This window comes from Lolium rigidum, chromosome 3, assembly GCF_022539505.1.
Source record: "Lolium rigidum isolate FL_2022 chromosome 3, APGP_CSIRO_Lrig_0.1, whole genome shotgun sequence".
Taxonomy (NCBI): domain Eukaryota; kingdom Viridiplantae; phylum Streptophyta; class Magnoliopsida; order Poales; family Poaceae; genus Lolium; species Lolium rigidum.
In genome coordinates this window covers 290,717,818-290,789,906 of record NC_061510.1, presented here as the reverse complement: position 1 = coordinate 290,789,906, position 72,089 = coordinate 290,717,818, and the positions used below count along the sequence as shown (strand labels likewise).

At 44.2% G+C, this 72,089-nt stretch overlaps 2 protein-coding genes and 1 long non-coding RNA gene across 3 annotated transcripts; 1 reads left to right on the top strand and 2 right to left on the bottom strand.

Annotated features, from left to right (window-relative positions):
- Positions 1–49,710: 49,710 nt before the first annotated feature.
- Positions 49,711–51,675, bottom strand: LOC124699655. Its single transcript, XR_007001471.1, has 3 exons — positions 51,051–51,675; positions 50,550–50,597; positions 49,711–49,969 (listed from the first exon to the last, which is right to left on the bottom strand). It is a non-coding gene; the product is annotated as an uncharacterized LOC124699655 (long non-coding RNA).
- A 483-nt stretch (positions 51,676–52,158) lies between these two features.
- Positions 52,159–53,851, bottom strand: LOC124699654. Its single transcript, XM_047231922.1, has 3 exons — positions 53,816–53,851; positions 52,463–53,484; positions 52,159–52,368 (listed from the first exon to the last, which is right to left on the bottom strand). The coding sequence occupies exon 2, from the start codon at positions 53,475–53,477 to the stop codon at positions 52,503–52,505; it is 975 nt and encodes a 324-aa protein (XP_047087878.1). The 5' UTR covers positions 53,478–53,484; positions 53,816–53,851; the 3' UTR covers positions 52,159–52,368; positions 52,463–52,502.
- Positions 53,852–56,270: 2,419 nt separating this feature from the next.
- LOC124696661 lies at positions 56,271–61,812 on the top strand. Its single transcript, XM_047229358.1, has 6 exons — positions 56,271–56,442; positions 57,121–57,523; positions 57,660–57,836; positions 58,100–58,174; positions 61,300–61,469; positions 61,606–61,812. Exons 2-6 carry the CDS (start codon positions 57,121–57,123, stop codon positions 61,810–61,812), a joined length of 1,032 nt encoding a protein of 343 aa, XP_047085314.1. The 5' UTR covers positions 56,271–56,442.
- The last annotated feature ends 10,277 nt before the right edge of the window (positions 61,813–72,089 follow it).

Sequence of the window (72,089 nt, the reverse complement as noted above, 5' to 3'; positions counted from 1 at the left end):
TATATTTTTATTCGGCCACATCTTATGTGCTTTACTTGGAGCGTCTCGTGTGCTTTTGTTTTTGTTTGTGTTTGAATAAATTGGATTACATCATGCTTGTGTGGGAGAGAGACACGCTCCGCTGGTTCGTATGAACACATGTGTTCTTAGCTCATAATATTCATGGCGAAGTTTCCTCTTCGTTAAATTGTTATATGGTTGGAATTGGAAAATGATACATGTAGTAATTGCTATAATGTCTTGGGTAATGTGATACTTGGCAATTGTTGTGCTCATGTTTAAGCTCTTGCATCATATACTTTGCACCTATTAGTGAAGAATACATAGAGCATGCTAAAATTTGGTTTGCATAATTGGTCTCTCTAAAGTCTAGATAATTTCTAGTATTGAGTTTGAACAACAAGGAAGACGGCGTAGAGTCTTATAATGTTTTCAATATGTCTTTTATGTGAGTTTTGCTGTACCGTTCATCCTTGTGTTTGTTTCAAATAACCTTGCTAGCCTAAACCTTGTATCGAGAGGGAATACTTCTCATGCATCCAAAATACTTGAGCCAACCACTATGCCATTTGTGTCCACCATACCTACCTATACTACATGGTATTTTCCCGCCATTCCAAAGTAAATTGCTTGAGTGCTACCTTTAAAATTCCATCATTCACCTTTGCAATATATAGCTCATGGGACAAATAGCTTAAAAACTATTGTGGTATTGAATATGTAATTATGCACTTTATCTCTTATTAAGTTGCTTGTTGTGCGATAACCATGTTTGCTGGGGAACGCCATCAACTCATTGTTGAATTTCATGTGAGTTGCTATGCATGTTCGTCTTGTCCGAAGTAAGGGCGATCTACACTGAGTTGAATGGTTTGAGCATGCATATTGTGAGAGAAGAACATTGGGCCGCTAACTAAAGCCATGATTCATGGTGGAAGTTTCAGTTTTGGACAAATATCCTCAAATCTCTAATGAGAAAAGAATTAATTGTTGTCAAATGCTTAAAGCATTAAAAGAGGAGTCCATTATCACGTTGTCTATGTTGTCCCGGTATGGATGTCTAAGTTGAGAATAATCAAAAGCGAGAAATCCAAATGCGAGCTTTCTCCTTAGACCTTTGTACAGGCGGCATAGAGGTACCCCTTTGTGAAACTTGGTTAAAGCATATGTATTGCGGTAATAATCCAGGTAGTCCAAGCTAATTAGGACAAGGTGCGGGCACTATTAGTACACTATGCATGAGGCTTGCAACTTATAAGATATAATTTACATGATGCATATGCTTTATTACTACCGTTGACAAAATTGTTTCATGTTTTCAAAATCAAAGCTCTAGCACAAATATAGCAATCGATGCTTTTCCTCTATGAGGACCATTCTCTTTACTTTTATGTTGAGTCAGTTCACCTATCTCTCTCCACCTCAAGAAGCAAACACTTGTGTGAACCGTGCATTGATTCTTACATACTTGCATATTGTACTTGTTATATTACTCTATGTTGACAATTATCCATGAGATATACATGTTACAAGTTGAAAGCAACCGCTGAAACTTAATCTTCCTTTGTGTTGCTTCAATACCTTTACTTTGATTTATTGCTTTATGAGTTAACTCTTATGCAAGACTTATTAATACTTGTCTTGAAGTACTATTCATGAAAAGTCTTTGCTATATGATTCACCTGTTTACTCATGTCATCACCATTGTTTTGATCGCTGCAACCACTACATATGTTTACAAATAGTATGATCAAGGTTATGATGGCATGTCACTCCAGAAATTATCTTTGTTATCGTTTTACTCGCTCGGGACGAGCGAGAACTAAGCTTGGGGATGCTGATACGTCTCCGACGTATCGATAATTTCTTGTGTTCCATGCCACATTATTGATGTTATCTACATGTTTTATGCACACTTTATGTCATATTAGTGCATTTTCCGGAACTAACCTATTAACAAGATGCCGAAGTGCCGGTTCTCGTTTTACGCTGTTTTTGGTTTCAGAAATCCTAGTAACGAAATATTCTCGGAATCGGACGAAATCAACGCCAAAGATCTTAGAATCCCCGGAAGCATCCGAGCACACCGGAGAGGTCGAGAGGGGGCCACGGGGCCACCAAACCCTAGGCTGGCGCGGCCGAGAGGGGCCGCGCCGCCCTATGGTGTGGCCCCCCGTCGGCCCTCTGCGCCGCCTCTTCGCCTATATAAAGCCCCCGGATCGAAAACCCCGATACCGAGAGCCACGATACGGAAAACATTGCGAGACGCCGTCGCCGCCGATCCCATCTCGGGGGATCACGGAGATCGCCTCCGGCACCCTGCCGGAGAGGGGAATCATCTCCCGGAGGACTCTACACCGCCATGGTCGCCTCCGGAGTGATGAGTGAGTAGTCTACCCCTGGACTATGGGTCCATAGCAGTAGCTAGATGGTTGTCTTCTCCCCATTGTGCTATCATTGTCGGATCTTGTGAGCTGCCTATCATGATCAAGATCATCTATATGTAATTCTATATGTTGCATTTGTTGGGATCCGATGAATAGAGAATACTTGTTATGTTGATTATCAAAGTTATGCTTATGTGTTGTTTATGATCTTGCATGCTCTCCGTTACTAGTAGATGCTCTGGCCAAGTAGATGCTTTTAACTCCAAGAGGGAGTACTTATGCTCGATAGTGGGTTCATGCCTGCATTGACACCTGGGACGAGTGACGAAAGTTCTAAGGTTGTGTTGTCTTGTTGCCACTAGGGATAAAACATTGATGCTATGTCTAAGGATGTAGTTGTTGATTACATTACGCACCATACTTAATGCAATTGTCCGTTGCTTTGCAACTTAATACTCGGAGGGGGTTCGGATGATAACCTGAAGGTGGACTTTTTAGGCATAGATGCGGTTGGATGGCGGTCTATGTACTTTGTCGTAATGCCCAATTAAATCTCACTATACTCATCATGATATGTATGTGCATTGTCATGCTCTCTTTATTTGTCAATTGCCCAACTGTAATTTGTTCACCCAACATGCTGTTCGTCTTATGGGAGAGACACCTCTAGTGAGCTGTGGACCCCGGTCCAATTCTCTTTCTTGAAATACAATCTACTGCAATACTTGTTTTTACTGTTTTCTCTGCAAACAATCATCTTCCACACAATACGGTTAATCCTTTGTTACGAGCAAGCCGGTGAGATTGACAACCTCACTGTTTCGTTGGGGCAAAGTACTTTGGTTGTGTTGTGCAGGTTCCACGTTGGCGCCGGAATCTCTGGTGTTGCGCCGCACTACATCCCGCCGCCATCAACCTTCAACGTGCTTCTTGGCTCCTCCTGGTTCGATAAACCTTGGTTTCTTTCTGAGGGAAAACTTGCTGCTGTGCTCATCATACCTTCCTCTTGGGGTTGCCCAACGAACGTGTGAAATACACGCCATCACCGTCCCAATTCCACAGCGCATCAAATGGCGGAATCATCCAACGCCAACGCCATGGTCTCCGGTCTGAAGGTAATCCTTAACCGCCTCTTCGCCATTCAAATCGATGTTAGGATTAAACAGCAAACACCTGAATTAATGCGCTATTCCGTTATTAATTTTAGGTTTCAGACATCCTGCTGCCGCATCCTTCTCTCCCAAATTCTATGTGTCTTGGCCCCCGTTCTTCCGAGAGTCCCGCTCACTTAATCTCATGCGAGGCCAATAGAATCCCCTTCGTGAACTAGAATTTATATCTGACTTCCTGGCCTATGAACTCGCCAAAGGCACTCAACTTGGCCTTGGCAAACTGTTCCTTGGAGAGGTCTATCGATCTCTTCAACTGATGTCTGTCAAACTGTTCTCCCAAAAGACGGTAAAAACAGGAGGCCCCTGGTGGTTTATTCAGTTATGGGCTCAGCTGTACTTTCAGAACCAGATCCCAAACTTCCCACCTTTGGTCACCTGCACGTTCCCAGATGCTAATGGGAAGGAGATCTGATGCACTAGCTATGGCCAAGCTCTGTATAGCCTCCCAGGCAGCAGACTGATCCCTAAGGAAGCAGCAGAGTGGTTCAAGATTTTCTTCCAAGGCTTGGACAACCCCCTGTTCTTTCCTTATACTGAATCGGGGAACTTTGAGAATCCAGTCTCCTTCCGGTTAGACAGCTTTGCCGATGACGCTAGCACCCGGCACTTGTACTCTATCATGATCCGTCCTTGCTTTCTCCCAGTTGGCATGAGTACCTCAAACAGGATCATCAAGCCTGGTTATGAGTCTTACCAACCGGTGGTAGTAGCCCGGCAGCTTGGTCTCGGGCAAGTGCCCCCACACTTCTTCCTCCACCACCTGACAGCAAGCAGAGCTGAACTGCCTGACATCCTTACTGGCCAAAGGTGCTATACCTTCTTTGACGCTCTGGCCATCCCAATTCCTCACAACCTCTGTTTCACCATCACTACCGATGGTTTCGAGACTTGGTGGTCTATGTGGAAGACCCACGCCTTCAGAAGAGCTCTAGGACCGTTGCTGAAGCAACTTGATGCCGAATATGACGTTCCTGCACACCAGGTACCATTACATATAAATTTCTCGCAATGGCTTATGGTGATTGTCTGTAACCTGGCTCTATCTCTTTGGCAGCAACAAGATGGCGCAGAGCCCATGCAAGCCGATGGCTCCCCCTTCAAATTCCTTCCACCAGCCCCGGTGGTTCTCTTCTGTCGGAGCTCGCCACCCCTGAAGAAGGTCATAATGCAGAGCCAGCCGATTTCACCGAAATCGGCTCCCAAGAGTAAAGCATCCTCGGGGCCAGTTGCCCCCCGAGCCTCAATCCAGACGAGGAAGGCAGTGAGGAAAGTAGCTTCCAGAAAAACCCTGAAGCGCAAAGCTCCTGTCCAAGAAAGCTTGCATGTAAGCTGACTCGTGCCTTGACTAAATTTATCTGTCCTCCCAGCCTTTTGCAATATGCTTGTACTTCTTTACGAGACTTCCACCGAAGAGAACTCCGGCGGGAGGCACGGATCCAGCAAAAGGGATTCGCACCGGGCAACTCCGGAGATCCACCACACAGAGTCAGACGGACTCGCCAGCGTCGGCTTCTTGGAAAAGGTCGACTCCCGAGCCTGTTGCTCCTCAAGCTTCAATCAAAACAGGGTCACGTGTGAAGCGTCGATGCGTCAAAAGGGCTCGCAAAGACCCAGGGGTTTCCTCGCCAAGCCAGGAGGTTTCAAATGTAATTGCTTCACCAGTTCATGCCGTCCCATTGCTACTTGGATCGGCTCACCATTTCTTTTGCAGACCAATGAGACCTCTAGCGGGGACGTTGAAGAGGTACTGATGCCATCCGCCACGCTAGACCTAGCCACCTCGACGAGCGTGGCTGACCAAGTGGCTAGCCTAGCCAAGTCCACGGAAAAGCCGATTATCACAACATCGGCTGCTCCTCCTACTTTGGGAGAGGTACACTCCACTCCCTTGGCTCTACCCTTTTCTTTGTTGTATACTAATACTGCTCTTGTTCGTCTCGTCGGGGTTGTGATCTTTCAAGCTTGCGACGTTCGATCCTGAATCCATCGAACCAGCTACTTCCAAGGCAGGTGAAGAGCCAAGCCCTAGCACGGTCCATGGTCCACTCCGGCGTCTCAAGGCTTTGCTCTCCTCCTCAGTTGAGACCCTGGTTGAAAAACCCGAGGCAGTCAAGGGCATCCTCGAAGACATCCAACCCCATCTCCCGGTGACACTGCAGGTGAAGCTTTGGCCAGCTGTGACTCTGTCGGTCTTCAGGTCAAGGGTGCAGTCGGCTCGTCAAAGAATTATCCTTCATCGCGCCCAGCTTCCGTTGAGAGCCGATATTGCAGACAAGTGTCAACGGCTCAACGAGAAAAAGGCTGCTTTAGACGCCAAAACTGACACTTCTGCCAATAGTGCCGAACTCAAGACCCTGCGTAAGGAACTGGAGAACCTTGAAGAGAGGGTCAGGGTGACCAAGCAGCTTATCCAAGACAAGGAAACCCTCATTGCCCGCTCTCAAGAGGAAGCAAAGGGCCTCACAGCCCGATCCGAAGACCGATCCGGCTGAAATTCGTGCCACTGAGCGGTCAGGTGGTGACGGGCAAAGACGAGGACGACGAGGCTGAGATCGCCGAGGTGGATCGTATCCGTGCTGACGCCCTTCACGCCCTCAACGCGTTCCTTCGGTAGAGTCTCTCGTGTAAAGCCGATAAATGTCTTGCTGAACTTGTACCTCTAGAGTCGATGGCTGTGCATCGGCCTTTTACATTCTGAAGTCGATGTCTTTGCATCGGCTGTACTTGTATACTGTTGTCTTCGCATATTTTCTCAAGTCGATGTCTGTGCATCGTCTGTGATTTGCGTGTACATTTTTTTTTACTGGCCAATTTTTCTATCGGCCCCCAATATTTCACTGCCCACATATCGCACATGTTCATCTGGTTAGGTGCCCCCCGAGCCGAATCTGCCAGGTAACTGCAGATATCGGCTCTGTAGTTAGCCAAGGCACTGTACTTGAACATCGGCTCCGTCAGGACCAATGTTGACTTCTTCCAGCTCATCAGCCGACGTAAACCCGTATCCCAGCTTTCCGTCGCCCGTTAGATCGACGTTGAACACAGGCAGAACGTATGGTGAGGATAATTTTGGCCGATTGCTGGAATCAGCCTCCATGTTGATTGAATTGCTCAATGAAGGTTTACATCTTGGTCTTGCTGTACTATAACTACGTGACATGCTTGAGAAAAGATTATCCCTTTTTATTTTTTGGGGCCGATCACAGGGATCGGCCTTACCACGTACGTCCATAGATTTTGCTCTTGTTACACGGTCAGGCCGGTGGATAAGACCAGCCTCACCCCGCTTTTTGTCACGTCGATGCGCTCGCAGTCGTCCAAAGTAATGCCTGAGAGTGGCTTCTCAAAGATAACTGGCCGTGGGCCGCAGTCAAGTTGTGCCACGGGTGCTTCGTCTAATCCTGGAGCACTAAACTCCGCTGGAAGGATGAACACCATGTTTGTGCCAGCCGATGTCTCATCATCGGCTTTCCTTTGTTTGGGGCGCCACTCTTTCTTTTGTGGTCGACCTTCTTCGTCCAGAGTTCGCTGAATTTTCGCGGCCAGATCAGGCCGCGCCTTCCTTAACGTGTGCAGGTATAACCTTTCGGCTTCCTCCAAACCACGTAGTCGCCGAACCCTACGCTTTTGGGAACGGCTGAGTCCATCAGGGCACCACCTTGGCCGGTGGTACTTATCTTCTTCTTTTTCATCGTCGTCTTCTAACTCCTCGAGATCTTCCACCCGAGAGGACTCGGCTTGCTTGTTCCGAGATGGGAGAGGCCCTAGACATTTGAACAACGACACGTCTCCTGCACCCTTCTTCTTCGTCTACATTACGGGCAGTTGTCGATTGTAGGCAATCGGCTCATTCCTGAATCCCAGCGGTGTCGAGAGGGACGGTCCCGGTGCCTATCCACGTCGTCTTGCTCTCTTGACTGTTCCTTGGCATGGCGCTCATATCTCTCCTCGTCGCGATCATGCCGACGATATCTCCTGGCGTCCCTGCTAGCCAGACGATCTCTTTCGTCGTCGTCGTCGTATCGTCGGCGTTGGTCGTATTGACTCACGTATTTGTTGAGGAGGTGATCGGAGAGAGGTCGCTGATATCGCACGTTCTTCACTTCTCCCTCTGTGATGTAGCGCTTGCCATCGTGCCGGAGCCGATAGCGTGGAACGGCTTCCTCTTTGTCCTTGTTATGAGAGCAGATGCCCTCGTCTCTGTCCTTACCAGGGTGGTGCCCAGGTCCTACCATGTTGATGTTGAACGAGAAACCTGGCTGGCACCTCCCAGGGTAAGTGCACTCCACCATGTTAATGGCGGGGAAGGGGTGTGTGTCAACTTTCATGGCGTACTGGCTGAAAATTAGACGCCCTTGTTCTATCGCCATTTGGATCTGCTGACACCACACCCTGCAGTCGTTGGTGGTATGGGTGAACGTGTTATGCCACTTGCAGTATGGCTTTCCGTTCAGATCCTGCGCCTTGGGGATTTTGTGGCCTTCGGGTACCTTTAGCTGCTTCTCCTTAAGTAAGAGGTCGAAAATTTTCTCAGCTTTGGTCACGTCGAAGTCAAACCCTCTTGGAGGACCTTGTGGCTTAACCCATTTGCAGGACACGGGGCTTGCCCCCCGAGTCCATTCAGCCACTGCTACCTCTTGATCTCCCGCAGAGCCTTCATCTTCATCTGCCTCAACCAGGACTACCGCACGCTTGAATTTATCCTGGTACAACTCTGGGTGGCGCTGTTCATATGATGACAGCTTCTGAACCATATGCGCCAGTGAAGGGTAGTCTGCTTGGGAAGCCATATCCTTGATCGGCGATGCGAGACCCACCACCGCCAACTCGACTGCTTCTTTTTCAGTCACACGAGCCGAATAGCATCGGTTCCTAACGGTCTCGAAGCGCTGGATGTATTCGACACTCGTTTCTCCGCGCTTCGTCGTACTTGTGCTAGATCGGCAATGCCAGCCTCGGAAGCCTCGAGTGATACCGCATGTGGAGCTGTTCTTCCAACTGCTTCCAAGTCCGGATTAAGTCCGGTGGCAGCGATGTGTACCACCCGAAAGCCGATCCTGTGAGGGACTCGTGCGAAGAACCTCACACGTAGTTCATCCGATGCTGAGATCGTGCCCAGCCTGCGCCAAATATCGGCCCACATGCTCGATTGAGCTGGAGCCATCCGACCCACTAAACTTGGAGAATTCAGGGAGCCGATATTTGGGTGGTAGTGGGATCAAATCGTACTCGTTGGGGTACGGCTTGGAATAGCCGATTGCCCTCCTTTTCGGCACCATGCCGAACTGGTCTCTCAAGATTGTATTGATCTGATCCGCGGTGCTGGCTGCAGGAGTCGAACTCCGAAGATTCGCTGGAGTGGCATACTTAGCCAGCCACGCTTGCTTCTCAAGCTCTGAGCCAACTGCAGGAGTTGAGCTCTGGAGGTTCGTCGGAGTGGCATACTTAGCTAGCCACGTCTGCTTCTCAAGATCTGTTCCGGAAGTTCCTCCTGCTGTTCCAGAAGTCCCTGCTGTTGCAGTCTGGTTCGTGAGTGCCCGATTCGTTGCAGATGCGGCACGTATGTGCACGTGTACCCGTGAGGGATCTCCTTAGGCGCCTAATACAAGAACTGGTAATCACTAGGGTCACCACCGATCTTTTAGACGACGTATGCCGGTGAACTCGGCACTTCTGGTGCTGCCAACGCGAACGACAGCGGTGGTCGGGACTGGAGTGGTATCTCTCCTTGGTGAGTCCCTAGAGCAGGTCCTGACGGAGAGTACTGATGCCTCATGATTTCCTAGATCACCCGAAGGGAGACACGCTCCAAAGTGTTCACCAGGCTCTCAGAATGGCGGTGCAGCGAATGAGCTACCATGAAATTAATCTCCTGACGCAGAGACTCGGTGCGTTCCTCCGAAGGGGCGGACAGGTCCACTCCATCGAGCGCGCCTTCGGGTGAGAACCCTTTCCACCTAATGCCGTGTGAGCGGGTCCTCTGGAAAGAGCCGATGAGGTCGGCTTCGAGGATAGCTTTGACCTCGTCATACTTCTTCTTGAGCTCCTCAGTCAGATCTTCGTACGTGACTGGAGTACCTTCCGCCATCTCGGATGTAGATGGCGATGCAGTTGATGTCGAAGACAGTCCCACCGGGCGTGCCAGAATGTGTTGCGGTCAGAAACCCACCGGCGAGCAACGACGGGCAACACGATGAGAGCCGGAGGCTCCCGGAGCTGCGGCTGGCCCTGGTCCCTCGAGCGACGGCCCGCAAAGCCTCGGCACGCACGTCCGATGCCGGTGCAGGGCGTGCCACCTGACCTATACCCGGTCGGGAAGGTGATGGATTTGCTTCGCTTAGTTTCCTGCATGGCATACACGGAAACATTAAATACGAGCCTCGATCGGCTCTCAGGTTATCCTGTGAATCGGCTCAAGGAGCCGATCCACCCATGATTCGTATGAGGTCTACGATCACATGGTGGTCCTGCTTGATCAGAATAAAGCTAAAACGACCTACGACGATTTAGGGTTTTCACCACATAATCGGAACATCCTACGCGTGATTGAGCCTGGCAGCCACGCACGGTGATGATAAACCAACCCTAGACAAGGCCTAAAAACCAACATGAAGTTGATCCCCGGAACATCTTATCTAGGGCTAGCAAACTACACCCTACGTGCCCCTGGATCCTTCAACCCGTTTGCAAGGCCTAACTATGCAGATATTAAACTAATCCTTGAAGAACAAGGAGCAATCATAACGGATCGGATCTACTAAATAATGATCAAGCGAGGTGCCGCCCTTACACCTAAGATAGGTGTAAGGGCGGCTAGACGTCTAAGGGTTGCATGGACGAAAGCATGTGACACGATGAAACAATGCTAACCCTAACACATCTATGATAACTACGTTACTCGCCATCAACAAGGCTTCAGACACGAGCAACGCATGAACAACGAATAAACGTATACTTGCCTAGATCGCAAGATGCGATCTAGGCAGCATGATGCTTACCCGGAAGAAACCCTCGAAACAAGGGGTTGGCGATGCGCCTAGATTGGTTTGTGATGAACGTGATTGTTGTCTTTCTCAATAACCCTAGATACATATTTATAGTCCGTAGACTTTCTAACGTGGGAATAATCCCAACCGTGCACGAGCCAAATTCTATCTAACCGACACGTATCCTACTATATTTACAGATACACGGGCAAACTAGCCCAAACTTTGTATACAAGGCCGATTCATGTATATCTTCCGCGTATATTCTTCAAGCCCATCTTAATCGCGGCCCACCTCTGATCCGGTCAAATTCTGGTGATAACAGGCAGCTAGATATTGAGGGGCAGCGTAGCTAAACAAGTACATCGTAAAAGCATTGACGTCAACCCCAAAACACCTAAGATAAGGGTGTTGCTCGCCATCAAAAAGGCTTCAGCACGAGCAACACCAACAACGAATAAGTCGATATCGCCTAGATCGCAAGATGCGATCTAGGCAGCATGTTGCTTACCCGGGAGAAACCCTCGAAACAAGGGGTGGCGATGCGCCTAGATTGATTTGTTGTGAACGTGATCGTCCTCCTTTCTCAATAACCCTAGATACATATTTATAGTCCGTAGACTTTCTAACTTGGGAATAAACCCAACCGTGTACAAGCTAAACTCTATCTCTTAATTCTAACCGACACGTAACCTACTATAATTTACAGATACACGGGCAATCTTGCCCAAACTTCTTGTACAAGGCCGGTTCGGGAATATTTTCCATGCATATCCTCTAAGCCCATTTAATCACAGCCCATCTCCAGACTTGGTTAAATTCTGGTGGTAACACATTTTTAGCGAGAATAGTAATGGCTACATGAAATCGGTGATGTTTTATCATTATTTGCGTGAAAAGTACTCCTTCCGGTCTCTTTTAATTGACTCGGATTCAGTATAACTTTATACGAAATCCGAGTCAATTAAATATGACCGGAGGGATGGCTACAACAAATCGGTGATGGTTTATCATTTTTTTCGTGAAAATTAATGGCTACAACAAATCGGTGATGGTTTATCATTTTTTGCGTGAAAAGTAATGGCTACAATAAATCGGTGATTGTTTATCATTTTTTGTGTGAAAAGTAATGCCTAAAGAGTTTATAATTTTTAGCGCGTGAAAAATAATACAGAAAACCAAACTTTAGCATACTGGGTAACCGCCCTTTAGCATACTTAGAGGCTGGAAGCTAACCGCCAACAGAGAGAGAGGGTGGTAGCCTCGATCAGAGAGAGAGAGGGGTTATCATGCCCGTTAGATCATACGATCAACGGTCGTCGGGCACGATCCGCGTGACATGGGCTAGACCAATCAGGGCAATATTCGACGTCTGTGAGAATTTGTGAAGGGAGAGGGCAAAACTGAGTAGTATCAAGAAACCAAGGGCACCTAAGTAGTAAACAGACTAAGGGATTCAAATATGAGATTTAAAAAATGGAAAATGTGTGTTTTGTACAATGAAACCCATCTTGGCCTACCTCAAACTATTTGCAATACAAATATACATGAGTGTGAGAATTGTGGCCTCATTCAGACAAAGTATGTTTTGGGGAAAGCTGTTTTAGGAAGGGCTTATTTATGGAAAGCCATGCATCTTCATAGCTACTAGGTGATTTGAGAAATGGCAATTTGTGGTAAAACTTGATTTATCTATGATTGTTATGGTCCCAACGTGGCAGGTCGCGTAAGAAGACTCCATGAGTAAGTGCCACTCTTTTTTGGAATTTTTCGCACATTAAATGACTCATTTAACTAGTTAATCTCATTTGTTGACTCTCTGTTGATCAGCCACTTGAGGGTAAAACTGAGTATATTGCACTAGCCAGTATTAGCACTCAAGGGGAAAACTGAGCACACAAAAAATGCTAGTATAAGACTCGAGGGTATACCTGAGTATATCTAAATTTCCAGGGTTAGACTCGAGGACACGTGTTGCGGTGCAGAAGTGGAAGACGTGCAATTGTTGACGCGTAGACGCGGGTCGCGGTGCAGAAGTCGAAGACGTGCAATCGTGGACGCATGTCGCGTTGCAGAAGTCTAAGACGTGCAGACGTGCAATGGTGGACGCGTAGGACGCGGGTCACATTAATCACCACTCGCCTTTATAGACGCCTCCTCGCAATATCTCTGTCACTCTCACTCGCTCACGCAACGCCGCCTCTCACGTCCCATCATCTTCTCCAAACCAAAAAAAATCCTCTCCCTCTCCCTCTCCTCTGCCGGCGAGATGGACAAGGAGAATGCGAATCCCATCGTCTGCGACGCCGTCGGCTCCAAGCGCAACGCCTCCCTCTTCGACGCCGTCCTCTCAACGGCCGTCGCCGCCACCGCCGCCGGTGCATGGGAGGCTGCCGCCGGTGGCGGTCAGATCCCACCGGGATGGGACCCCTATGAGGAGGTGTCGTACATCTCGCCCTCGAATCCCTACGACACCTGCATGGACGACCTATGGAATAAGGTAACTACGGTTTGCTCCCTTTATTGTTCCCCATTCCTTTTTGAATCCTATTTTTGTTGGTTCCCTAGTAACTATTAGTGCCGATCTGTAGATGGATGAGTATTGGGTTAATATTTGCGCCGATTTTATTCCGTTTTGTTTTGATCCCTTCTTGATTTCGTTTAAGATTTGGCGTTCGGCCGTTCGGTTAATTTATGCAAGTAATAATGGGATCTCAATCAGTTAATTTATGCAAGTAATCATGGGATCTCAATCAGTTATTTTATGCACGAATCAAAATATATCAACCGTTTAATTTTGCAAATAATCTGGAATGTGTTCAAATTCAGATCTGGAATCTGTTTCTTTGCCTATGATGAATCGTTGGGCACAAATTTTTACAGGGAGGGTTCATCGAACCTTTGTTGTGTACAAATCTGGAGTGCATGAGCTTTGGTTCGCTAACACCATCCCTGTAGATATATAATCGTGTCCACTCTGACTGAGTCTGCCTCTGAGTTTCCTAACTTTGTTATCATGCACGTTAGTCATTGTTGCAACGCATTCACTCATAATTTCCGTTTGATATGGATCAAGTGTCTGGCAGCGACGTCGGTAGCGACGACGAGGACCAGCACACAAAGACTCGGCAGGTGCTGCGGAGGCTGCAGGTCGGCCAGTACATATCCTACTTCGCCAAGGGTGTCTACAGGTGCCCCTTCTGCACTAGCAGACTCGGCGGCACCGACTTCAACTGCCTCCTCACGCATGCCGAGGATATCGGAAAGACCTTCCCCAAGGTCGGCGCGACAGTGAACATCTACTCATCCGCGCCAAGCACAAGGTGCTCCTCCACAACTTTCAGCGGGTGGAGATCTCCGCCGGTCGCATGCCTCCGATCAAGCCCAAGGTGCCCAAGGGGAGCAACAAGTGGAGGCAGAGCCAGATGGGGTAGGCGGAGTCCTGAACGTGTGCTGCTGCTGCAAAGCAGCTTCTATTTTGTTGTTACCTAGGGATCTCTTGCTGTTATGTTGTTAGTATGATGGTGATGTGAAGAACATCGAACCTGTTACTATGTTGGCTGCTGTATGCAGCTTATTATCTAGGGAGGGATCCCTATTATCTATCCCTATTCTACTATATTTTGTTGGCCCTACTTTGTTTTCTCGATTTACTATGACTGTGTGAATTTATCGTACATTACCCTGGAGATTTGCTTCTAGATTTAACTACATACATATGGACCAGAGGGAGTACTAGATTTATTACCATATTGGGCAAACAACGAGGGCCAAAAGGCACAAATAATTGAAGAAAGACAGAAATGCAATTTGCTCTAGATTTGATACTAATTTGGTGAAAAAAGACAGAGAGAAAGAGAGGGAAAAGGTGCTCTTAAAAATGCCAATTTGGGCCGAGAGAGACAGAACTCAGCTCCTGCTCACGTACAACCAAACGCGGTCTCGTCCTATCCCACGCGGTCCCTTTATACCAGCCCCACGCGACATGGCCCCACACGACGCGACCCCACACGTCAGCACGGAACGGTCAACTAAACAGGAATCCTCCCGTCTGAGCTCCTTCTGCGGGTTTCAAACAAGGGCTTGGGAAAAACTGAGAAACAACTAAGGAGCTGGGGAAAACTGAGAACAACTAATGATCAGAGTGCACGAAAATAGAAAGCCCTATTTTGTATATAGTTGTTTAAAATTTAAAAATATTAACTTTAACTGAAATTTATACGCATCCTAATTTAGAAAAGAGGGAGTACATGTCAAAGGGCCCAATGATATACTAATTTCTAGCACCCTAATAAATGCATTTCATAGTTTGTAGTCTCTGCATCCCTCTATTCTCTCCCGACAATAAGGACATCTCCAACGAGGCGACCCAAATGGACGCGTTGGGCCGTCCGTTTTGGATCGTTTGGGTGGCCGCACGAACACGTTGACAGCGCCCCACGTCTGCGTGTCCGTTTGGGTCACACGCTGCTCCCAACATGGTGACCCATAAAGCCGCCACGTGGTTCGTCTTCCCTGGGCGGCGCTGCGCCATGGCAGGCCTCGACGGGACAGCAATGGCGGGCGGAGAACTGATGGTGCTCCGGTGATGGCGCAAGACAATCTTGTTGGCAGTTGTTGTGAAAGCGGTTGGGAAACTCCAAGAGGAAGGTGTGACGAGCACAGCAACAGGTTTTCCTTCAATACAAAACCAAGGTTTAATCGACCAGTAGGTGAAAGGAGTGACTTCTGAAGGTGTTGACTAGTGGCAGGACGCACTATCAGCGTCAGGATCAACGTGGAACCTGCACACAACACAACCAAACTACTTTGCCCCAACTTGCAGTGAGATTGTCAATCTCACCGGTTTGCTGAGCACAAAGGATTAGATGTATCGAGTGGAAGGAGATGTTTGCAGTAATTAAAGAGAACATGAACTGCAGTAAATAATAGAGCAGGATCGCAGTGGTTGAATTTATCAGTGTAAAGGAAAGGACCGGTGTCGAGGGTACTCCCCGGCAATGCCCTCCGTTTGGGGCTTAGGGTAGATGGAATCTTGTAGGCTGACACGAGACATCGGTTATCAAACAAGCGGGGAGAGCGATTTACCCAGGTTCAGGGCCCTCGATGAGGTAAAACCCTTACGTCCTGCCTGTCTGATCTTGATTGCTGAAAATATCGGGTTACAATGGGGTGCCGAAGGTTTCGACTATGATCTCGTCGAGAGGCTAAGTTTTACGATGACCTAGCCCTAGACTTATGGTGGTTATGGATATTAAGATTGTGTTTCGAGAGACCCTCTCCTAGCCCTTATATTGGGAGCTAGGTCTCGAGAGGCCTGTTCGAGTACGAATAGGTTACAAAGATTCCTATGTCTAATCTTTCCTTGTTTTCTTCGTCTTCTTGCCTTGCTTTCCAAGACTCCTTTCTTGAAATTAACGTATCGGCCCACCTTGGTCGATGCATATCCTTCATGGGCCCCTGGTTGGGCCATAAGAGGTAGCACAAGACTAGTTACCCGAAGAGTAATGTCCACATCAGTAGCCCCCGAGTGACTGGCCGAAGAAGTTTCGGGCAGGGATTAAAACTGTCTTCTGTTGAATGTTTTCAAAACCCGAAAAATATCGTCCCTTGTAATAGCAAGGCCTTCTATATCGGGTGCGCGTTCAGCGCTCCCGATGGGAGTAGCCCCCGAGTCTAGGCACGGATGCTTGTAACCGTGTGTAGACTCAAGTTGTACTACTCGAAGGTTTCTCTTCTGCCGATGTTTTCTGCAAACTATCAGAGTCATCTGATACATCTTCCTGTATCGGGTCTTCAATTCCTTCAAATAAGGTTATGCTTGTTGGTAGAACATAAAGGATATTGTATAACATGCCCAGCTTTACTCCATAAATCGATGCTGGTTAACTGCTGATGGCAAAACAACGTTATCCTACTGAGAATCAAGTCCCCGGGCATGATTCTGGCCCTTGCAAAGTCTTCGAGTCCATGCTTCTTTATCGGGTGCGCGTTCAGCACTCCCGATGGGAGTAGCCCCCGAGTCTAAGTGCGGATGCTTGCAACCGTGCGTAGACTCAGACCAAACCACTCGATTGTTTCAGTTTCCTTTGCATGCTCTATGTAGAGTCGATATTACTTATGACATCATTGGTGACGTACCGTTGCTGCGGTCTGACTGGAAGGACATGACCTGACGGGCCCACCCTACTTCTGCGCGATCAGTTAGGAAATGACTAGTGCTTGCGTATTGACCGAGGTGCCTCCTCGATTTCCCCGTGTAGTGGGAGTAATGGGCCGCCGGTTCCATCTCTCTTACTTGGACACGTGTACGATTGGATCCTTGCCCATCTTCCCACGTTCTTCAGAGTTACGGCCACGATTCCCCAGCACTCGTTGTTATAAATAAAGAACCTGTTTTCGTTTTCACTTTTTACGCCTCCCTACTGCTCATCTTCCTCCCTTCTTCCTTCTTCGCCATTGCTTCTGCTCCCAAGAACTCAACCACCATGGGCAAGAAGAAGGGAACTGCTGGCTCAGGCGCTTCCGCAGGCGCGACCAAGATCTATCTCGACTGGACTGCCTCCACCATCTCCAACCGCGAGGAGAACAAGCTGAGGTCGCTCGGCCTCATCTCGTCTGCCGAATCTAACTTCCGTCATCCAGGTTCTTCTTCCCGCCCAAAGCCTCCAAAAGGCTTTACTGTCATGTTTTCTACTTTCTTGTTTCGTGGGCTTTCTCTCCCTGCCCACGAATTCCTTCGATCCCTTCTATTCTTCTACGGGATTCAGCTTTGGGAGCTGACTCCTAATTCCATTCTCCATCTCTCCATTTTCATTACTCTGTGTGAGGCTTTCCTCGGCATTGACCCCCACTGGGGCTTGTGGAGGAAGATTTTCTACGTAAAACGCCACAACGGCAATGACGGTCCTCCCGTCGTTGGCGGCGTCGGCTTTGTCGTCAGGAAGGAAGTAAATTACTTCGACTACCCGATGAAAGAGTCAGTTCAGGGCTAGCGTCAGAAGTGGTTCTATCTGCGGGACATCCCAGTATCAGGACGGCGTTCCAATCTGCCTCCATTTGAAGATGTCCCTTCGGCTGTGCCGAAGAAATCCTGACGAAATACTTTGACTGCCGAAGAGAGCGCCCTAGCTGACCAACTGTATGAAAAAGTCATGGACCTGAAGAATGCAGAAGGTCTGATGATGTGCGGCACTGAGGTGGTTTCAGTGTTTCTAAGGCGTCGGGTGCAACCACTAATGTCACATCCTCACCAATTGTGGATGTACACCGGCGAAAACGATAAATCAAGGGTCAGCTTATTAGAATTTTACGAAGAAGAACTTCGAGATGAGGTGCGGCGTCTAACCCGTCTCAGCCAAAGAGACAATATTATTTTGACTTCGGCTCCCCCTCCTCTCGAACTCAAGCATCTTCCATCAAATTAATTTCTCTTGTGTCTGCATCAAATGTTATTTCCATTTCTGGATCTGAACACGACAATTTCCTTTCCTGTCGACGGGCTTCTACTGTTGCTTAGTGCTACCCTCCTACACCTGAAAGTGGGGTAGCACCTGAGGATGACCATGCTTCGGAAGAGACTGAAGATGATCAGCACACTCTCGAGGACAGCGACGTCCAAGGTGATGAAGCCCCCGAGGATGATGCTCGTACCAAGTCCATGCGACGCATGAAGATTAATGAAGACTTGATGGCATTAGCTGAATCGATACCTAGCGGACGAGAAGATGATGCTTACGCAACTGCTTCCCCTGCTTCTTTTCGAAGAATATCGCTTTCTGCAGCTGCAAAGGGCTCCACAGGCCTCTTTGCCGACGAAGATGACTTGGAGCTGTAAGTTTTTCCTCCTACTTCGCATCTAACTCCCCTCAATTTTCCTGAAGTGTGTGTTTATTTTCGAACAGCTCCACCGATGATGACGATGATGAAGTCCCTCTCGCGAAGAGGGAAAAAATACTTTCTGAAAAGACTGAATCAGCAGAAGAATCAAATCCTTCGACTGTTGAGCCTACTCCGCCACCCAGAACAAGCGTGGCCAAGGTTCCTCTGTTGAAGGCTAACCCTTTTGTTCGCGCCTCCGTCCCTCCAATTTCTCGTGATCATGTAATTAAAATATCTAGCACAATATCTTTTTAGCCTCCGAGCCGATAGTTGACTCTTGGCTCAAGCATAAGTTGAGATTCATCTACCACGCTTCTTGACATAACTTTTTATCTTCTTGCTGGCAGCCAATTTTTGCCACAGTTGATGCTGTGGCAGATTTTACTGATCATTTCACTCGCCTGGAATCCGAAAACATTCAACTCTGTAAAGTCGTCAACACTTCGACTGATCAGGTGCTGGAAGCCAATAAGCTTACAGTCGATGTTCAGAACGAGAATATACTCCTGAAGGATGAGCTGAAAAAGTTGAGGAAGAAAATGAAGGATGAGCAGGAAGCTAGACGCGAGGCTTCCAACATAATCGACGCAAAGGAAGGTGCTATTCGAGAGTCCATCACGAGCTTGCTAAGTATGTTTCCCTTCGTACTTTGCATGGTATTTTTCAATAACATCTTCTTGGTTACTTATTCGTAATCCTTCTAGGTACTGCTGATATGCCTATCAACCGTACGAGTAAGCTTCGAGAAGATTCTATGTCGGATGCCCTCTCGTTTGCTACCGATTCCAGCAACCAGGTTCAGGGTCTTTTGCAGAAAACCAAGGGGGCTTTGTCGAAGCTTTTTTCGATGATGTTCCCAGAGTTGAACCAAAACAAGACCCTTGGAGAAATGGCAGATGCCTTCTTCATCGATTCTTCTGAGGCTATAGAGGTATTGAAACGGCGCTCCCGACTTTACGGGCCAGTTCTTACTTTCCAGCTTTTAATGGGGCATGGACTGGGTTCTGAGTTGGAAAAGCTGTCCAAGGCGTTGCCAGTAGATGCCAATGAATTTCTAGTCAACCTCAAGCCTTTGAACCAATCATCAATGCTATGCGACAATCGACTCCTCAAGTTAGTTGATGAGGACAAAAACCAGGCTGCCTCTGAAGCTGCGCCCGATTCATCATCAGCTCAACCTTGAAATAGACCTAGCTCCTTTGTTGTAATTTCGGATACAATTTAGTCTAGTTTCATTTTGTACTAGCTCTGTTGCTAGTATTAACAATCTTTTGGATGTAATATATGCTCCCGATGGGATTTTTTTTACCTTTTATCGACACCTTCCTAAATTGAGAATTTGTGCTGCAGATTCCTTCAACTTCTTCTCGTGCCGAAACTTCTCTGAATCCTTTGGCTGGTGATGAATCTCATCTTGTCCATCGCTTACGCGATCAAATTTCTCGGTTGAACAAAGACATATCCAATATCCACACAGCTTTGGTGAAAAGAAAAAGTGAAATTTTCACTGCAATTGAGCAGCATGCTTTAGATCGCCTCTGTGTTGCTACTGAGAGTTTGAGTTGTAAGCAATCGTCCACCCTCGTCTTCTGTCGATTTATTTGTTAAATAATCTTCCACTGATTAATTTTTTGACTTCAACAGTCGTAGCTTTTGATGAATCAGAAGAGAACAAGCGGATCCATGAGAAGATTGTGGCGATGACCGATATTACTCAGCCAAAGCATGAACTTTGGTCCAATCGATCAAAGGTTGTATCCATGGCTAAGTTTGAACATCGAGCCGAGAAGGTGCATTATTACTTTGACAAATATCACGCTCATCTCTCCATTGTGTGGAAAACTATGTTTCCATTAGATCAGGCACCCGAGACATTATCTGCTTTATTCAATCGGTTCAAGACTCCGGACAGAGTTCGATTACTGGTGCGGAAGGAACTTCTTGCTGGAGCCGAACTTGCTCTCGCTTCAGTCTTGGCGTGCCACCCGACCATAGATTTGGAGGTCATAGCAAATGCTAATAAAAGATTAGATCAATATTATTCCATAGTCAGACATCCTGCATACGTTATTATTTCCTGAATGGAAACTGGAGTCGAAAAGAAATTTGAAGGCCCGCGAAAATCAAGAAGCCTTGCCATAACGTTTTATGATGACCTTGTGTTACAAGGAGTAATCATGTATGCACTTTGATGTGTTTTGTAAACACCATTTGTTTTTGAACTTGTTAGTTCGATTAAAAAAGTTTTGTCGATGGCAACTAAGTTATCAAGTCAGTTTGCTCATTCGACGACTCTGTTGTAATTGCATTATTTGGAGAGTCGATTCGTAAGTTCCCTAAGAGCGACACCCATCGAGTAAACGAGGGATTTAGGCGCTTTATTTATTTGGCTTCGTAACATGGTGCACCGGTATGAGCCTTTTTGTAAGTGATATTGCTTCCAACAACTGCAGCACTCGCGAATTTTCTTGAAGCTTGGATGGTTTGTTATGTATCGATAACCATAGCTCCCGGTGGGAGTATTAATTAACTATCGATACCGTAGTAATTCTTTGCAGCTCCCGAGTTTTATTGAGTTGGCTGTGTAACTCGCAGGTTTAACTGGAGCTCCCGATGGGAGTAATAGTGAATAAAAGAGACCCGAACATCCGTTCGAGTGGCGAAATAATAATAAAGATGGAAGCTAAACCAAGAATTTTATTCATAATATGTGACGGGCTAAGAAACCCTCATGTAGCGAATAAGAAAAAGGTCGAATTCTATACGTAGAACCGTCGCAAGTGTGCAACATTCCATGGATTTCCAACGTCTTTGCCTGAAGCAGGGTTCTTGAGGCGATAAGCTCCTCCTGGTATGACTTCAGTGACGATGAACAGTCCTTCCCATGGATATTCAAGTTTCAAAGGTCTTTCTTGCTTCAATCGTAATACCATGTCACCAACTCTGAAGCTTCCGTTACGAACTCGTCGACTGTGGTAGTTCCGTATCGCCTATTGATATACTGTTGTTCTGGCTAAGGCGATGTCTCGGGCTTCATCAAGAAGGTCCACAACATCTTGTAGTCCATGGATGGATTTTTTCTCTGTATATGCGACCACCCGAGGATCTTCAAAGCGAACATCGGCTGATAAAACTGCTTTGGCTCCATAACAAAGGAAGAACGGAGTATACTGGGTTGACCTATTTGGCGTAGTCCGTAAGCTCCAAAGAACGGATGGTAATTCTTCGACCCAAGCCCCAGCCGCGTCTGTGAGGCGTTTTTTAATACCATCACATATTAAGCCATTGATCCTTTCTACTTGCCCATTGGTTTGAGGATGTGCAACCGAAGCAAACTTAAGATTGATACCACTGTCATCACAAAATTGATGGAATTCCTTGGAATCAAAATTAGTTCCATTGTCTGTAATGATGCTATGAGGCATACCAAAGCGACAAGTTATTCCCTTGAAGAATTTGACAACAGTTTTAGGTGTTTGGTTTGTGACTGGCATGGCTTCAATCCATTTGGTGAATTTATCGACTGCGACCAATAGGTACGTATGCCCACCAGGTGATGATCTTGGCAGTGGCCCAACTTGATCGAGTCCCCATTGCGCAAAGGGCCAGGCCAAAGGTATTGTCATTAGATCCGTTGCAGGCGCATGCTGTTTGGGTGCGAAGCGTTGAAAAGGATCGCACTTCTGAACCAAATCTCGAGCATAGGATGATGTTGTGGGCCAATAAAACCCTGGTCTGAAAACTTTGGCAACGAGAGCCCTGCTACTTGCATGATGACCACAGGTTCCTTCATGTATTTCTCGCAATAGGGCTTTTCCATCATCAATGGCGATACACCTTTGAAAGATGACAGAGATGCTGTGTTTGTAAAGTTCACCATCCACTATGGTAAAGGCCTTAGACCGGCACATGATGCGATTGGCTTCCGTCGGATCATCTGGTAATCTTTGCTCCATCAAATATGCTAAGAAAGGCTAAGTCCACAGGGGTTCGAGGAGAAGGACTTGCTTTGTAGATTGAAGTGTAGAACCTTCGACATCTCCTTGGGGCAAAGTGTCCGACACTTCTGAAGGTGCCGAAGTTTTCTCTTTAATGAATCTTTGAGTAATTACTTCATAGAAGACTCCATATGGAATAGGGGAACACGTGGATCCTATGTTGGCTAAAGTATCGGCTTCCTCGTTGCTAGCCCTGCCGATGTGTTTTAGCTCACATCCTTCAAATTTGGCTTCCATGGACTGGTATATTTGATGGTAAGAAATCATGTTGTCACTGACTGCGTCGCATAAATTCATCGATTGCTGCACCACAAGATTTGAGTCTCCATAAATTTCCAAACGAGTTGCTCCGCATGCCTTAGCCATACGCATCCCGTGCAATAGTGCCTCATACTTCGCTTCATTATTTGTCGGTAGTGGAAAGTTCATCCTTAGAATATATCTAATTTTGTCTCCTTGTGGTGAAATCAACACTACTCCGGCTCCTGCACCTGTACTCCGCTTCGATCCATCAAAATACATCGTCCAAGATCCAGACATATCGGGTGCTGCCGGAATTTGCGATTGAATCCAATCAGCCAAGAAATCTGGAAGAACCTGAGATTTAATTGTTGTCCGATTGACATAAGTTATGTCGTGTGGCGCTATCTCGATAGCCCATTGAGATACTCTGTTCGTAGCCTCTGGGTTGGTGAGTATGTTTTTCAATGGTGCTTCGGATACCACGATGATCGGGTGCTCTGCGAAGTAGTGTCTTAGCTTGCGCGCTGTCCTCCACACGGCATATGCCAGCTGCTGGTGAAAGTACCTCGCTGAGGTCGTAAACAGGCCGTTGTACACCATGGACTTTTCTTTCCTCTGCAAGCTCGACAACTAGTACTGTGCTGAAGACATGCACCGTTGCAGCTATGTAAAGCAGCATTGGCTCTTTTTCCTGTGGAGTTACGAGTACTGGAGATGTTTGATACGTCTCCAACGTATCGATAATTTCTTGTGTTCCATGCCACATTATTGATGTTATCTACATGTTATATGCACACTTTATGTCATATTCGTGCATTTTCCGGAACTAACCTATTAACAAGATGTCGAAGTGCCAGTTCCTGTTTTCTGCTGTTTTTGGTTTCAGAAATCCTAGTAACGAAATATTCTCGGAATCGGACGAAATCAACGCCAAAGTTCCTATTTTACCCGGAAGCCTCCAGAACACACGAGAACCACCAGGGAGGGGGCACAGGCCCACCAAACCCTAGGCCGGCGCGGCCGGGGGGCCCGCGCCACCCTATGGTGTGGGCACCCCCTCGACCCTCTGGCGCCGCCTCTCCGCCTATAAGAAGCCCCTGGATCAGAAAACCCGATACCAATTGACGAAACCCACAGAAACCTGCTAGAGCCGCCGCCATCGCGAAGCCAAGATCTGGGGGACAGGATCTCTGTTCCGGCACCCTGCCGGAGCGGGGAAGTGCCCCGGAAGGCTTCTCCATCGACACCGCTGCCATCTCCACCGCCATCTTCATCACCGCTGCTGCTCCCATGAGGAGGGAGTAGTTCTCCATCGAGGCTCGGGGCTGTACCGGTAGCTATGTGGTTCATCTCTCTCCTATGTGTTTCAATACAATAATCTCATGAGCTGCCTTACATGATTGAGATTCATATGATGATGCTTGTAATCTAGATGTCATTATGCTAGTCAAGTGAGTTTTACCTATGTGATCTCCGGAGACTCCTAGTCCCACGTGTGTAAAGGTGACAGAGTGTGCACCGTGTGGGTCTCTTAGGCCATATTTCACAGAATACTTACTCATTGAATGGCATAGTGAGGTGCTTATTTATATCTCTTTATGATTGCAGCATGTTTGTATCACAATTTATCTATGTGCTACTCTAGTGATGTGTTATTAAAGTAGTTTTATTCCTCCCGCATGTGTGCAAAGGTGACAGTGCGTGCACCGTGTTAGTACTTGGTTTATGCTATGATCATGATCTCTTGTAGATTATGGAGTTAACTATTGCTATGATATATTGATGTGATCTATTCCTCCTACATATGCATGAAGGTGACAGTGTGCATGCTATGCTAGTACTTGGTTTAGTCTATTGATCTATCTTACACTAAAGGTTACTTAAACATGAGCATTATTGTGGAGCTTGTTAACTCCGGCATTGAGGGTTCGTGTAATCCTACGCAATGTGTTCATCATCCAACAAAAGTGTAGAGTATGCATTTATCTATTCTGTTATGTGATCAATGTTGAGAGTGTCCACTAGTGAAAGTGTAATCCCTAGGCCTTGTTCCTAAATACTGCTGAGTTACTACCGCTTGTTTACTACTACTTGCGTTACTACTGCTGAGTTACTACCGCTTGTTTACTGTTTCATCGCGTTACTACTGCTGCAATACCACCACCATCAACTACACGCCAAGCACTTTTCCGGCACCGTTGCTACTCGCTCATACTTATTCATACCACCTGTATTTCACTATCTCTTCGCCGAACTAGTGCACCTATTAGGTGTGTTGGGGACACAAGAGACTTCTTGCTTTGTGGTTGCGGTGGTTGCATGAGAGGGATATCTTTGACCTCTTCCTCCCCGAGTTCGATAAACCTTGGGTATCCACTTAAGGGAAACTTGTCGCTGTTCTACAAACCTCTGCTCTTGGAGGCCCAACACTGTCTACAAGAATAGAAGCTCCCGTAGACATCAAGCACTTTTCTGGCGCCGTTGCCGGGGAGGAAAGGTAAAAGGCTCTCATACTACGGTCTCAGGTAAAGTATTTTTCTTGCGCCGTTGTGTGTGTGTTCAAAGCTATTTCCTTTAGATCCTGCAATTGCATCTTGTTGTTTCTTGTTTACACTAGTTTGGCATAATGTACAAGAGTGAGCTTCTTATTCTATTTCCTGATTTAAAATATGGATTGTTTGATGCGAAAATTAAAAAATCTATGAAATCTTATTTGCATGCTGGTAGTGATATTAGTATGAACGCTTTGAACACCATTGTTGATAATGATATAGAAAGTTCTAAGCTTGGGGAAGCTGGTTTTCATGATATTTTTAGTCCCCCAAGCATTGAGGAGAAAATTTTCTTTGATGATACTTTGCCTCCTATTTCTGATGATGATAATGATAGTGGACTTTTGGCGCCACCTACTATGGAGAGTAAATTTTGTTGTGATTATACTATGCCTCCTATACTTGATGAGAATAATAATGATAGCTACTTTGTTGAATTTGCTCCCGCTACTACTAATAAAATTGATTATGCTTATGTGGAGAGTAATAATTTTATGCATGAGACTCATGATAAGAATGCTTTATGTGATAGTTATATTGTTGAGTTTGCTCATGATGCTACTGAAAGTTATTATGAGAGAGGAAAATATGGTTGTAGAAGTTTTCATGTTACTAAAACACCTCTCTATGTGCTGAAATTTTTGATGCTACACTTGTTTTATCTTCCTATGCTTGTCACTTTGCTCTTCATGAACTTGTTTATTTGCAAGATTCCTATGCATAGGAAGCATGTTAGACTTAAATGTGTTTTGAATTTGCCTCTTGATGCTCTCTTTTGCTTCACATACTATCTTTTGCGAGTGCATCATTAAAACTGCTGAGCCCATCTTAATGGCTAAAAAGAAAGAACTTCTTGGGAGATAACCCATGTGTTATTTTGCTACAGTACTTTGTTTTATATTTGTGTCTTGGAAGTTGTTTACTACTGTAGCAACCTCTCCTTATCTTAGTTTTGTGTTTTGTTGTGCCAAGTAAAGTCTTTGATAGAAAAGTAAGTACTAGATTTGGATTACTGCGCAGTTCCAGATTTCTTTGCTGTCACGAATCTGAGCCCACTGCCCTGCAGGAAGCTCAGAAAATTATGCCAATTTACGAGCATGATCCTCAGATATGTACGCAACTTTCATTCAATTTGAGCATTTTCATTTGAGCAAGTCTGGTGGCCTAATAAAATCCATCTTTACGGACTGTTCTGTTTTGACAGATTCTGTCTTTTATTTCGCATTGCCTCTTTTGCTATGTTGGATGAATTTCTTTGATCCATTAATGTCCAGTAGCTTTATGCAATGTCCAGAAGTGTTAAGAATGATTGTGTCACCTCTGAACATGTGAATTTTTATTGTCCACTAACCCTCTAATGAGTTGTTTCGAGTTTGGTGTGGAGGAAGTTTTCAAGGGTCAAGAGAGGAGGATGATATACTACGATCAAGGAGAGTGAAAGCTCTAAGCTTGGGGATGCACCCGGTGGTTCACCCCTGCATATATTAAGAAGACTCAAGCATCTAAGCTTGGGGATGCCCAAGGCATCCCCTTCTTCATCGACAACATTATCAGGTTCCTCCCCTGAAACTATATTTTTATTCCATCACATCTTATGTGCTTTGCTTGGAGCGTCTGTTTGTTTGCTTTTGTTTTTGTTTGTGTTTGAATAAATTGGATTACATCATGCTTGTGTGGGAGAGAGACACGCTCCGCTGGTTCAAATGAACACATGTGTTCTTAGCTCATAATATTCATGGCGAAGTTTCCTCTTCGTTAAATTGTTATATGGTTGGAATTGGAAAATGATACATGTAGTAATTGCTATAATGTCTTGGGTAATGTGATACTTGGCAATTGTTGTGCTCATGTTTAAGCTCTTGCATCATATACTTTGCACCTATTAGTGAAGAATACATAGAGCATGCTAAAATTTGGTTTGCATAATTGGTCTCTCTAAGGTCTAGATAATTTCTAGTAAGGTGTTTGAACAACAAGGAAGACGATGTATAGTCTTATAATACTTGTAATATGTCTTTTATGTGAGTTTTGCTGTACTAGTTCATCCTTGTGTTTGCCTCAAACAACCTTGCTAGCCTAAACCTTGTATCGAGAGGGAATACTTCTCATGCATCCAAAATACTTGAGCCAACTACTATGCCATTTGTGTCCACCATACCTACCTACTACATGGTATTTTTCTCCGCCATTCCAAAGTAAATTGCTTGAGTGCTACCTTTAAACAATTCAAAATTTATTACCTCTTATTTGTGTCAATGTTTTATAGCTCATGAGGAAGTATGTGGTGTTTATCTTTCAATCTTGTTGGGCAACTTTCACCAATGGACTAGTGGCTTCATCCGCTTATCCAATAATTTTGCAAAAAGAGCCGGCAATGGGATTCCCAGTCCCAAATTAACAAACTAAAAATAGACACTCCTCCATGGTATGTGATTGTTGGACGGCACCCGAAGGATTCGGTTAGCCATGGCTTGTGTAAGCAAAGGTTGGGAGGAGTGTCATCATAATAAAACTAAAATAAAAAGGCACTCCTTCATGGTATGAGATTGTTGGCAGTGCACCCGAGGATTCGGTTAGCCATGGTTTGTGAAAGAAAGGTTGGAAGGAGTGCCATCCAAAAATAAAATAAAATGGGAGCCGCTCTTTGAAGGTTTGTCCGGCAAGGGGGTTAGAGTACCCGCTACCATTCGTTGACAACAACATACACCTCTCAAAACTTTATTTTTATGCTCTCTTTATGTTTTCAAAATCAAAGCTCTAGCACAAATATAGCAATCGATGCTTTCCTCTTTGAAGGACCATTCTTTTACTTTTATATTGAGTCAGCTTCACCTATTTCTCTCCATCTCAAGAAGCAAACACTTGTGTGAACTGTGCATTGATTCTTACATATTTGCATATTGCATTTGTTATATTGCTTTGCATTGACAATTATCCATGAGATATACATGTTATAAGTTGAAAGCAACCGCTGAAACTTAATCTTCTTTTGTGTTGCTTCAATGCCTTTACTTTGAATTATTGCTTTATGAGTTAACTCTTATGCAAGACTTATTGATGCTTGTCTTGAAGTGCTATTCATGAAAAGTCTTTGCTATATGATTCAGTTGTTTACTCATGTCATTACCATTGTTTTGATCACTGCATTCTCTACATATGCTGTACAAATAGTATGATCAAGTTTATGATGGCATGTCACTCCAGAAATTATCTTTGTTATCGTTTTACCTGCTCGGGACGAGCAGAACTAAGCTTGAGGATGCTGATACGTCTCCAACGTATCGATAATTTCTTGTGTTCCATGCCACATTATTGATGTTATCTACATGTTATATGCACACTTTATGTCATATTCGTGCATTTTCTGGAACTAACCTATTAACAAGATGCCGAAGTGCCGCTTCTCGTTTTCTGCTGTTTTTGGTTTCAGAAATCCTAGTAACGAAATATTCTCGGAATCGGACGAAATCAACGCCAAAGTTCCTATTTTACCCGGAAGCCTCCAGAACACACGAGAACCACCAGGGAGGGGGCACAGGCCCACCAAACCCTAGGCCGGCGCGGCCAGGGGGGGGCCCGCGCCACCCTATGGTGTGGGCACCCCCTCGACCCTCTGGCGCCGCCTCTCCGCCTATAAGAAGCCCCTGGATCAGAAAACCCGATACCAATTGACGAAACCCACAGAAACCTGCCAGAGCCGCCGCCATCGCGAAGCCAAGATCCGGGGGACAGGATCTCTGTTCCGGCACCCGCCGGAGCGGGGAAGTGCCCCGGAAGGCTTCTCCATCGACACCGCTGCCATCTCCACCGCCATCTTCATCACCGCTGCTGCTCCCATGAGGAGGGAGTAGTTCTCCATCGAGGCTCGGGGCTGTACCGGTAGCTATGTGGTTCATCTCTCTCCTATCTGTTTCAATACAATAATCTCATGAGCTGCCTTACATGATTGAGATTCATATGATGATGCTTGTAATCTAGATGTCATTATGCTAGTCAAGTGAGTTTTACCTATGTGATCTCCGGAGACTCCTAGTCCCACGTGTGTAAAGGTGACAAGTGTGTGCACCGTGTGGGTCTCTTAGGCCATATTTCACGGAATACTTACTCATTGAATGGCATAGTGAGGTGCTTATTTATATCTCTTTATGATTGCAGCATGTTTGTATCACAATTTATCTATGTGCTACTCTAGTGATGTGTTATTAAAGTAGTTTTATTCCTCCTGCATGTGTGCAAAGGTGACAAGTGCGTGCACCGTGTTAGTACTTGGTTTATGCTATGATCATGATCTCTTGTAGATTATGGAGTTAACTATTGCTATGATATATTGATGTGATCTATTCCTCCTACATATGCATGAAGGTTACAAGTGTGCATGCTATGCTAGTACTTGGTTTAGTCTATTGATCTATCTTACACTAAAGGTTACTTAAACATGAGCATTATTGTGGAGCTTGTTAACTCCGGCATTGAGGGTTCGTGTAATCCTACGCAATGTGTTCATCATCCAACAAAAGTGTAGAGTATGCATTTATCTATTCTGTTATGTGATCAATGTTGAGAGTGTCCACTAGTGAAAGTGTAATCCCTAGGCCTTGTTCCTAAATACCGCTGAGTTACTACTGCTTGTTTACTACTACTGCGTTACTACCGCTGAGTTACTACCGCTTGTTTACTCGTTTACTGCGTTACTACCGCTGCTATACCACCACCATCAACTACACGCCAAGCACTTTTCCGGCACCGTTGCTACTGCTCATACTTATTCATACCACCCGTATTTCACTATCTCTTCGCCGAACTAGTGCACCTATTAGGTGTGTTGGGGACACAAGAGACTTCTTGCTTTGTGGTTGCAGGGTTGCATGAGAGGGATATCTTTGACCTCTTCCTCCCTGAGTTCGATAAACCTTGGGTATCCACTTAAGGGAAACTTGCTGCTGTTCTACAAACCTCTGCTCTTGGAGGCCCAACACTGTCTACAAGAATAGAAGCTCCCGTAGACATCAATGTTTACAGGATATTTTTTAGTTTATCAAAAGATTCATGTGCCTCGGCTGTCCACTCGAACTTCTCTGACTTCTTCATTAACTGATAAAAGGGCAAAGCCTTTTCTCCCAATTTTGCGATAAATCTGCTTAGCGCTGCTAACCGTCCTGCCAACTGCTGCACCTGATGCAAATTCTTCGGCGGTTCCATGTCGAGGATGGCTTTGATTTTTAAAGGATTGGCTTCTATTCTTCTAGCTGAAATAAAGTACCCGAGTACTTGGCCTCCTGGTACTCCAAAGAAACATTTCTTCGGATTCAGTTTTATTTTGTACCTATCGAGATTGTCGAAAGTTTCTCTCAGATCATCGATGAGGGTAGCTGCGTTTTTGGTTTTAACCACGATGTCATCGATGTAGACATCAATATTCCGGCCAATTTGTTCTCCAAGGCAAGCTTGCATGCACCGCTGATAAGTTGCACCCGCATTTTTTTGTCCAAAAGTCATAACGTTATAACAGTAAACGCCATGCGGAGTTATGAACGCGGTTAGCTCTTGGTCTTCTTTCTTGAGCTTGATCTTATTATGTCCTGAATAAGCGTCGAGGAAGGAAAGGCGATCACAACCTGCTGTGGAGTCGACTGTTTGGTCGATTTGAGGCAGCGGGAAGTGATTCTTTGGGCAATGCTTGTTGAGGCTTGTGTAATCGATACACATACGAAGAGCTGTCGTATCTTTCTTTGGCACCATGACTGGGTTAGCTACCCATTCAACTTCTTTGAGCTCCCAAATAAAACGAGCCTTGCGTAGTCGATTAACTTCTTCGTCAATAGCTTTTCTTTTTGGTTTTGAGAAACGGTGTAATGTCTGTTGTACGGGTTTAGCTTTAGGATCAACATTAAGGGCGTGCTCAGCGAGTTCCCTGGGAATACCTGACATGTCGGATGGTTCCCATGCAAATATTTCCCAGCGCTCACGGAGGAACTCGATGAGCACGCCTTCCTATGCGACAGCGAGATCTGCCGACGTGTTGACTGTTTTCTTCGGGTCAGAGCGATGCACTTGCTGTTTCTTTGCTTCCTTTGTAACGTCGAACTCGTCAGATTTTACGTTCCGATTATCGGCAGGAGGCTGTGTGTGATCCGTAATAACGTCGAGTGCATTGAGCTCTTCCTTAACTCCAAATTTTGAAGTGGTCTTCTGGAAATCCCTGTCGCAGTTATCAGAACGAGAAAAACTTCTGTGAACGGTTATTGTTGTCCCGTTATTGCCTGTCATCTTCAACTTTAAGTATGCATAGTGAGGTACCGCCATGAATTTGGCAAACGCTGGCCTGCCAAGGATAGCGTGATACTGTGACTCTCAATCGACTACTTCAAATTCAAGTTTCTCCTTCCTGAAATTGCTAGGTGTGCCGAAGACTACATCCAGCGTTATTTTGCCAAGGGGATAAGCGGGTCGGGTCGGGATGATGCCATGGAAGACTGTATCAGATTCTTTTAGCATATCAACCGTTAAGCCCATTGCCTTCATTGTGCTTGCGAATAATAGGTTCAGGCCGCTTCCTCCATCCATGAATACCTTGCTCATGTTGTATCCTCCAATCTGCGCCTCGAGAACTAAAGCAGCGTGACCAGGTCTTGGAACAGTCGTCGGGTGATCTGCTTTGCTAAATAATATGCTTTGATCTGACCAGTCGATATACTCCGGTACTTCGGCCATAGCAACCTGTGCTTACTTTACTTACCGTGAGAACTTTTTAGCTTCCCTCTTCGAGAAGCTATTTTTATGGATAATGTTGACTTGTCCTCAAGACGCGGGATATACTTATGTTGGTATGTACACATCTTCGTCTTCCGGTGGGTATTGCTGCTATAGTGGGTGACTATAAAGTGTCTCCCTTTTTCCGCCGAACCAGCCTTTGTTGCTGCCTCAGTCCTCAGGTCATCGCAAAACTTCTGGACTTTGAGGAACTGCCGACAATTTCTGAGTAGATGGGTAGCCTTTTCGAGGTTATACTTTGGATCAATGTAAGAGTGCAAATAACACGGTGCTTCAAGCTGCTCTGTGGCTGATATATAAGGCGTACGAAGGCGGCTCTTGCTTGATTGCACATTGTAACATCCTTGCTCATACTGTCGAGGGCGACTCGCGGCCCGCTCCTCTTCTTCGCGACGTAGATCCCTTCGTCTCTTCCGTTTCTCCTCGCTGCTGTCGAAACTACTTCGACTGCTCTCGCCATTATTGCGAGGCAAGACTGCCAAAGCTGCTGGTGAAGCGATATTGACTGGAACCAAAGTTCTTAGTCCTGGTGCGTCTGAACTGGGAAGTCGAAGAAACCCTCTGGGGTCGATGATGAAGTGAACACCACCGAAGGTCGTATCCATGCTATCGCGTGGTTCCGAAGAGATCGGACGCGAGGCCTCAGTGCATGGTGTGAACTCGAAAGATCCGCAACAAACTAATTTTCTTGGGCTAGGCGGTGTTGGTGATTCCATCACGAACGCTGCAGACGTGACCGGGACTGCCTATGACATGCCTTGTGCCGACATGTTTCCCACAGACGGCGCAAATTGTCGAGGGTACTCCCCGGCAATGCCCTCCGTTTGGGGCTGAGCACGAGACATCGGTTATCAAACAAGTGGGGAAAGCGATTTACCCAGGTTCGGGGCCCTCAATGAGGTAAAACCCTTACGTCCTGCCTGTCTGATCTTGATTGCTGAAAATATCGGGTTACAATGGGGTGACAAAGGTTTAGACTATGATCTCGTCGAGAGGCTAAGTTCTATGATGACCTAGCCCTAGACTTACGGTGGTTATGCCTATTAAGATTGTGCGTTTTGAGAGACCCTCTCCTGGCCCTTATATTGGGAGCCATGTCTCGAGAGGCCTATTCGAGTACGACTAGGTTACAAAGAGTCCTATGTCTAGTATTTCCTTGATTTCTTCATCTTCTTGCCTTCCTTTCCAAGACTCCTTCTTGGAATTAATGTATCGGCCCACCTTGGTGATGGATATCCTTCATGGGCCCCTGGTTGGGCCGTAAGAGGTAGCACAAGACTAGTTACCCTAAGAATAATGCCCACATCAACCGGGGTCCATAGTTCACTAGAGGTGTCTCACCATAAAGATAAATAACATGTTGGGTGAACAAATTACAGCTAGGCAATTGACAGTATATCAACCATACATGTCAAGTTGATTACTATGAGATTTGATTAGGCATTACAACATAATACATAGACCGTAATCCAACTGCGTCTATGACTAATAATCCACCTTCCAGTTATCGTCTGTACCACTTTCAGTATTAAGTTGCAAGCAACATATTATCGCATTAAGCAATGTGTGTAAAGTAAACAATAGAATTACTCTTGGATAAAACATTGTTGTTTTATCCCTAGTAGCAACAGCATATCTACAATCTTAGAAGTTATTTCCACTCTCCCAGATTACTGGAGGCATGAACCTACTATCGAGCATAAATACCCCATCTTGGAGTCACAAGTATCTACTAGCAATGGAGAGCATGCAAGATCACAAATAACTAACATGAATATATAATCGACCTCAACATAGTATATAATTCATCGGATCCCAGCAAACACAACATGTAGGATTACATAAGGATGATATTGATCATGTAGGACAGCTCACAAGATCTATACATGAGGCACAGATTGGAGAAGACAACCATCTAGCTACGACTATGGACCCATAGTCCAGGGATGAACTACTCACGCATCACTTCGGAAGTGGGCATTGCGATGTAGATGCCTCCGGCGATGATTGCCCCCTCCGGCAGGGTGCCGGGAAGAGCTTCAGAACTCACTGAAATGGCGGCCGCGAAGGAACTTTTCCTGGATGGAGGCTCGGGTATCCAGGGTTTTCCCAAGAAGATGTATAAGTAGGCAGAGGATTTAGGTCGGTGGGGTGCCTGGAGGGCCCACACCATGCCTTGGCGCGGTCCCAGGCTTGGCCGCGCCAAGGGAAGGTGTGGCCGCCCTGTGGTGCCTCTTCGACCCCCCTCTAGAATTCGCCATTTTTCAGTAAAATATTGACTTTGGCTTTTGCTTCGTCCAATTCCGAGAATATTTCCTTTACAAATTTTCTGAAATACAAAACAGCAGAAAACAGGGAACTGGCACTGTGGCATATTGTTAATAGGTTAGTGCCGGAAATCATGTAAAAGTGCAACGAAGTGTAAGCAAAACATATATGAATTGGTGTAAAACAAGCATGGAGAATCAAAAATTATAGATACGTTTGAGACATATCAAGCATCCCCAAGCTTAACTCCTGCTCGTCCTCGAGTAGGTAAGTGATAGCAAACATAATTTTTGAGGTAACATGCATCCAACACAATCTTGATCAGGCACATAAAGCATTGTGAGCTGGGATCTAAGTACTCTAACATATGCATGATAGAATAATTCAATAGAACTATGTTATAACATAAAGAGTAACTCAAACAAAGGATCATGAATAATAGTGCATTGAAAGCAACTGTTTGTTTATGATCATAGAGTAAACATAACAAAGTGGTACTCAACATGTCCTTTACGGAGTAGCAAAACATAAATTCGAGGACACCTTTAAAGTTCAGAGGGTGACTAGATACAAGTAATTTAAGAACAAGCAATAGTCATAATCATGAATCAATCAATAATAATTTTGGGACTATGCACATTAAACTAAGAATGACAACTATGCTCTCTTAATTGGTGCATAAAGTAGAAGATCAAGACTCAACATAAAAGTAAAAGAGGGAGTCTTTGCAGAGTAACCAAGATGAACAAGTTTTATAAACTTTCCAAAAAGTATGGTACTTATTAGCTTTGAGCTCTTATTGCCTCTATCGTAAGCATCTTGAGTAGTTAAAGTTAATGTGAGTCAAAAATAAGCTATATGCTTGCAAATCACAAGTTGAAAAGCTCATGCCCCTTGAATGCGAGTACCTAAACCTCATGCTACTCAACTTAGGTCCCAAATAAGTTCTTGTCATTGTAACTATACATGTATCATCGAGAACCTCCAACGGGGTACCCCTTGCCCGATGATATGGAAGCATTCCCATACCAAAATGACAAGGCAAACAAACAATGAGCATCTCAACAATTTTTTATTTACTACGGGTATAGATTTTTATTGCAAATGCTTCATAGAATGCTCACTATGGTTTAGCTGTAAATTTCTACCATGAATGATGCATGGCTTATATTAGCGGTCCAGGCATTTCTCTAACTCATATACAAACTCCATGGACTTACAAGTTTCCGTTTTATTTCGCACCGCTAGGCATCCATAAATAAAAGGACATGACATCAACTAAATATAAGTGCAATGTCGAAAGTGTTCCCCATGAAAGCATGGTTATACCAACTCCCAAATCGCAATTTGCAACCATATAAACTTCATAAGATAGGCACAATGATCAAGTTTATTAAGTGCAAGAAAGTAAGTGTGCCATTAAGTTCGTGAGAGCTTTACTGACTAATTTTCTCATGCCAAAATTTAATTTGGAAGATAAATAAAAACATGATGAATTACTTGGAATAGAAATAATGCTACTAGGTAGATATGGTGGACACAATTGGCAAACTTTGTTTCATGGTGGTTGGATGTACGAGTAGAGATCATACTCAACAGAGACAAAAGCTAGAAAAAGACTGGGAGCGACCAACTAAGAGAGCAATAATGGTCATAATCATGCATAGCGACAAAACATTATCAATCAAAGCATAAAGGGATATTACAAGTCAAAAACTAAATTATCATAGAGGCTTTAGTTGATTGGTTATAGTCATAACATGGTATAAGCATGTGCTAAGTCAACCCAATAAAGCATCAAAGGAGAATACCACAATATTATGCTTTTATAATGGAAACAACACATGATTCTTTCAATGACACATTATGAATTCTCGGCTATTTGAGACAAGTCATGCTACAACAATAAATACTAAGAATATGACAAGAATAACATCCAACATGACATGCCAAAGTCTATACCACAGTCTAGACAAGCTTCCTTTTGCATCACTATAGTCATGAAATATTTTACTCGTATCCAACACCAATCAACTTATTTGAAATAACTCTCAGAGATCAAATACATTATGGACCAGAGAGATAATCATACATAAATAAAGAATACTAACGAGCTCTGAACAAAATTCAAGTGAAAGAACAAGAGCTAAACGCAGTACTTGAAAACTAGAACACTCCCAGAATAATAACAGCGAAAACTAGAGCATTCTATGCAATTAAAATGAAGCGGTTATTTCTCCAAAACAAATGTTCCGGGATCCAACATATGCTCGGCAAACAAAACTAAACTAAACTAAAAACAAAAATATATACGCTCCAAAAACAACACATAGTGTATGAAGCAATAAAAATATATCGCATAGAGAGATTACCTGTTGCTTTGTTGATGAAGAGGGCATGCCCAAGGCATCCCCAAGCTTTGATGCTTGTACCTCTTGAACATTTCTTGGGGTGCAGGGACATCCCCAAGCTTGAGCTTTTGTCCATTCTTCATCTCATCACATCATTCTTCTCTTCCTACACTTGAAAACTTTCTTCATACAAAACTTCACACAATTCTTCATTAGCAGCATTAGTACAATCAAAATAAACAAATCCACTTGGGTTCAGTACTAACATATATCAAACATCTATTAAAGCATTAGATACTGTAGCAAACTTTCAAAAAGCTCTTTGATCAAAAGAACTCAAAAAGAAAGAGATTTAAGAGGCAAATGCAAATAGTGCAGAAATCTGTCAAAACAGAACAACAGGTAAAGGTAGATTTTTTCGAAAATCCTCTGTTGCTTATCTCGAAAAGTGGTCAACTAACGAAGTTAGATAATAATCTGGGGCTTATGCATAAAAAATGACATCTTAAAATTCCACTCTGGATAGTTTTACGAATTTTTATGGTAATAGGACAGCAACTTCCCCAAATCTTACTTTCTTCCAATTAGAGGCTATTCTGGCATAAAAACGCAATAAAAATGATAAGGAGAGGTTATTACAGAGGTAATAACTTTCAAGACTCAACAAAAAGAAAAATTACAGAAATTAAACATGGGTTATCTCCCAAGAGTGCTTTGCTTTAACGTCTTTCAGCTAGGCGCAGAAAAAGAGCTAGCATCAAGTATTACCAAGTGAAGAAGCATCAAAATCAATGCGAGAAGTCTTTTCAAAAAGGATTTATATTTTATCAATATAATTTTTAGAAGATCCTCTCTCAGCACTTTTAGGTTCACTACTTTCATCAAATGGATTTTCAGGAACAATCCAAGCAAAATTATTTTCCCAAGCTTCATGCATTTCTACTAATTTAAAAGGTATTGGTATTTTATTTCCTCTCCTATTTTTTGTTTGGTCTATTTTTTCAAGTGTACCAAAGATATCTACACATGAGCCTAGCATCTCAAATCGATCAAAAACTTTCCTAGCTTCTATAATAACATCTTTAAATTCTCTAAGAAAAGTTTTTAGGATAAAATATTTCTTTTCATCATCCTAAATTCATGGAGTTTAAGAAACATTTGCTGCATAAAAGGACTAAGGCTAACAAATCTAGCCTCCAGCATTTGAACTAAACAAGCTGCAGCGGTTTTTTAATTAGGAGCAAGTTCTACCAGGGATTTATCCTCAATATCTTTATGCTTACTAACGTGATTGAAGAATTTTTCAATGTTATCTTTCCCAATTATAGAACCAGTACCCGCAGATAGGTCCTTCAGATAATACTTAGGGATCAAGATAATGAACTAGAAATAAAATAACAACTATAAAAGAAACTAATATTTTTATGTTTTTGATAATAAGACGACTATAAAGGAAAATTAATTTTTTGTGTTTTTGATATAATGAAGCAAACAAAACAAAATAAAATAAACTAAGAAAAATATAACGAAGTAAAGAGATTGGAGATGAGAGACTCCCCTTACAGAAATCCTCTTTCTCCACGGCAACGGCGCCAGAAAATCTTGATGGTGCTCCAGTGATGGCGCCAGACAATCTTGTTTGCCGTTGTTGTGGAAGCGGTTGGGAAACCCCAAGAGGAAGGTGTGATGAACACAGCAGCAAGTTTTTCCCTCAGTACGAAACCAAGGTTTAATCGACCAGTAGGACAAAGGAGTGACTTCTGAAGGTGTTGCTAGTTGACTAGTGGCAGGGCGCACTACCGGCGTCAACAACAATGTGGAACCTGCACATAACACAACCAAAGTACGTTGCCCCTACTTACAGTGAGTTTGTCAATCTCACCGGTTTGCTGAACACAAAGGATTAGACGTATCGAGTGGAAGGAGATGTTTGCAGTAATTAAAGAGAATAGGAATTGCAGTAAATAAAAGAGCGGGATTCTAGTGGTTGAATTTATCAGTGTAAAGGAAAGAACCGGGGTCCACAGTTCACTAGAGGTGTTTCTCCATAACGATAAATAGCATGTTGGGTGAACAAATTACAGCTAGGCAATTGACAGAATATCGACCATACATGACAAGATGATTACTATGAGATTTTATTGGCCATTACAACATAATACATAGACTGTAATCCAACTGCGTCTATGACTAATAATCCACCTTCCGGTTATCGTCCGAACCTCTTTTAGTATTAAGTTGCAAACAACAAATTATCGCATTAAGCAATGTGTGTAAAGTAAACAATAGAATTACCCTTGGATAAAACATTGTTGTTTTCTCCCTAGTAGCAACAACACATCTACAATCTTAGAAGTTATTGTCACTCTCCCAGATTATTTACTAGAGGCATGAACCTACTATCGAGCATAAATACCCTCTCTTGGAGTCACAAGCATCTACTTTGCCAGAGTATCTACTAGCAAGGGAGAGCATGCAAGATCATAAATAACATATGACATGAATATATAATCGACCTCAACATAGTATATTCATCGGATCCCATCAAACACAATATGTAGGATTACATAAGGATGATCTTGATCGGGTAGGGTAGATCATAAGATCTATACATGAGGCACAAATTGGAGAAGACAACCATGTAGCTACTGCTATGGACCCATAGTCCAGGGATGAACTACTCATGCATCACTTCGGAGGCGGGCATGGCGATGCAGATGCCTCCAGCGATGATTTCCCCCTCCAGCAGGGTGCCGGGAAGAGCTTCAGAACCCCCGGAGATGGGTTTTGCGATTGTGGCCGCGACGGAACTTTTCGTGGATGGAGGATGGAGGCTCAGGTACCCAGGATTTTCCTGAGAAGATGTATAAATATGCAGAGGATTTAGGTCGGTGGGGTGCCTGGGGGGCCCACACCATGCCTTGGCGTGGGCCCAGGCTTGGCCGCGCCAAGGGCAGGTGTGGCTGCCCTGTGGCGCCTCTTCGACCCCCTGTGGACTTCGTCTTCGTTTCGGTAAAATATTGACTTTAGCTTTTGTTTCGTCCAATTCGAGAATATTTCCTGTACAACTTTTCTGAAAAATACAAAAACAGCAGAAAACAGGGAACTGACAGTGTGGCATTTTGTTAATAGGTTAGTGCCGGAAATCATGTAAAAGTGCAACGAAGTGTAAGCAAAACATATATGAATTGGAGTAAAACAGCATGGATCATCAAAAATTATAGATACGTTTGAGACGTATCAAGAACGCGCGGGAAAGTTCCCGCGTGCACCAGGGTTCCCGCGCGCGCGAAAATGTCTAGGGCGGGCGCTCGCGCCCAAGTTTCCCGGCAAGTCGCCGGCTATAAAAGACGGCGCGCGGCCTCACGGACCTCACCCGCTCCAGCATCCTCTCCCCCTCTACCTTCTCCAGCGCTCTCTCCTCCTCCATATCCATGCCGCGCACCCTGCAGACCACGGGGGCCAAGCTCTCCCTCGCCGCCCGCGGTAGGTTCCCGTGGACGGGGGAAGAGGGGCGGCAGGACGCGCGGTGGGTTGCCGACGATGAGGCGATCCGCGTCGCGGCCGAGGGGGAGCGAAGAAGGCAGAGAACGCGGAGCTGGTGGAGGGGGCCGCGGACGGCCTGGTACGAGGCCGCGGAGAAGGGGCCCGACCCCGCCGCCGAGGAGGAGGTGGATGCCATCGCGGACGCCGACGGGGAGGAGGCCGTCCACGAGCGCGAGATGGCGAATATCAACGTCGCCATCGAGGAGCATCTTGCTAAGCTCACGCGCGAGACGTAGGAGCACGAGGCCTCCGTCCGGGCCGGTCGCCGCCGTTTAGGCGACTTCATCGGCCGGAAGAACGAGCTCATCGCTCAGCTGCCCGCTTCCTCCTCCAGCTGCCCTCGCCCGACCGGTGCGCCCACGAGGAGGCTGCGGAGGCGAAGCTCGGCCGCCAAGAGCGGCGACGTCTCCAGCAGGCGAACCACAAGGCCCGGGTCGCTGGCCACGTTCGTCTCAAGGAACGGAATGCTGTGGAACGCGCCGAGCGCGTCGTGTGGGAGCTCGGGTTATGCAGGAAGCGACCCATGACGAAGCAGGAGGCGGAGCGCGAGCGCGCACAAGCTGCCAGGACGGCCAGGAGGAGGGCAGAGGAACGCCGAAGGAAGGACGCCGCCGGGCCAGCCAGCTCGTAAACTAGAGTGGAATCCTCACACGTACAGGCCACCCACGTCGAGTGAAATCCACGGCCCCGACGGCGAGTTGGAGGCGAGGCCGGCGAAGCCCTACGGTAGCTAGGCTAGTAGTAGGTAGTATTAAGAAAATGCAATATGTTTAATTTTAATGAAAAATAAAATTATCTCCCGATAACACGCGGGCCAGGGGAGGACAAGGGGAGACGCGAGCGGCCAAGGCTCGACGTCCGCGGCCACGCAAACGATGCTCAGATTTGGACCGGGTTTGGGTCGTCCCCGAAAGCCGCGACCATCCATTTTAGGGATGGGTCCGCGTGTTGGTTTTCGCGTTTTTGTCCAATTTAATCCATCCAAATACGCGGGCGTGAAATAGTTACCTGCGTTGGAGATGGCCTAATAACTGCATAACATTAGAAGAGTTTCCTATGACCTTTGGGAACAACAACGGCCAGGGCATTCACTACAAACAGGGAACTGATTGATTGGTCACTTCGTTTATTTAAAGATGCAGGGGGAAAGCGAAAATGACAGGCAATTTAGGAGGCGTTTAGTGAGGTCAGCTAAAACAATTCCGAGATTTTATTGGTCTCATTAAAATAGTCCTTTAGCCTAAAGCTGATCATAGTGAGAAATAGATTAGTACTATGCATATGTTACTACATCCTCAATGAATAGTAATTTATACATGATTTCAATAAAATATTTATTACGTAGTATATTATAGACTCATCTCGTCTTAAACTGAGTGATGTTACGGTAACATAGTAGCTATAGTTACCACCTTCCTCTATCTTTTCATTTATTGTCATAACATGTCACAAAAATATCTTGAAGTATGTGATATTACTAATTAAATATGTTACTCCTACTACAAGTAGTCTAATAATCTTGCTATACAGAAAAAAGTACATTTCAAGATAGTACATCTGCCGATACTAATTTTGTGTTATAAATACTCCTTTGATAAATTTTAATAAAGTTGACTTAGAAAATTTTAGAAGTACACTTATACATGGATGAAGGAAGCATGGAAAAAGTTTTAGCTACTTCTAAATCGCGCCGATCACGTTTGCGTGTTTGAACAATACATACACGCCATTCGTGTTGGCTATTTTCCAAAAACTTAGTTTACATCTAGCTTGGTGTGCACTGGGCAAGGTTTGTGACAAAAACTGCAAAGTCCTTAGAAAATAGTAGTAGCAAATATGACTAGTGCATGTGTGTCCAAATAGGCCAACACTATTTGGGGACTCCACGGGGAGAAAGTGTAAAAGTTTTCACATGGACAAGAAGCGGTTGAAAGTCCTGCAACATATGGACTTGTCTTCAAAAGTTTTCATAGGATTTTGATATCATCAACAAGTGGAAGTTTGGAGGGATCAAATATCCGGAAAATGCTTTTGGCTCCCGATTTTCAGTGCTCTCATCCATTTGAAAGAAAAAAAATAAAAGGCATTCTTACAAGTTATCAAAAAGTCTAATAATAATTCTGGATATTGTCAGTGATACCTCTCACAATCATGCAAAATCTTAATTCAAAATTCTTTTTATTTTGTGCTAGACAGAAATGACAAAATCTGACATGTTTTGAAGATTTAAAAATGACTACTCAGATCTACACTTTTGCCATTTTTGTGTATCTTAGAATAAAAAGTATTGAAAATTGATATTTTTCACGTTTGTGGGATACATCATTAGCTATATGCGAGATTTTAAAAGATTTTTTAAAAATTATTTTTTTATTTTTCTGAAAAGAAGATCATTGATATCCATGTGCACCAAATCTCTATCCCTCAAATATCCAACTATGTAGCTTATTTATCATGGCATGCATCTCGGTACGTACCATGAATAATACTCCATAGTGGCTTGCTTTTGCTTGTAACCTTTTTCTTGGGCACCAACTGTCGGTAGCATCAAGTCGTGCATGCTTTGATTGAACATTGCATACCTGCCAATCTTTGTTCTGATGCGATGAAATCTCTATACTGTTCAGGGGTCTAGTGATACATGGTAGTTTAATCGCATCGTTCCCACGCAGCGATCCGGCATCGGCAGTGCCCGCTGCGCCGACGGGAAGACTCCCACGTGATTTTTCTTTCCACACATCCAATCTGTCGAGTTGGATTGGGGCCTTATTTCGGACGCGTCCTGTAGCTGTCTCATCATGACGAGCCCCCGGAGCATCGATATGCCCCTTTGGTTTAAAAATGTAAAATGCTGAAGCACTTTGTTTGATTCATCTACATTTTAATTTGTATCTAGTCTATTTATATATAGATTCACTCACTTTGGTTTGTTTCTAATCTATCTTAAAAATACCTAAAACATCTTACATTTATGCATAGAGAAAGTAGACCTTAACGTTAAAGACGAACGCTGAATCCTCTGGTTCATGGAAGATGGCTACGACCACCCTGCCACCCTGCTATGTAACTTTCCCTTAGCCATTAATTAATTGACGAATCAGGACGTGAGGTGAAGAACCAAATCGGAAGTCAAAATTTGTTACAGGGAAAATAGAGAAACTCAAAGCAAAGAAACAACAGAGAAAAGGTAGGAGACTGAAGTCAAAACTTCGGGCCGTGCTGAGCGTTTGTCGCCCGATCGGGCTAAAAAAAATCGGTTGCAGTTTCCGCCACCCGATCATCATCCTGCGGTAGCGATTGTCATCTCCGTGCTTTGGATCTCCTACTGCAGGCGTGTCGCTATCGTTGCATGCATGTTGCACTACGGATGCGTTCTACTACAAAGCATGTCGCATGCGGGTATGTGCCTGTGCATGCTGGTGGTTCCATTTAATGTGTTGCATGCGGATGCAGTCCATGCTACAGTATGGAACACACCCATGTGCATGCACTAAATGATGGTTAGTTTCTCTTTGGTACTAAATTGCTACTTTCAATTGTACACGACAAGGATGTACTATCTGTTGTTGAAGTGAGTCACTAATGTAGCATTTATGTACTTTTACAACAACAAAAACACGTACAGTACTATATGTACTGTACGACACACTAGAAGCTCATAAACAAAACTAGCCAAAACTACAATGCTTCCTCCGGCTCTACGTAAGCAAAATGTAGTCTAAAATCTGTCTAGATTCAATTTCAGTTTTTCACGTTTCGACATTTCTAGCTAGCAGCAGCCAACTGGCCACGTTTACATGATTGCATGCAAAGACAGTAGGGGAACAGGCTATGCGTCCATGCAGTGCAGCAGGCTGTGAACATGTTGCCTAGTATTGATTCACGGAGGTGGCGTGCCATGAGAAAGAGCACAAACAGCGTATGAACATATCGTCTAGTGCTAGCTAGAAGCAGCTCAACCTATTGACTCGCGCGCATGGTGGGCACTGAAATAGAGCGAAAAGTGGGCGACTCAGAGAAAGGCCATATGCGAGTGGTGGACCATAGAAAGCCAGAAACAGCGCGCGTCGGAGACAACTACGGGTGCGTTTGGTTGCCTGGCCGATTTGCTGCATGACTGCGCTAGCTAGATGAGAGTTATTGCGCGTTGCGAACGGGCCATGGGTCACATTTGGTAGGTCGTTTGGTAGCCTGTGCGGTCTTTTGCGCGCCGGAGAAGGAACCCAAGCCCCATCGTTTGGTTGCCCGTTTTCAGCCCATTCTTCCCAGGTCGTGCAGCCTATAGCCTGTTTGGTTGCACATAGCTCAATGTGGTAACCCCTTCACTTTGAGTGGTGAGGTTACCCAGAATAATAGCTCACATCAGATTCAGTTCATCAGAAAAGATGCTGGTAATACACAACAACTAGTACTTAGTGGGCGATGCATCACGAACGAAGCAACTACTTCGTGATGCATCACAGGTTCGTCACGAGGGGTTAGTATATCCATCTCGAACAAGTTCATCATTACAAACCGAGGATCAGGTTGTAGCAAGTCCTAGCTAATGGAGGGATACAAGATCACCTCCCAAAATCAGTGGATCATGAGAAGGAAGTAGACGCACTAAGCAGGAAACTGGTTGCGGAGCCAGGTCCTAAGCCAGCTCGTCCTCTCCGGTGGTTGCAGCTTACGGTAGGCGGCATACTCGGCTTCATTTTCTGCATTGAAGTCGATAGCCCTGACCAGCAAGTTAGGCTGGAACAGCTGCGCCTTGCAGACGAACCGGGGAGTGAAGATCATCTTCATCTGAGCGTAGTTGGTGATCGGGGTGCCGACGTACTGACGGTGCTTCGGGTGACGCTGCAATCGACAAGGAACACCTGTTAGTGCGGACAACATTCACATGTATATACTTTCAGATCGATGAGGATTCGTACTAGGGTGTACTCGTCCGCCGCCCCTTCGTCACCGCCGTAGAAGCAGCAACCATCTTCACTCCAGTCGAGAATGCGATCGGATTTCATCTTCATGATGACGCTCCACTTCGTCCTCTACTTTCTGATGTGGTTGTACAGCTGAAGAGTGGTGACATGTACGCCGGCGAATGCAAGAACATCCGCAGCTACCTTCTTCATCTATTGCTCCTTGAATCCCATGTTGAAGCAGACGCCGCTACGGACGAGCTGAACCAACCTGTTCAGCACAAACTCTGATAGCTCAGGTTTCCAAACCATGGCTGGTTTTCTTGCTATCAGAGATGGCTGAGCATTCACACTTGCCGCAGACAGGTCAGGGGAGCCCAACGGTATGATAGCCTACATGACAAACACAATCAGATCAATGAACTACCACATGGAAATCCTTAAGCACTATCAGATCAATGAACTACCACATGGAAATCCTTAAGCACTAGCAGATCTATGAACTACTAGTACCACATGAAAGAACAACGAGGTAGTTAAGATCGGCCTTACAGTCAAAGAAGCCACACGCAGCACCGAGGTAGGGGAAGCAGGGGACCCTGGCGGAGATGCAGCAAGCACCACCGTCCCAGTGGAAGATGCAGGCAGCACCACCGTCCCCGTCGTAGAGTCGGATGGAACCTGGAAAACCTCCACAACCTCCACCGGCGACGAAGAAATGTCCTAGAATGGATTCGTTCAGACCCCGGTTGTGTACCCATAAGATCTAGATCTAAGGCTAGGGTTTGCAGAAGCTTACCACAACCAAAGTCATCGACGCACACGAAGAAGACGACCATCCTCCGCGGCCAGTAGTCGCCGCCGCAAGCCTCGCCGACCGTGCGGGTGAGGTAGAGCTAGCCATGTCGCTAGATCGGGGATGGTGGATGAGCTCGAAATGGGGGGGGGGGAATGGGGGATTTGGATTTGCCAGTGAGAGAGCCGCCCCTATATACGATGGCAAAAATTTAAGCGCGGTGACCGAATTCATGGCGCCGGGAATTCGCCGTCCTGCGCGAGCTCCCGCCATCTCCCGCGGTGGCTCTGCGAGGACGCCGCGTTCTCCACTTCTGCGGAAACGGGGGTGGCTCGCTAGAAACGGCCAAACCGGGCGCTCCTCCAGGGCCTGGCCCGAGGGTGTTTTGAGAACCGGTTCCTGCAACAACGCGGCGTGGACCAGGAAACCAAACGGGCCGAAAAAAGCTAGGCCGATGCGAGCCAAGGGGCATGCAGCCTACCAAACGCGCCCTACGGGAATCTGGCGGTCTACCGACGGCCGTCCGCGCTTGGCGTAGCACGACCAGGCCCTCGGCGTACACTACGCCGACGGGGGCCCTCGACGTAGCTCCTCGGGTAAGGTTGGCCTCGCGAGAGCCCACGTGGCCCTCAGCGTAGCCCGGCCGTCGACGTACCGTGACGTGGCCGACGGCGGCGTCCTCCCCTCGGCATACCGGCCCTCGGCGTAGCAACGTTTATGTCGTCTTCCGTCTGACGGCCGTCACCGCTACGCCGAGAGGGAGGCCGTTGGCATAGTCTACTACGTGGCAAGCGCTGGGGGCTCTGGCCGGCGATACGCCGAGGGCCAGGCCGTCGGCATAGCGTGCTACGTGGCACGCGCTGGGTGCTCTGGTCGGTGATACGCCGAGGGCCAGCCCGTCGGCATAGCGTGCTACGCGGCACGCGCTGGGTGCTCTGGCCGGCGATACGTCGAGGACCAGCCCGTCGGCATAGCGTGCTACGTGGCACGCGCTGGGTGCTCTGGCCGGCGGTACGCCGATTCACCGAGGGGGAGGCCGTCGGCTTAGCGTGCTACGTGGAACGCGCTGGGGCTCTGGCCTCCGATATGCCGACGGGGAGGTCATCGGCGTAGCATTACCATTTGATCCTACTGCACGCCTATGCCGAGGGGAAGGCCATCGGTGTATCTGTGGCCATTTTTTTTTTGATGTTTCGTTTCAATTTTGCATTTGGCAGCACATAAATTCACAGATAAATTCACAAGAACTGACAGGTAGAGGATACATAGTATGGATACAAATACGAATCATAGTATGGATACATAGTAGTGTCATCAATTCCGAAATGCAAATACAAATCATAGTATGGATACATAGCAGTGTCATAGCGTCGCTAAGAGATACATCGGACAGCTAGAGGACTAGTGATATCCTAGGGAAAGCTAGAGGTCAGCTAGGTCATCGAACACAGGCGAGGCCTGTCGATACTGCGCTGCAGTAGAAGCTGCGGACGAACCACCAGGAGAAGCACCGAGAGAAGCACCGGGAGAAGCACCGGAAGGAGTACCGGCGGAATGGCCTGGAGAAGGACCACCATGATGAACCAGTGTGATGTCACGCCCACCACCCTGGTTCGCGGAACATCCCGTTCCCTACATAGATGTTCCCTAGATGTTAGCAACTTGCGAGGCAAAGGGCGTAGTATTCGGTTTGTCGAAGAACTTACCGTTGTTCTCCCATAGTATGTCGCAGCGAAACTTTCCTTCGATGGCATGTGTGGCGGCGGCCCCGACAAGGGAGGCCACGGCCCTAACTCCACTGTCTGTCCAGTTTCCTTGGCCATCATCGACGTCTGCAAGATAGTTTACATGTCAGTCTTTGCAGAAATGAAGCATCAAACTAGGGGAAAGTGGGACTGATACGTCTCCGACGTATCGATAATTTCTTATGTTCTATGCCATATTATTGATGATACCTACATGTTTTATGCACACTTTATGTCATATTCGTGCATTTTCTGGAACTAACCTATTAACAAGATGCCGAAGTGCCGGTTCTCGTTTTCTGCTGTTTTTGGTTTCGTAAATCCTAGTAACGAAATATTCTCGGAATTGGACGAAACGAAGACCCGGGGGCCTATTTTGCCACGAACCTTCCGGAAGACCGAAGAGCATACGAAGTGGGGCCACGAGGTGGCGACACCACATGGCGGCGCGGCCGGGGGGCCCGCGCCGCCTATGGTGTGGGCCCCTCGTCGAGCCCCCGACTCTGCCCTTCCGCCTACTTAAAGCCTCCGTCGCGAAACCCACGATGCGAAGAACCACGATACGGAAAACCTTCCAGAGCCGCCGCCATCGCAAAGCCAAGATCTGGGGGACAGGAGTCTCTGTTCCGGCACCCTGCCGGAGCGGGGAAGTGCCCCCGGAAGGCTTCTCCATCGACACCCACTACAACAAGACAGAGGTTAGGTAACACATACCTGTAACACAAGAAAAATTGTGTTACTCCATAAAATCCCAGTAACACACCAATTGTGTCCACCATGAATTTGTAACACAAATTATGGGAGAAGCGAAGAGTGTTACAAAGTTGTAACACATGATTGAAGGTGTTACAAGGTAGTAACACATAATTTTCAAAGATCGAAATTGTGTTACTAGGTTGTAACACATAGCTCGGAAGGAATATAATGTTACAAGTTTGTAACACATTGGGTGCAAAATTACATGCTATAACCAAAATGACAACAAACTAGTAGTAGTGTTCCTTTTATACCAAATATATAGTAGAGCAATGGTAGTTGATATCTTATTTGTCTATAGACTAGCGTAGCTACGTTGGGGCCTAATTGGGCCATGGCCCGCCTAGAATTTTGGCCAAATCTAGCCCATTAGCATTTGCACACTAGCAAAGCAATGCAAAAAGGAGCTAGATGTTTATTGTTTCACCCAGACACGGCCCACGAGCGGACCTATAAATAATTACTTCTGAATCGCTAGTTCTTTCTCCTTTTTAGGATAGCTCGAAGACTTCTGACACTAGTGTGCTTTAGCTGGCCCGCCCAGAGATTCGTACGAAGTTTCATTGTCTACATATTGGTATTTGGTTCGCGTCTCAACCAATGTTTTTACCCGTCTTCAAAACAATGTGGTCAAATTTGAAAGTGAGATAAGCAACACGATTATCTAGCTAACAAATTTCTAAACATCGCCATGATTTAGTTTCTACAATATTTGTGATACTAATTTACTTTTCCTTAAATAAGAGTGTTTCATATATATAAAAAATAAGAGGGAGAAATGTTGGCGATGGCTATGGTCAAAAAGGCGGGGCCGGGCTGGCGGGACTAGCGCAAGCAGCGGCGCAAACTGCGTCAGTGAGCCGTGCGCGGGCTCGGCGAGCCTAGCAAGAGTAGCGTCGATCGATGATTCTAGCGAGCGGTGCACGCGGTCAGAGAGTCTAGCGCGAGCAGTGGCCGCAAGGGTGCGCCAGCGAGCCATGCGCGGCGACGGCGGTGGCACAGACATGCAGAGATTGGATGCATGCCTAGGAACTGATTCTTAAAGCGGTCGCACAGACATGCAGAGATTGGATGCATGCCTAGGAACTGATTCTCAAAGCGGATGTAAACCATGGTTCTGACTTGTTTGGAGCCGAACCTATTCAGATCAGAGCCTAACTATACACACCTTTTTTTTGTACATGAAACCAAACTAAACCAAACTTTTATCAAGGTCAGCCCAGTTACACCTGAACCAAATAAGCCCACGTCGCTGAACCAACACCACCGTTTACCTAAACCAATCTCAGGTTTAATTGTATGGCTCAACCGGTTCAGTGCAATTGAACAAAAATGGTACATGGACTAAGAAGTATTGAACAAAAAATCAGATGAAATAAAAGGGTATAAATGTACTTAGTCAACATGTGACCTATACGTGATTCTAGTGTCTGGAATATGAATAATTCAGTACAGACAACAACACATCAAACTTGGGGTTGAAAATTTGGCAAGATTGTAATGACGAGCTTTGATGATTGCTTCAACTTTGCTTATTTCTTCAAGATCAGCGTCAGCTTGACATCCTTGTTTCTTAACATGGAGGTTGCTTCTTCACCTTGATTGAGAAAAAGCTAATAACAAAAAAGAGAATATGAATGATCTTCAAAACTTGCCAAGATTGATGCATACTTAAACGGTAAAAACTATAAATTAGGCACAAAAATTCGTTCACATTCATTTGGATGGAACGGGTGATGACAGTGGCAAGAAAAGTTAGTTAGCTAATCCAAAAGCAGGCATCTTTCAAGTGTTTTATATACTGCTAATGATGCTCATCAGCAAAAAACGGTCATCTTTCAAGTGTTTATATGCTGCTAATCAAGAGTAAACAGTCAACAAAATGTAGAACACCTAGGCAAAAATATTGTTCAAACTGAACTCTAATCAGGAAAACATTTTCCTCCAGGTTATACCTGTTGCTACTTGCAAATACATCAAATATATCTGGTAAGTGCATCTATGCAAATCTTGTAATATTTTTGAAATAAATATGTTCCTAAATCTGAAAAGGGAAGAAAGTAAAGTGTGTATTACACATAATAGCCTCACACCAGAATGAGATGAAAAGAGAGTCGCATCCTCCTTCAGAGAATTGAAAGACTATGAAAGAAACTCAATAATTAGGCAAAAGACAAAGAAATGGGAAATGACCTTTTGCTTCCTCTTCTTAGAATTAGGTTTCTGCTTCTTCATCACAACCTGTGTAGAAGAATTGAAAACGAATTAGAACTTTTAGCTTCAATTTAAATCCTGTACCAAGTGAATTCACACAGTGCAGTGACTACAAGAATGTCAACTACTGCTACCTTGCAGCCCGAACATAACAATCTGCAAGCCAATGGGACTTATGTATCTAGTCATTGTAGCTAGACAATACAAACTGAAGGGAAGGAAATAACAGAACAAATGGAGCTCGCAGCGATAATTGTTACGTGACAACCCAGATCAGCTTAGCTATCATGCACATACCATATTATAGTGGAAAACTCAAGAAAATAAATTATATCAAAGAGAAAAGATACACAGTGGATATAGCGCTACTATAAATGGCACGAGTGCTAAAAGGCTCATGTATAATGTTGGAAGGAAGCAAAAGGACATAATTCTACTATAGGTATTCTGCATCTAGCCTTCATGGTCTGTAGCACATACCTTCATGGTTATGACCTTCTTCCTTGCTTGAAGCAATATTAGCATCCACTAATGTCCCCTCGACGTCTGTTCTAACCCAATGTTTGTCATTGTTTTTTCTTTTAAACATCTCCCCAAGGTGTGAAACATGGAATGGCTCCATTTCTGTGTCAGCGGCCCTTTCAATGGAAATGTCATACACATCTCTAGGCTTCGGCTGCTTCATTACGACGGACCAACCTGGGTTATGTTCATCTTCCACATAGAACACTTGATCTGCCTGGTTAGGGAAAATAAAAGGCTCGTGCTCAATTTTATCTCCTTTGTGTATCAGACGTGAGAAGTTGACAAGTGTGTAACCGTACTTGTCTTTCTGTATTCCTTCTTCAGAAAATACATCAACCCATTCACATTTAAACAACACCACTGAAAATTGCCCAGAATAGTTCATCTCGATAATATCAATTATCCTCCCATAGTACGTCACATCACGTAAAACTGGATTTGCATTCCCTGTTGTAGAATATCGAGATGTTTTTGCAGTTACCATGACTCCACTATTCTGTGTTTTTTTATCCAAGCGTTTAGGCCTAAAACGAAAGCCTCAGGAGTTGAAAGCACGGTATCTTCTTGCTGCATGAACTGGGCCCCGGGCCAGCCATCTAATATCATTTTTAATACTATTGATGCCATTTTCCTCCTCCAATTTCTTGATCTGCATATTTAGAAGCATATTGGAAATCAATGTAGTGGTACATGTAGAGCATGCAGAATATGGCACTTAGAAGCATATTGGAAATAAATGTAGTGGTACATGTAGAGCATGCGAGAATATGGCACTTACATGAGCTCGGAACCATTCGTGGAACTTCTCGTTCGGGTCCTCTCGATAGTATCTAGGTTTACATTGCGTCCGTGCTTGATCTCATCGGCATGAGCTCTGCAGAGTAATTTGCGAAAAATGTCTAATTAGGTAGGAAAAGCTACTTATTAATAATCTAGAAGCTAAAGGATTACCTAAGGTATGAGTTCACATCGGAACAATTGAACAATAGATATCTCGTGAGCTTGTACTTTATCTAGACCCCTTAAAACAAAGTTCCCAGGCTTTCCAAGTGGGTTGCCAGCATGAGGAAATAAAGTTGATCTTCGTGTAACGTCACAATGCCCAACCAACTCCTCACTATCTTCGTTCCGTGAAGTCAAGTTATGTTTGGTCTCAAAACCAACAATATATCTTGAACAAAATGTCATGCACTCATCTGCCAAATATGCTTCAGCTATAGATCCTTCGGGATGAGCTTTATTGCGAACATTTGATTTCAGCTTACCTAGGTACCTACATAAACAAAAAAACAAAAAGAAGAAATTAGTTAAATAATATTTTTCTACACAGATAGCAAATGCATCCCCATTATGAGAAGCTAGCATACCTTTCCGTAAACCACATCGAACGGTAGCAAACTGGACCACCTATTTTTGCCTCAGTTGCTTAGAGTCAATGTGTTTCCATGCCTCTGAATCAGCTGGATGTCGCAATGCACCATCCTTTGTGCGTTCCTCATCATGCCACCGTAATGCTGCAGCGGTTTCTTTGTGCATAAAAAGTCTCTTAAGCCGTGGCTTAATTGGAAAGTACCGTAACACCTTCTTAGGGCTTGCCTTTCTTCTTTCTTTCTTTGTTAGTGTGGTCTTATCTGGTGTGTTCTTCCACCTTGATTTTCCACATATAGAGCAGAAGTCATCACTTTCCTTCTCTTTCCAAAAAAGCTGACAATCTTGTTCACAAACATGAATTCTCTCGTAACTAAGCCCAAGCTTCCCGATGATCTTCTTAGCCTCCGCAAAAGTTCTAGGTAACTTCTTACCATTGGGAATTGCTTGTTGCAGAACTGCTAGCAAGTCATTTAAAGATTTATTACTCCACTTGTTAGTCGATTTTATGTTGAACAGAAGTACAAGGAAAGAAAGTTTTGATAGTTCACACCCTTTCCACAAAGGTACATCTTCACCTCCCAACAAGTCAAAGAAAGCTTGGGTTTCAGAATCTGGTCCAGGTTCTAGACGATTTGGACCATCGCGGTCATTCACTGGAGGTTCATTATCTACGTTCCCGAATGCATCATGAACTAGCTGGTGCATATTAGAGTTTAAGTTTTTTCTTTCTCCTTTTGACCGTTTCCGCTTGTTGGCGCTGATGTATGCTGCAGTTTCACCATGACAACCCCAGACAGTATATCCAAGTAGCATTCCATCACATACCAAATGACCATATACATCATCCCGTTTCAGTAAAAATCTATTGACACATTTAACACATGGGCAATGAATCTTGGTATCTGCCTTTTTTCCCATGTATGCAAAATCAAGAAAACCTTTTACCCCAGCCAAGTATTCATCACTTGGTCTAGGTGATCGCAGCAGCCTCTTAATAGCTTCTAAATCCATAGATTCACTGTGTTAAAATATTGAAAATCATTATTGCAATTGAAATTGTCAACGTGTAGTTCCAACTAGCATACAAATAACAGTGTTGTGCCAAAATCCAAAAAGCTAATAAAACAGAACCGTGGAAAATCTTGGACTACTTATAGCATTCATATTGGGATCTTTGAAAAGAAGCGGATTGAGGAGAGCAATTCTGGCAGTTGTGCCCAAGTCGATTTGCGCGCGGCACTCAAAGTGCAGATTCTAATATGCAACTAGCATGTTCAAATCTCCGTAAAAAACCCCATGATCAATCAACATTAATCTGAGTAAAAATTTCTGTATAACAGTAGACACACCTTCGCTAGATCTCCTGGACGGGGCGCTGGGCGTCGTTGACAGCGGGCACGAGCGAGCGGCACGCGCCCTGGGATCTCGCCGATGGCGACGTAGACGGATGCAATGCTGGGAGAGTAGACACAGCGGTGTTAGACTCCACCGGGCCACGGCTGGGAGAGTCCGCCTGGGAGGATGATGCGGGCGGCGGGCGGCGGCCGGTGAGGATGGTGCCCTGAGTTTGTGTTAATTAGTTTGGGGACGGAAGAAAACAAGGAAGTCAACTTGTTGGATTATCGAAGGGGCTTTGTACTCGACTTTTTAGTTATTTTCCAATCGGCGGGCGGCGGGCGGCGGCCGGTGAGGATGGTGCCCTGAGAGTATTACGATGTCAACAAGATACAATATTCTTATTTTTCTAGAAAAAGGTTAGTTTTTTATGTTTAAAAAAACTTTGTATTGCAGTTTGAAGTCTATTTATTTTAAAAATGAACCCAAGGTATACAAAATAATCATCGTCGTTGGATGGGCCACCGCCGGAACAAGTAGGTAGTATCAACGCAACGTGTCGAAAAGTCACCGATCTCTGCCAGGAAGCGCCGGTGATATCGACCACAAATCGAGTTGACGCTACGAACATGACAAAGACACAACCAACCCGCCTCGGTTCTAAGAGGAGGGCCGCCCTTCAGCCATAAGGAGTAGGGCAAGACTGCTTCGACTATCGCAGGTCCCCTTGTGATGATTCTGAGGAAGTACTGCATCACAGTCTTTCCGCCGCTAAGATTGAGATCTTGAGCATATCCCTCCATCAGCGACGTCGCCATCACCATGACGGCCTCCAATCAGAGGAAAAACGCCAAAAAACTAGTAGATCTGGGAAGCAACAGTGTGGGGGGGGAGGGGAAGAGTGGATCCTTGAGAGAGGATGGGAGGGTGGGGATATCCTCATGTTATTTTGGGATAATTAGGAGCTATTCACTATAAGGTTGCATACAAGGAGTACATTTGACAAATTACCCTATATTTGGTGATGAGGACATCCCTACCTCACTACTACCTCCATCATTGCCAGTTGAAGATGATCCTGCTGTTCCATTGGGAATTGGGAGGTTGCAACTTACCGCTTCGTGGTCGGCGGCTACGTGTGCAAGTGTGTGGAGTTGCGAATATCTTGCAGGGTTGAGAGCTGTTGCATTGGCGACAGGGACCAATCGAGAGATCTCGTTGCGTCATACAAGTTATCATCCACTACATCGTCGTGTTCATCCGCTGTGTTCATCTCGTGATCATCATCACCAACGTTGCTTATCGAGAAGATCGGGCCACCCCTTATCATTTGGATTCCATTTTAATATCCTAAGGGCAAAGAGGCGAATTGACGGAGATGTGTCGGTGACAGGGAGCATAAGTGTATGATGGTGCGCGGGAGTGGTGCTTCCTCCACTCTAACAGAGGTCGTAAATGTCGAACTAAATTTTTCCAGCAGATTTACGTGTTCGGACCGAAAGCCGCGCAAATCAGACCCTGAAGCTCGCCGTCGCGCCCCCAGTCTTTTGCTCGGAGGTGGAGTGGAAAAATGGAACCGCTCCGAGAGTGCGCGGAAGCGCAACGCCCGGCGGTGGACCAACTGCGGCTCACGCCTCTAGGGAAGCTCGCCCGCTACGCCAATAACATCGAGGGCTCTTCCTCCGGAGGATCGTGGCGTTGTCTGTTGCCGCCCATCGACGACAACAATGAGGAGGAGGAGGAGGAGGAGGAGGAGGCGCCGCGCAGAGTATTCCATAGCGGCAACTACGTCCTCAACGACGAGGAGGATGCGATGTCAAATCCAGCAGGCCGTTCGGCAGGTGCGCCTGCACGAGGCGTCGCAGAGGGAGGCTCGCGTCCGCCGTGTCAAGCAGGAGATCCTGGACCTCGACTCCGAGTAGGCCGCGTCCTCCTCCGCCGTTCTCCGCCTCGCCGTCGTCTGCCGCCCCGGCCCCGGTACGTACCCCGAGTCGCGTGTAAATTATGTATGTATGAATATGAATTCCATCGTCGAACTTGTATTGCGATGAACAATACTCCCGCGAATTTCAATTTCAAGTTTTTCAGTTCCGATTTACGGGTTCTGTGCTACGCCACCTCCAAATTCGCTGGAAACTAGTTTTTCGGGAGACTGAACTCTGCTAGAGATGCTCTTATCTTTTAAATAAACTTATATTTTAATATGGAGGTAAATATATTCTATCTAATAGTTGGAAATTTCCTTCTTAACCTAAAAACCTAAAAGGAAACAAAATTATGCGCGGCAAGAAATTGGCTATGTAAAATTTTCCCGCTGACTCCTTCCGCGGGGCAAAATATTTGGCGCTAATGTAAATTTGCCGCTGACGCGCGGTAATGTAAAATATATTCCCTCCAATTATCTTAACAAAATGCCCTGATTTATACCCACCTCGGCCTCGCCGCCATTGACATAACCGCGCCGCCCTCCACTCCACATCTCCAGCGATGTCATCCTTGACCTCCTGGCCTTTCCCCTAAGCCCCCGCCCCCCATTACTCAGCACACAAATCAATTGGATCGCATCTGCATCGGCCTGGTTCACCGCGCCGCCGGCAAGAGCACAAAGCTTCACGGCTACATCTCGCGGGTAAATACGGAGGTAGTGTGTCCTTTGCTGATTTGCCTCCAGATCTCAAGACCCCCAAACCCCTCAGGGTCCCAATTCCCAGGAGAATGCACTCCGTAATCTCAATAATATATGTGAATGCCTGTTCTTTTCTCCCTTGTTCAGAAACGTATTACACAATGGACAGACAGAATAGCCTCTTCTTTTCTCGTTTGATCCGTCTCCTCAGCTAATTGCATCGTTGATGTCCTCCTAAGTTTCCTTGTATATTTCTTTTGCTGTACTCTCACCAGCCTTCTGGTTTTTTATGAATGATAAATTAATTTGTATATGGGACCCCCCCTTTCGCTTTGGTTAAAAAGATACTGTATGTAACTCTAGATGACACAAGATTTTCTCTTTTACATATAGTGGCGCCCCAGATCAACTAATTGAACACCCTTAGTTTCTTGTTTTTATTTTATCACTGCCACGTTATTATTCCTTTTTTATTTTTACTCTCTTTTAGAAATGAGCATGCATATCTTATTTTATGATTGCACGGTTATTTCCGTTTCCAATGTGTTATCAATGATCATGACTGTGCAACTATTCTTAAATCAGTACATGGTTTCATAAATGTCTTTGATTTGATTCCCTCCAGAAGCTACTAGTGCTATTCATTCTAAGATTTGTTTGGTTCTGATATTTCTTACATCCATGTTACTGTAGATGGCCATGGAAATTTGGAACATTAACTTGTACTATGAAGATGAGAATAAAAATCATAAAGTTCTTGAAGCATCAATGGACAGGACCAATATCTCCTTTTATGACTTGGTCAACTTGATTGAAGGTGTTGGCTTCTCGGGGATTGATTACCTCTACTACAGGAAGAAATACCCTCGCGGCAAGGGCCATCTAGTACACATCGATAACGACACTCATGTGCGGAAAATGATAACTGAGCACAATAAGGAGAAGAGGGTACAGTTGTACGTGTATAAGGAGAGGGCCAACATTGATGTTGCTCCATCAGAACCTCAGGGTGAGGATGATGGACCCATTACAAGCTTTGAGGAGGAGGATGCCTTCCCTGAAGGAGCAACACAAACTAGGACGAGCAAGTCACAAAGTAATTACAAACTTAAGCTCAACTACTACTTTGTTTCTGTAGAGTTTAGCTTGCAGTCTATTTTCATGTTTAGCCTAGATCACTTTTGTATCTATACTTGCAATTAACGGGTAAATGTTGTATGAATTAATTGCAGCAATGGTGCGTAAATCAAAAAGATTGAATGTGGTTCAGAGCCGTGCTCAGTACGCCAATGGAGACTTCGCCAATAGTGAGCAATCTCGGTCATCACGTGAGCTGCTTGAGACACATGAATTGGAAGATAACGAGGATCATCTTACTGAGCGAGATGACAACCTCGATAATATGACTGGTATGATACTAACTACAAAGTATCAACAATCTAAGTTGGCTTCCACTTAATTAACCCGCCTAGCTCTGTATACATTTATCCATTTTTTCTAATTAATCTGAATACACACAATCACACCCGAGAATGGAATTTGTCATCATAGATTCATGCTCTTGATCAATTCATTAGTAGGCTAACTTTTCTTACTTGTTTGATGCTTTCGAAGTACTTAGGGTGATTTGTTTCCTTAATTTAATTAATACTAATGTAAACCAAAATGCCAGGTGATGGTAAAGCTGTTGACAAACGTGGAGCACATTCCCTGCCAGCTGTTTGGAACATGCCAGATGGAGCACGCAGCTCTACTACTTATAAAGGCACGAAGTGCCGTAGGAAAATCAAATCTGAACCGTCAATTTCCATTCATCACACGGTCCAGACTCATTTGTTCTCCCCTCCCAAAATCGCGTCCTCTTCATCACACGTACGGTGTTTAATGTGAGGAAACAGAATCCCGTGATCACAGCCAAAAACACCGCTTCAGACGGTTTCCTTCTCTTATTTCGCCTCTACATATCCTCCAGCGATCTCCTCTTACTCGCTGGCTGCCGCCGCCGGAGTTACCGCCTCCGGCTTCAATCACCGCCGCTCACACTGCCAGTACCGCCATGCTCCCAGTGCCTCCTCCTCACTACCCCTCCAACCCTCACACCTCGCCGGCGGGTCATCAGGCAGTGCTCCTCACTGGCTCGTCGTACGTGCTCCAAGGCCCGTCGTGCTCTTCACGGGCCTGCCGCGCTCCCCATCGGACCGCCTCATTCCCCACCAGACCATGTTCAATTAGATGCCAGCATGATCCACCGCCGCCTTCTCCTCGCGCGGAGGCATCGGCTTGGATGCCGCCAGTGCCCCACTCGCCGATATCGCTCCGCCGGCTCCTGCAGCCATTACGTCCCGGAGCTAAGCTAGCCTGCATGAGCAAGGTTATCCCGACTCTCTTCTATTCTTTTTCCTGTGTCTTCGATGTTCAGATGTATTGTGTGGTCTGTGCGTAAACTTCAAATGAATGTGGATATATTGATAATTGCATGTCATGCACTGCTACTTCGATCTACTTTCCTCATTACATGGCGCCGGAAAATATTCATCCCATCCAGTCTGCATGGTTCGCTTAAGTATCATGTATTTTCTCCACACAGTTTACTGCATATTCAGACTCATCCTCTGTACACCCCTGAAGCTGAACTGGAGATATGGTAAGAACGTTTTATGGTCAGTTTGAGAATGTTTCTGCTGAATATGAGCTTGCAATTTTCGTTTAAAAAAAGAACAAACCAATTTTCTGAATTTTGATTGAGTTTTTACACAAACAAAAACATTGTATTTACTTGGCCTCAGAAAGGGTTAGTTATCTTGGTTCAGCGGCATAATTCCATCAGGTTGAGGATTCATCATTTGCACATCCTTTTGGTTGAATTGTCAATATAGTAAATTGTTCATATTGTGAGTTCAGTAATTTTTTCCTGGACAAGCTATTTAGTACTTTGATTTGTATAAAATAATTTGCACGGAAGTTACCACAGCCAAGCTCATAGTAGCCTCATCCAAGATCATAAAATATGGCAAGTAGCCTTTGGTTATGGAAAAGTGTTGAAGCAAATTTATTCTTTGAAGTTTAAGTCTGCTATATTTTCGAGAATCAAGTCAGCAACACAAGGAACAATCAACAAAATGATTATTCATGCAATCTGGTAAATATGTATTATGTGTGTTTATTACGTGCCAAACAAATACTATTTCTTTGTCAATCGATCACCATCCATCTTTTCTGTTAGGGCCTTCAAAAGATATAAGAATACAGTTTACACTCCATTTTGTCATCTTTCAGTTTCACCATAAACTATTTCTCAATCACCACGCAGATTCAACAACCAAAGTCCACTTCAGATATTTTTCATATAATTATTGGATGAATAATTTGATGTTAACAAGATATTTCATAGAAGTCTGCATTGTTCTGTTGTGATTTCAGATTGTGATGCTAATATATTAGGAGATCTTAGTTACACAATTTGTAGAGCCACATGTGTCACTGTACTAATGAGCGTTTGAGCATTGATATCTTATTCTCTTTCTTCTTACTAATGTGAATCGGTTTGGAATTTGGGGCTTCGTCCTCTTCAGCCCAAGTGATTGGGGATTAAAATGAATAATGAATAATTGCAGTATGGCAACTGGCTAAACATCCGAAGCAGTTTTGCATTAGCAATTTTGGTAGAGTCTTCTTGTTTCTTGAATGAATAAAATCTGAGGTGAAAAGAACAGGTGCACACCTCAAGTATAGAGCTCTTGATGGCTCCCTATATTGTTCTTTCTTCATTTGTCCAGCATACAAGGTTAGTAATATATTGTACAAAGGTGAAAGATCTTCAATATGAAATCATCGTACTATTGGACTTCTACTACTGTTCCTAAAATGCACGAGGTTAAGTTTTTATATGTTTCCTTCTATGAGATATGCAACTCTTGCAAGATGAAAAGTCAAGCACGTTGTTAATAAAGAAGTTGTTAAGAGGGCTAACTTAATTTTGCTGTAATACTATGAGAATTCTTATTTTACTTACAGTAGAGATGTATGACTTTGACAACTTGTCGTAGCTGAATTAACTTAGGCGTTTTGGAAGTTGTGGAGACCACAATGTAACAAATAGTTAATGACCAGGGTATTTGTAGTTACTAGAGGATATACAATTGCACAAAACTGTGCAGTATAACAAGTTATTTTGTGTTGCTCTTAACACTGTTATGTCCTTATTTTTTTGGAGTAAGTGGAGACCCAGTTGGATGAAGTATTGGTGCTTATGTGGAGAATGGATCATATGGTAGTTCTTCTTTGTCATATAGGTGAAGATCCTAGAATCATGCATATGGAACAATAGAAGATTACAAGAGAGATTTTTTGTTTTTTATCTTCTTTTTTATGTTAAGTATACGCCATGAATTTTTATAAAAAATGTTTCTATATTTGAATGAGATTGTATGGTCATTGATTTGACTCCAAATAAAAAGGTATCTGGTAGAAAACATGTGCATGTGCATGATTCATTTAGACTCCTTATGTATTTTGATTGTTGGAGTTATGTGATGCATGAAACGAAGCTTGATTTTATTTGGAAAATATGGGCATCTTATGGAGGCTTGAATTTTCCATTTATCTACGTGAAATAAGATAGAAAAAAAAATGTACTCTCTCCGTCCAAAAAAAAATGTCTCAACTTTATCTGAATTTGCTTGTATCTACACAATAAAACATGTCTAGATACATGCATATTTTGACAAAATTGAGGCATCTTTTTGTGGATGAAGGGGTACAAAATACGACTCATAGGAGAAGATAGGATTTCCTCTCAAAAAGAGAGAAGATAGGATTCAGAAGATGGGTGTTGTATTGTGAAGACGGGCGTTGCACGTGCACTCTAACTAGTAGTTGTAAAATGTAATAATCTTGGCCAGCCTATTGGGGACGAAGGTGGAGTCCTAGGGAAGTTTCTTGGCACAATAGCTAGACTTGGGGGCTATTGCCCACTTGACAAAAAGGATTGGCGTAATGTCAAGAAGGATGGTGGGGCTGACACAATACTTCGGTGTGTACAGGTATTCCAATATAACACGAGAAGAAAAAATAGAGTTATATTATCTACCATACTATTTTACTTCCCTACGTGTGCTCTAGTATAAATACAATGGTGACCTAGCTGATTACATTTATTCATTATTTCTTAAAATCCAGACAAAGTTCTTGTATCCTGCTAAATGTGATAAGTGGATATTAAAAACTATCGGACGAGATTGGAGAAAATTCAAGGCTGGTCTTAAGAAAGAATTCTTTAATGCAAAGAAAAAAAGAAAAGCTCGTATAAGCTTTGTCCGGAATATGTGGACAGCGACCAATGGCGTGAACTTGTCAACTATTGGAAATCCAAAGAAGGAAGGGTAAGCTTTCGATCATTTTTTAGTGGACTGTGTGGTGTTGTTAAGTACTGCATTGTCATAATGTTTTTATCGTAACGAGCGAGTTAGTGAGAAGAACAAAATTAGCCGAGCATCCGTGAAAACATCTCATACAGCTGGTACAAAGAGTTATGCTCGTTGGGCTGAGGACCTTGTGAGTAATCTGTTTTTACATGTCATACATCCGGGACAATGCCTTGCCAATTACGCCTAAGGGATACACTACTTACAAGTTAAACTGGATAGTGCCGTTTCAGGCTTTTACCGCCAATTTTTGCTAAACTCAAGAAAATATTCCGAGCCGTGATCAATCTAATTGTATTGACTTTAGAACTTTTTGTATCCATGTATATTAGTTAGATTTGAACATAAGTCAGATCTCAGCCATTCTTTTCAATTGATCAATATGAACTGCTTATATTCTGTATCTTTAATGGTGTAATAGTTTTCCACATCACTTTTAATATTTTCTACTTGTTTTGCAGCGACAAGAAGATCCTGAAAAGAAACAACCACATAGAGCGAAGGTTTATTTAGCGACTCATAGAAAAAAAGATGAAGAAAGAAATAAACATGTGGTAGGCTAATATAAGTTAAATTATTGCACAATATCAAGTTAACATTGAATCTAATAAGTAGCGTATGCCTTTGCCTTATTCTTCTTTTACGAGTCGACTTGGCTGACTTGGAAAAGCTAATACATAACGAACCGAGCTAGCACAAAGTGACCATGGAAAAGTTGCATGGAAAGGTGATGCCTTACATACAATTTTGGGGGAAGAAAAGCCCGGACAAGTGCATGGCATGGGTTTGCTTCCGATGCCTAACCAAGTTTATGGTCGGTTACCACGCTATCTCAAGAACATCAATATGACTACAACAAACGGGTCATCACATGCCGGAGAGAGTGATGTTATGGAGGAAATAGCAAAGCTCAAGCGGCGTATAGAAGAGCAGGACCAACGCATAGAAGAGCAAGACCAAATTATTGAAGGATTTAGAAACCAGGATGAAGTATGTGGTCTTATAAAAATTGCAATGCTAATTTTATTTTTGTACATTCACATAAATAATGTACTGAAACTACTTTTGATTCTCAGTAGGCCAATTTCCGCCAAGGCAATGATGAATTTTCAGCTGGAAGTACCACAAAATAGAAGAAAGGTATTTGCTAATGTACCAGGCATGTGTTAGTTTTCTTTTGAATTCTCTTCCTTAATATTGCACTTTTGTAGAGAGTTCATGCTAGTGGACCCGAGCAAGTACGCTTAGTGAGCGGACCAAAAGATACAATAAAGGTACATTTATTACTACAATCTATGGTGGACTCGAGAAAGTATGCTTAGTGAGCAGCTTATTTTATTAACTTTCTCATTGTATGGAAGCATCATCATGACTGCGAGGGTAGCAATGAATTCTCATATCAAGGACAATCATCACCAACACCTCCTTTTCCTGAAGAACGGGAGGTAAAGATTATTCGTTGACAAATCTACTTGGTTATCTATTAAGAAATCATGATATCTAATGTTTGTGGAATTAAAAGAATGCATTGTCAACTTTAGTTTCCTAAATCTGAACATTACAACCTTTTTATTTTTATTTCTTAGCACATGAGAAAGAGCGGTGAGAATCCGGATGAAAATTCGAGAAGAGTGCACAAACAAATGACTCAAAACAAGACTCCAAGCCATATGTCCTCAAAGAAGAGATGTCGTCCTTCGGAAGAGGTAAATGAATAGTATGTTCATGTTGCATCCATGTCTCAGGTTATTTGTCTTTTTCTTATTAATGATGGCTTTGATCCTACTGTAGATTCGTAATGCAGTAATTTTGAAATCTTCAATATATCCAAATAAAAGGCGCGTGGCATATGCAACTATTTTGGATAGTAATTCAAAAACATTGGTTGGTGGTGTTGAGCTGGGCCGACAATTTACACATGTGCAAATTGATGAACCTATTGGCGAAGATGAGCGCTTGGTAAGAGAAAGGGAGAAGTGTATGACAATCGGTGATGCTTTTTCCTCTGGAGTAACAATTGCTTGGCCTTCAGCATGTGTATGTTCCTTCAAGAGTTTTGTTGTTATAATATTTTGATATATTTTTATTTTCATATATAACTGTAACTTTCTTTCCGGATTGAGAAGTTCAGTGGATGACTTGAGAGTTGATATTGATGCTTTGTCTAACGATGGAGTGAAGATGGAAAATATGTAGGATTGGTCTGAGAAATATCGAAGGGCGATTGGAGCAGCCATGATTGGTGTTTTTGCATAGTCACGATGATATTAAGTATTTCATGTATTATAGGTTAGCTTAGTATGTTGAGAAATGTAGTAGTTTTTCTTAAATACGCATCATCTATGTGTTCATTGTTATGAATGCTATGAAGTGACATGAAACACGTTGGTTTTATCTCCATAATGCATTTCATATGCACGTGTTGCTCATTGTATGTATGATCCTTTTGTTATTACACAGTGTGGTATATGCTTGTCATTTTCACATACAAGTTTAACGAAATAATTTATCAATAAAATACGAAAGTAAGGAATTTTAAACAAGCACCATATAAGGAAAACCAATGCATATTAAACATTTTGACTAACCGTGAGGTGTTACTACAACTATATAAACATGTTACTAAGTATGGGACAAACAAGAATAGCTATGTTACAATATATAGAAAAACATGTTACTATTAATAGTGAACTGTGTTACTAGGGCCCTGTAGGCTCGCCCCAATCTTGAATAATTGTGTTACGAGTAGTTGGTAATATGTGTTACCAACCGTGTTACTACAGCAAGAAAAACATGTTACTAAGGGTGTTACTACTGTCATAAAAAGATGTTACTAGAACTTAAGGTAACTCATATAGCTTGTGTTACTACGGTACGCTTGTAACAGTTTTATGTGCTTATAGGAACAATTGTTTATGTGCTACAAAGACAACACCTAGTAACACGACATATAAGAACACATAAAAAAGGTGTTACTAGGAGGGTCAGTAACACCTTTTCTAAGCTATAGTAGCACATGACTGTGTTACTAGATCTCTGTCGTGGTGTAGTGACCGCTGCCATCTCCACCGCCATCTTCATCACCGCTGCTGCTCCCATGAGGAGGGAGTAGTTCTCCATCGAGGCTCGGGGCTGTACCGGTAGCTATGTGGTTCATCTCTCTCCTATGTACTTCAATACAATAATCTCATGAGCTGCCTTACATGATTGAGATTCATATGATGATGCTTGTAATCTAGATGTCATTATGCTAGTCAAGTGAGTTTTACTTATGTGATCTCCAGGAGACTCCTTGTCCCACGTGTGTAAAGGTGACAAGTGTGTGCACCGTGTGGGTCTCTTAGGCTATATTTCACGAATACTTATTCACTCGTTGAATGGCATAGTGAGGTGCTTATTTATATCTCTTTATGATTGCAATGTGTTTGTATCACAATTTATCTATGTGCTACTCTAGCAATGTTATTAAAGTAGTTTTATTCCTCCCGCACGTGTGCAAAGGTGACAGTAGTGTGCACCGTGTTAGTACTTGGTTTATGCTATGATCATGATCTCTTGTAGATTGCGAAGTTAACTATTGCTATGATAATATTGATGTGATCTATTCCTCCTACATATGCATGAAGGTGACGAGTGTGCATGCTATGCTAGTACTTGGTTTAGTCTTTTGATCTATCTTACACTAAAGGTTACTAAAATATGAGCATTATTGTGGAGCTTGTTAACTCCGGCATTGAGGGTTCGTGTAATCCTACGCAATGTGTTCATCATCCAACAAAAGTGTAGAGTATGCATTTATCTATTCTGCATTATGTGATCAATGTTGAGAGTGTCCACTAGTGAAAGTCTAATCCCTAGGCCTTGTTCCTAAATATCGCTATCGCTGCTTGTTTCTTGTTTCTATTGCGTTACTACTGCTGCGTTACTACTGCTGCGTTACTACTGCTGCGTTACTCATCGCTTGTTTCATCGTCCCGGGAAAAGCACTTTTCCGGTGCCGTTGCTACTACTTATTCATACCACCTGTATTTCACTATCTCTTCGCCGAACTAGTGCACCTATTGGGTGTGTTGGGGACACAAGAGACTTCTTGCTTTGTGGTTGCAGGGGTTGCATGAGAGGGATATCTTTGACCTCTTCCTCCCCGAGTTCGATAAACCTTGGGTGATCCACTTAAGGGAAACTTGCTCGCTGTTCTACAAACCTCTGCTCTTGGAGGCCCAACACTCGTCTACAAGAATAGAAGCTCCCGTAGACATCAAGCACTTTTCCGGCGCCGTTGTCGGGGAGGAAAGGTAAAAAGGCACTCATACTCCGGTCCCGAGTAGCGGTACTTTTCCGGCGCCATTGTGTTTGTGCTCAAAGCTATTTCCTTTAGATCCTGCAATTGCATCTTTTTGTTTCTTGTTTACACTAGTTTGGCATAATGGACAACAATGAGCTTCTTATTCTATTTCCTGATTTAAAACATGGATTGTTTGATGCGAAAATTAAAAAACCTATGAAATCTTATTTGCATGCTTGGTAGTAATATTAGTATGAACGCTTTGAACACCATTGTTGATAATAATATAGAAAGTTCTAAGCTTGGGGAAGCTGGTTTTCATGATCTTTTTAGTCCCCCAAGCATTGAGGAGAAAATTTTCTTTGGTGATACTTTGCCTCCTATTTATGATGATTATAATAGTGGTCTTTTGGTGCCACCTACTATGGAGAGTAAATTTTGTTGTGATTATACTATGCCTCCTACACTTGATGAGAATAATAATGATAGCTACTTTGTTGAATTTGCTCCCGCTATTACTAATAAAATTGATTATGCTTATGTGGAGAGTAATAATTTTATGCATGATACTCATGATAAGAATGCTTTATGTGATAGTTATATTGTTGAGTTTGCTCATGATGCTACTGAAAGTTATTATGAGAGAGGAAAATATGGTTGTAGAAATTTTCATGTTACTAAAACACCTCTCTATGTGCTGAAATTTTTGAAGCTACACTTGTTTTATCTTCCTATGCTTGTTACTTTGCTCTTCATGAACTTGTTTATTTACAAGATTCCTATGCATAGGAAGCATGTTAGACATAAATGTGTTTTGAATTTGCCTCTTGATGCTCTCTTTTGCTTCAAATACTATTTCTTGCGAGTGCATCATTAAAACTGCTGAGCCCATCTTAACGGCTATAAAGAAAGAACTTCTTGGGAGATAACCCATGTGTTATTTTGCTACAGTATTTTTGTTTTATATTTGTGTCTTGGAAGTTGTTTACTACTGTAGCAACCTCTCCTTATCTTAGTTTTATGTTTTGTTGTGCCAAGTAAAGTCTTTGATAGTAAAGTAAGTACTAGATTTGGATTACTTGCGCAGTTCCAGATTTCTTTGCTGTCACGAATCTGGGTCTATATCCTCTGTAGGTACCTCAGAAAATTAAGCCAATTTACGAGAATGATCCTCGGATATGTACGCAACTTTCATTCAATTTGAGCATTTTCGTTTGAGCAAGTCTGGTGGCCTAATAAAATCCATCTTTACGGATCGTTCTGTTTTGACAGATTCTGCCTTTTATTTTGCATTGCCTCTTTTGCTATGTTGGATGAATTTCTTTGATCCACTAATGTCCGAGTAGCTTTATGCAATGTCCAGAAGTGTTAAGAATGATTGTGTCACCTCTGAACATGTGAATTTTTATTATGCACTAACCCTCTAATGAGTTGTTTCGAGTTTGGTGTGGAGGAAGTTTTCAAGGATCAAGAGAGGAGTATGATGCAATATGATCAAGGAGAGTGAAAGCTCTAAGCTTGGGGATGCCCCGGTGGTTCACCCCTGCATATTCTAAGAAGACTCAAGCGTCTAAGCTTGGGGATGCCCAAGGCATCCCCTTCTTCATCGACAACATTATCGAGGTTCCTCCCCGAAACTATATTTTTATTCCGTCACATCTTATGCACTTTGCTTGGAGCGTCGGTTTGTTTTTGTTTTTTGTTTTGTTTGAATAAAATGGATCCTAGCATTCACTTTATGGGAGAGAGACACGCTCCGCTGTAGCATATGGACAAATATGTCCTTAAGCTCTACTCATAGTATTCATGGCGAAGTTTCTTCTTCGTTAAATTGTTATTTGGTTGGAATTGGAAAATGCTACATGTAGTAACTCTAAAATGTCTTGGATAATTTGATACTTGGAAATTGTTGTGCTCATGTTTAAGCTCTTGCATCATATACTTTGCACCCATTAGTGAAGAAATACTTAGAGCTTGCTAATTTGGTTTGCATATTTGGTTTCTCTAGAGTCTAGATAACATCTAGTATTGAGTTTTGAACAACAAGGAAGACGGTATGGAGTCTTATAATGTTTACAATATGTCTTTTATGTGAGTTTTGCTGTACCGTTCATCCTTGTGTTTGTTTCAAATAACCTTGCTAGCCTAAACCTTGTATCGAGAGGGAATACTTCTCATGCATCCCAAATACTTGAGCCAACCACTATGCCATTTGTGTCCACCATACCTACCTACTACATGGTATTTATCCGCCATTCCAAAGTAAATTGCTTGAATGCTACCTTTAAAAATTCCATCATTCACCTTTGCAATATATAGCTCATGGACAAATAGCTTAAAAACTATTGTGGTATTGAATATGTACTTATGCACTTTATCTCTTATTAAGTTGCTTGTTGTGCGATAACCATGCTTACGGGGACGCCATCAACTATTCTTTGTTGAATATCATGTGAGTTGCTATGCATGTCCGTCTTGTCTGAAGCAAGAGAGATCTACCACCTTCATGGTTGGAGCATGCATATTGTTAGAGAAGAACTTTGGGCCGCTAACTAAAGCCATGATTCATGGTGGAAGTTTCAGTTTGGACATATATCCTCAATCTCATATGAGAATAATAATTGTTGCCACATGCTTATGCATTAAAGAGGAGTCCATTATCTGTTGTCCATGTTGTCCCGGTATGGATGTCTAAGTTGAGAATAATCAAAAGCGAGAAATCCAAAATGCGAGCTTTCTCCTTAAACCTTTGTACGAGCGGCATGGAGGTACCCCATTGTGACACTTGGTCAAAACATGTGCATTGCAAAGATCCGGTAGTCCAAGTTAATTAGGACAAGGTGCGGGCACTATTAGTATACTATGCATGAGACTTGCAACTTGTAAGATATAATGTACATAACTCATATGCTTTATTACTACCGTTGACAAAATTGTTTCATGTTTTCAAAATAAAAGCTCTAGCACAAATATAGCAATCGATGCTTTCCTCTTTGAAGGACCATTCTCTTTACTTTTATGTTGAGTCAGTTCACCTATCTCTCTCCACCTCAAGAAGCAAACACTTGTGATTAACTGTGCATTGATTCTTACATATTTGCATATTGCACTTTGTATATTACTCTATGTTGACAATTATCCATGAGATATACATGTTACAAGTTGAAAGCAACCGCTGATACTTAATCTTCCTTTGTGTTGCTTCAATGCCTTTACTTTGATTTATTGCTTTATGAGTTAACTCTTATGCAAGACTTATTAATACTTGTCTTGAAATACTATTCATGAAAAGTCTTTGCTTTATGATTCACTTGTTTACTCATGTCATTACCATTGTTTTGATCGCTGCATTCACTACATATGTTTACAAATAGTATGATCAAGGTTATGATGGCATATCACTTCAGAAATTATCTTTGTTATCGTTTATACTCGCTCGGGACGAGCAGTAACTAAAGCTTGGGGATGCTTGATATGTCTCCGACGTATCGATAATTTCTTATGTTCTATGCCATATTATTGATGATACCTACATGTTTTATGCACACTTTATGTCATATTCGTGCATTTTCCGGAACTAACCTATTAACAAGATGCCGAAGTGCCGTTCTCAGTTTTCTGCTATTTTTGGTTTCAGAAATCCTAGTAACGAAATATTCTCGGAATTGGACGAAATCGAAGACCCGGGGGCCTATTTTGCCACGAACCTTCCGGAAGACCGAAGAGCATACGAAGTGGGGCCACGAGGTGGCGACACCACATGGCGGCGCGGCCAAGGGGGCCCGCGCCGCCCTATGGTGTGGGCCCCTCATCGGGCCCCCGACTCGCCCTTCCGCCTACTTAAAGCCTCCGTCGCGAAACCCCCGATGCGAAGAACCACGATACCGGAAAACCTTCCCGGAGCCGCCGCCATCGCGAAGCCAAGATCGCGGGGGACAGGGAGTCTCCGTTCCGGCACCTCGCCGGAGCGGGGAAGTGCCCCCGTGAAGGCTTCTCCATCGACACCGCTGCCATCTCCACCGCCATCTTCATCACCGGCTGCTGCTCCCATGAGGAGGGAGTAGTTCTCCATCGAGGCTCGGGGCCGCTACCGGTAGCTATGTGGTTCATCTCTCTCCTATGTACTTCAATACAATAATCTCATGAGCTGCCTTACATGATTGAGATTCATATGATTGGAGCTCGACCCGAGCTCACGGTGAGCTCATGGCCGCGGCTGACGTCATGATGACGTCGGCGTGACGTCATATTTCCTTTTTAATTTACGTTTTATTTTCAGTAATTGATAAATAATTCATATTAAATCAGAAAAATATAAAAATATATATCAAATTGATCAGAAAAACATTTCCTATTTGTTTATACATGTTTCATACATGATTGAACCCATTAAATGTGGAGCTTAGTAGAAAACCTAATGCAACCCTCTCATATGTCGGGGTCCGATGCTGGAACCCCTTTAACCTGATGATGCACCTAGGGTTTATTCAATTCCATTAATATGACATATCATTCATATTGTATGTGCATTGCATTATGCCATGTATTGAATGTTATTTCTCTCTTTCTAGTATTTGATTCTTCGCGATCGATAGAGCAAATGCCGAGACGATGAAGATCGACAACGACGCAGATCAATAATTGTCCATCGACGAACAATTCAAGCATGGGATCTCGAAGATCCATATTGGTTTGTCAGGGACAAAGGCAAGCCCTAGCCTGGTTCATATATGATTTCGAACTGCTTTTACTCTGGTTCCTACATATCGCATACGATTCAAGCTTGTCTTTTATCGATAGGTAGAGTTATCCTATCTATTGCATGTTCCACCCTTGTAGCCTCAAATACCTGATCCACTGCTCCTAGCATAACTAGGTTGGGCACGTGTGCGTCGATAGAGCCTTTATCTCTTTATGCTTAGCCATGCTTAGTTTGTTACGCTACTACTCCGGTCTTCGGACTGGAGCCTTACAATGATATGAATCTAGCGTGACAGGTTGACGTGGTAAGTATAGAGATGTTGTTAAATATGATTAAAGGCTCAGACGAGAGGCCACATTGGGATGTGGTGGGTTGTTTCGTTTACGCCGACCCTAGGAACCGAGTTCTCGCCTCTTGAACCAAGGCCGAGCGTACAACCACACGAGGCCCTATTATGGTACCCTCTCGACTCACTAACTTGCCTAGTAGATTCCATGAGTCACATAGTTTGCGCGTTATCCGGACATATGCATTGCATTACTGCTTTGGGGGAAAAGGTACATAACGGGTAGGTAAGCGTGGCCGTGGTGGGCGGGGGTTGCGGCCTGCGGGGAAACCCACCTCGCCTCACATCGTTAAGGACCGACTTCGGGACTTGACCCGTTACTGGCGGAACAATCCTTAGCGCGTGACTCATGGTCTCGGCGACGGCAAGGTAAAGGTCGTGGTCAACCACTCTCTGCCGGCTCTCCAAGGAAGAGAGCTAATGTTACGGCACTAAGAATCGGTTGGCACGTGTGGGTAAAGTTGTGCACCCCTGCGGGGTTAAATCTTTTCGAAAAGCCGTGTCCACGGTTACGGACGACTTGGGAATGGATTACGTGATCATAGACAACATGAACCTAATCGTAAAACATGGCAAACAATGTGTGTTTTCGGACACCTTCTTCGGGTGTTGAGGGGTGATCCGAGGATAGTGGTTCGAGATGATGAAGATTGGTGGATACAATATGATGATCAATAGAGATAGAGATATCGCTCTCTTATCCCCTTTCAAAGGTTACGTGTATTCGAGCTTCTCTTCTCTCTTATCTTACAAAGGAAAAGCTGGCTTTACGCAAAAGAAGATCTACCGGAAAGCCCGCATACCCGCTTTGCTAAAAGGTTGTACTAAGTCTTGCTGAGTCCACTGTACTCAGCTTTGCATGCTTTTGTTTCGGAAGAAGTCGCTCCAACGAGGTGGTGGTTTCTA

Excerpts from the sequence above, each read along its gene's own strand:
- LOC124699654 (XM_047231922.1), bottom strand. The coding sequence starts at position 53,477 with ATGGATTTAGAAGCTATTAAGAGGCTGCTGCGATCACCTAGACCAAGT.
- LOC124696661 (XM_047229358.1), top strand. The coding sequence starts at position 57,121 with ATGGCCATGGAAATTTGGAACATTAACTTGTACTATGAAGATGAGAAT. Across the intron at positions 57,837-58,099 it reads CAACCTCGATAATATGACTG|GTGATGGTAAAGCTGTTGAC; the intron begins GTATGATACTAA and ends CCAAAATGCCAG. Across the intron at positions 61,470-61,605 it reads CAATACTTCGGTGTGTACAG|ACAAAGTTCTTGTATCCTGC; the intron begins GTATTCCAATAT and ends CTTAAAATCCAG.